The sequence below is a fragment of the Arachis hypogaea genome, chromosome 20, assembly GCF_003086295.3.
Source record: "Arachis hypogaea cultivar Tifrunner chromosome 20, arahy.Tifrunner.gnm2.J5K5, whole genome shotgun sequence".
Classification (NCBI taxonomy): domain Eukaryota; kingdom Viridiplantae; phylum Streptophyta; class Magnoliopsida; order Fabales; family Fabaceae; genus Arachis; species Arachis hypogaea.
The window spans coordinates 27,856,827-27,924,492 of record NC_092055.1 but is presented as its reverse complement, the minus strand read 5'-3'; the positions used below and the strand labels follow the sequence as shown (position 1 = coordinate 27,924,492).

General features: G+C 34.7%; 4 protein-coding genes and 1 long non-coding RNA gene across 8 annotated transcripts; 3 read left to right on the top strand and 2 right to left on the bottom strand.

Moving 5' to 3' along the window:
• Window positions 1–11,367: 11,367 nt before the first annotated feature.
• On the bottom strand, window positions 11,368–11,946 carry LOC112785682 (protein WHAT'S THIS FACTOR 9, mitochondrial-like). The gene has a single exon (XM_025829126.1). The coding sequence runs from the start codon at window positions 11,944–11,946 to the stop codon at window positions 11,368–11,370; it is 579 nt and encodes a 192-aa protein (XP_025684911.1).
• A 1,726-nt stretch (window positions 11,947–13,672) lies between these two features.
• On the top strand, window positions 13,673–19,443 carry LOC112782983 (uncharacterized). 4 transcript variants are annotated; one of them, XR_003193240.3, is made up of 12 exons: window positions 13,673–14,155; window positions 14,842–14,884; window positions 15,323–15,376; window positions 16,150–16,213; window positions 16,712–16,768; window positions 16,973–17,079; window positions 17,210–17,248; window positions 17,477–17,565; window positions 17,660–17,738; window positions 18,714–18,761; window positions 18,906–19,092; window positions 19,202–19,443. XR_003193240.3 is itself a non-coding variant. In XM_025825691.3 (11 exons), exons 1-11 carry the CDS (start codon window positions 13,965–13,967, stop codon window positions 18,984–18,986), a joined length of 852 nt encoding a protein of 283 aa, XP_025681476.1. In that variant the 5' UTR covers window positions 13,673–13,964; the 3' UTR covers window positions 18,987–19,443. The 4 variants fall into 4 exon arrangements, 2 of the variants coding, with proteins under 2 accessions (XP_025681476.1, XP_025681478.1); XR_011878632.1 differs by having other exon boundaries at window positions 17,660–18,467; window positions 18,906–19,443; XM_025825691.3 differs by having other exon boundaries at window positions 18,906–19,443.
• Window positions 19,444–22,319: 2,876 nt separating this feature from the next.
• On the top strand, window positions 22,320–29,415 carry LOC112782982 (protein trichome birefringence-like 33). The gene is made up of 6 exons (XM_025825690.3): window positions 22,320–22,588; window positions 22,678–22,930; window positions 26,835–27,006; window positions 27,102–27,301; window positions 27,961–28,119; window positions 28,732–29,415. Exons 1-6 carry the CDS (start codon window positions 22,339–22,341, stop codon window positions 29,069–29,071), a joined length of 1,374 nt encoding a protein of 457 aa, XP_025681475.1. The 5' UTR covers window positions 22,320–22,338; the 3' UTR covers window positions 29,072–29,415.
• LOC140182728 (uncharacterized) lies at window positions 26,530–28,018 on the bottom strand. The gene is made up of 2 exons (XR_011878806.1): window positions 27,762–28,018; window positions 26,530–27,326 (listed from the first exon to the last, which is right to left on the bottom strand). It is a non-coding gene; the product is annotated as an uncharacterized lncRNA (long non-coding RNA).
• Window positions 29,416–65,261: 35,846 nt separating the features above from the next.
• On the top strand, window positions 65,262–65,648 carry LOC140183016 (uncharacterized). The gene has a single exon (XM_072231011.1). The coding sequence runs from the start codon at window positions 65,262–65,264 to the stop codon at window positions 65,646–65,648; it is 387 nt and encodes a 128-aa protein (XP_072087112.1).
• Window positions 65,649–67,666: the final 2,018 nt, after the last annotated feature.

The window sequence follows — 67,666 nt, the reverse complement described above, 5'->3', positions numbered from 1 at the left end:
CCTTCCATCTTAACTTGGTCCCCAAGAAAGATTTCTGACCCTTGATGAATGCTTGATCCTTGACAGCTCCATCTGCTCCACTTTTGCTTCCTCCTCCACGTAGCTACAGTAGCTACCTTCTGTGATGGATGACCACAAAGTAAAGACGAGCCATACCCCAGGGATCTTCTTCTCTGACCGAAGTGGATTTCTTCCATTTCTAGGTATGGAGATCTTGAGACTTCCTCACCACATCTTACCTTTTGTGGTAAGGATCTCAGCCACACCATACTGTAGATCTTCTTTGTGCAAGGACCATCATCACCTTGGCCGCTTGCCTCTTCATAGCTTCTGCTTCCTTCTTTTGATTACTTATTTCTACCATCTTCTTCTCTGACATTGAAATAATGAAAACTAGAGAAAGAAGAGAAAGAATGGAGAAAAACTTTCAATGGAATTGAAGAAAGAAATTAAAATGAGTTAAGTTACCACTTTCCAAACCCCATGGCTAGTAACGTATAAAATCAATTAATGCCATCAAATCAATTTCAACTTTCTCTTTCCAGTTACCAAGGCATTAAAACAAGTTAATTAAATTTGAATTCCACCAAAAGAGAGAGTGGGTAACCGAACCACTTCTCTTTCCTTTCTTTTTCTTTTCAAATTCGGATCATGAGAAAATTGGTCTTTCAACACAAGGTTTTGGGCTGCTCCATTATTTTCTGGCCCAACTAACATAATAACAATTCAGCCATCAAGTATAAAACAATTTTTGTAGCAAAGGCTGCTTGGACCATGATACATTTAGCCCAATAAAAATCTGCACAAAAACAAAATTATTAATCGGCTAATTCAAATTACAATTCAATTTAATAATTTTGTAATTAATTATTTTTAACAATGTTTGATCATCATCAAATCTTAAGTTTTCCAAACTCAACAATCTCCCCCTTGATGACAAACATTATTAAAAATTAAATTGAAATAAGGTAAGGATTAAGAGTACTCCCTTTGATAATTTTTGGATCCTCCCCCTTTCTGTTTGTCACATAGCTCACCCTTGATATGTTCCATTTTTATTAATGGAAGCAATACCTGTAACAAGTTTTGTACATTCCTAAATGTATTCAACACAAGAATGTTGAACATTTTGATATTTGAGCATATTATTAAGATAAACAAAACCTGATTTGTTATCTTTTCACCAATTTTTTTTGCTCAACATAAAAAAAAACAAATTTTGCTAGGGTACTTTCAGAGTACATAACAACAAATAAACAGGATTTAACATTCTTATATCAATATGTTCACAATTATTTCCTGCCAAGTAAAATTTCTTGCCAAACAAAACAATAATTCAAGCTCCATTCAGATTTTCTGAGATTTAGTATTAACAACAAAGCTTCAAAAAATATTGGCAAAGAATATCATATTAGAGAAAATCAGAGCACACATAAATTCAGAACATGATAAAGTAGGAATCAGAGCATAAACCAGAAATCAGAGCATAAACCACAGAAATAGAAAAATTGGAGCACAAGCACATGGGTAATCATTAATCATTAAGATTTCAGCCCCTATTTTCAGTTAAACCATAGAGTCAGCCCTGTTTCTTTTCTCCTTTTCTCCTTTTAATTCCTCCCCCTTTTGTCATCAATGGGGTCCTGCAAAACAAAAGAAAGCAACATGCCAAAATGCAAAATATTTGTTTAAACAAAAAAAAAGGTCCAGAGTATCCAGTCAACAACATAACTAACAGTACTCCAAAAAAAATAGAAAATTAGAAATTGTTCAGAAAAAAAAGGCAGCAGTGAGCCTAAGCATCGGACAGATTTACATCAGAGTCAGACAAATCATTGTCTTTGTCAGAGGGAGCCAGATCCTTTTCAAAGCTTTGGAGAAGTAGATTGATCCTTTCATTACACTTGTTCCAAGCTTTTTCATTTTGATAAGCCATCTTACAAGCTTCCTTGAAAGAACGTGCCATCAATTTAGACATATGAGAAAGCTCATTTACAATGTCTTTGAGTGACTCAGTAAGCTTAGATGGCTCAGAAGGATCACTTTCTTGATCACTGTCAACTGACATGGCTGGCATTGAGCTTTTGCCTTTGTTACCTTTTCTGGATCCAGAAATTCCACCTCCTTTGATGGTAGACACCCTATTTTTTACAGACTCATTCAACAAATCAACATGAAAATGTTCAAAGATACATGTGAGAAAAATACCATAAGGCAGATTTACCTTTTTATCACTACGTACGCAGTCCCACATATGAAAAACCATTAAATATGCAAATGAAATAGATGAAGAAGTGAGAGTAGCAAACAGAATCAGGGTATCACAAACTGTTACTCTCTAAAAGGAACCGCTTTGTGGCATCAGAATATGGTTGATAATACGATGAAGGAGAGCTCTTATTGGACCAAGTGCCTTGTGAGTTAGAACAGTCCCATCTAGTGCAGAAAAATTCTCACAGACTTGAGTCAGAGCAATTTGATATGAGATCCCAACTTGAGAGTCCTACTTTCTTGACATATATGCAGTGACTCCTTCATCAGTATACCCTAAAGCAACGCTGATAGTCTCCCTGTTCAGAGTCAAATGGACCTTCTTTACATAAGAGTGAATTGCTCCATCGTGGTACATCATGTTCGCGTAGAACTCGCGAACCAGATTAGGATATACTGGCTTTTGAATCTTGAACAAAGGGGTCCACTTCAGATTATCAAACAGAGCAATGAAGTTGATTCCTTTGGCACTCAGGGTTTTCAGATTTACTATGTGAGAGGCACAAAGATGTTGGTTGATCAGAACTTGGCCATGGAACTCATAGGCAGAGCAAGAGTTGAACCGTGCCAGATCAAAGTGGGAGTAATTTTTATTGAACTTATTCTTGAAGTCTAAAGAATCCAGGTTTGGAGGTTCTCTTGTGTTGCGCAGAACATAACATTTTGGACGTTGAGAGCTTCGGCCAGATGGATGAGGAGTTGATTTCCGTGGAGGTGAAGGAGGTGGAGAGGATTGTGACTGTTCTTCGTCTTCTATCACATGCTCTTTTTCTTTTCCAATCTTTTTACGAGAAGAGGTTCTCTGAGTAATGACTTTCCTCCTCATAGCTTCGGTTGACTGTGAAGAAGGGGATGAAGATGAAGCAGAATGTATGTGAATGTGGGTGTGCATTTGAGGAGTAGAAGAGGAAGGAGGGATTTTGGAGGGAGGAGTTCGGTTACTTCTTCTGGGGGCCAATTTCTTTTTCATGATAGAAAAATGAAGAAGAAGGTGAGAAGATGAGGGGATGGCCAAAGGAATTGGTGAGTGGAGAGAGGTTATAATTGCATTTAATGCTGAGTGAAAAGAGGGATAATGGAATAATGGACATTTAATGGAGCTGTTATCATCAATGAAATCTTTTAAAATTTAAAAAGTAACTGAAGACCTTTTTCCTTGAATCAAGGGAGAGAGTATGGGAAAAGATTTTGATTTGACATTAACTCCCCCTAAAAAGATACGATGAGATAACCTCCATAAATTATTAATAAAAATTAATGAAGAATTCAAACAGGCCAGAATCATGGAGTGGTTCAGTAGAGTTTGGTGGGCCTTAAGTTTAGTAACGCTTGAGATCAGTCTCCCCCTGTTTCCTTGTTTGTTCACTATCTTCCCAGATTTGTCTCCATCCAACCTACGAGACAAAACAGACAGAATCAATAAAATCACAATTTATCAATAGAACCTAAATCCAGCATACCCAAACTGTTCCTTAATGAACAGAACCTATCTTCACATAGGGATTTAGTGAATATATCAGCGATTTGTTCTTCGGATTTTACAAATTGAATATCAATAATACCTTTTTACACATGTTCTCTAATAAAATGATATCTAACCTTAATGTGCTTAGTTCTAGAGTGCAGAACAGGATTTTTAGAGATGTTTATTGTACTCATATTATCACAGAACAAAGGTATACTATTGACTTTCAATTTATAATCCTCTAACTGAGTTTTTAACCAAATTAATTGAGAACAACAAGCAGAGGCAGATATGTATTCAGCTTCAGCTGTGGATAGAGCAACTGTGGCTTGTTTCTTTCTTGACCACATGTTTAGTGAGCTTCCAAGGAAGCAACACATTCTGGATGTGCTCCTTCTATCCACCCGATCTCCCGCATAATCTGCATCACAAAACCCTACTACACAGAAATCATTAGATCTAGGATACCATAAGCCATAATCACATGTTCCCTTAATGTATCTAATGATTCTTTTGACGGCTGAAAGATGAGATTCTTTTGGGTGAGATTGAAACCTTGAACATACACCCACACTTTGAACAATATCCGGCCTAGAGGAAGTAAGATACATAAGTGAGCCTATCATTCCTCTATACCGTGTTTCATCCACATCTTTGCCTCTTTCATCCTTTTCAAGTTTAGTATTTGGACGCATAGGTGTTCCCATTGGTTTGAAATTTTCAAGGCCAAATTTCTTGATTAATTCTTTAGCATATTTACCTTGGTGAATAAAAATACCACTAAGAGTTTGTTTAATTTGGAGACCAAGAAAGAAAGTTAATTTTCCCATTAAACTCATTTCAAACTCACTAGTCATAAGTTTTCCAAACTCTTCACACAAGGTTTCATTGGCCGAACCAAACACTATGTCATCCACATAAACTTGAACAAGAAGAATATCGTCATTAGATTCTTTGATAAATAAAGTAGTATCGGTGGTACTCCTTTGAAAGTGATTTTCCAACAAGAAGGCACTAAGCCTTTGATACCAAGCTCCAAGCCCATAAAGGGCTTTTGAAAGTTTAAAAATATCATTTGGAAATTCTTTTTTTCGAAACCGGGGGGTTGAGCCACAAATACTTCTCTATCTATAAAGCCATTAAGGAAAGCACATTTAACATCCATTTGGAATATTCTAAAGCCCTTATGGGCAGCATAGGCAAGAAGCAACCTAATTGCTTCCATTCTTGTTATCGGGGCAAAAGACTCATCAAAATCAATACCTTCCTCTTGATCGTAACCTTGGGCCACTAATCTAGCCTTGTTACGAACAGCACTACCATTCTTACCCAATTTATTTTTAAAGATCCACTTTGTACCAGTTACCTTCTTACCATTAGGATTGGGTACAAGTGTCCAAACCTCATTCTTTTCAAATTGAGCAAGCTCCTCTTCCATGGCTTTAACCCATGAGGGGTTTTCAAGGGCTTGCTTTACATTGAAAGGCTCTAATTGGGACAAGAAAGCAACATTGCTTGGCTCAACTTGCTTCTTGCTTGAGGATCTAGTGGTCACGTCTTGGGAAGGATCACCAATGATAAAATCATGGGGATAACCCTAAATAAACTTCCATTCTCTTGGCCTTTGAGGTAAGGATCTGCCTTGATGAGCTTCAGCAATCTGGTCTGTTCCGGATTCTCTGACTGGTTCAGGAGACAAAATAGAAATGTCTCCTCCATCCTGATGAGACATTTCTGGACAGACAGGTTCTTCACTTGGGACAGTTTTGGGATTTTCTTCACTGACTTCCTGGTTGACAATATCTTCACAACCTGCATCATCTTCTACCATAACACTGGGAATTGAATTAGTATCACAAAAGGACACGTGTATGGATTCTTCTATGTTCTATGTTCTTTGAGGTAAATTCTATATGCTTTGCTAGTGGTGGAGTATCCAACAAACATTCCCTCATAGGATTTTGGATCAAATTTTCCAAGATTTTCTTTGTTATTAAGCACAAAACATTTGCATCCAAAAATGTGAAAATACTTAAGATTAGGAGGGGTTCCTTTCCATAGCTTATAAGGAGTTTTCTTTTACCCTTTTCTAATGATAGTCCTATTCAAAATATAAAAGCTGTATTTACAGCTTCAGCCCATAGAAATTTTGGAACCTCATTTTCACATAGCATAGCTCTAGTCATTTCTTGAAGATTTCTATTCCTTCTTTCAACTACCCCATTTTGTTGAGGTGTTCTAGGATATGAAAAATTATGAGCAATTCCAAAATCATCACAGAATTTTTTAAACTCTTGATTTTCAAATTCTTTTCCATGATCACTTCTCAAGTGGACAATTTTCAAATCTTTTTCATTTTGAATTCTTTTGCAAAGAGTTGAAAAAGCATGGAAAGCATCATTCTTATGAGCTAAGAAAAGTACCCAACCAAATCTAGAGTAGTCATCCACCACCACCAAACCATAATGTTTACCTCCTAAATTTTGAGTTCTTGTTGGATCAAAAAGATCAATATACAACATTTCTAATGGCCTTTTGGTGAAAATTCCATCTTTAAGTTTAAAAGAGGATTTTACTTGTTTGCCTAGTTGACAAGCATCACAAGTAATATCCTTATCAAATTTAATGTTGGGAATTCCTCTCACCAAGTTCTTTTTAACAAGTTTAGAAATTTGGTACATGCTTGTATGGCCTAATTTCTTATGCCATAGCCATTTTTTAGATTCAAGTGAAGTAAAGCATGTTACTTTTTTATCTTTTAAATCCTCAAGAGTCAATCCATACACATTGTTACATCTTTTGGCTTCAAACAATATTTCACCAGATTTTTCACAAATAACTAAGAAATCCAATTTTCTAAAAATAACTTCATACCCAAGATCACATAATTGGCTAATGCTTAGTAAATTGTGTTTCAAACCATCAACAAGAAGAACATCATTTATAAAAGAAGAAAAATTTTTACCAACTTTTTCAATGACCACTATTTTTCCTTTTTCATTATCACCGAAAGTGACAAACCCTCCATCATATTCATCAAGTTTGATGAAGAAGGTTGCCTTTCCGGTCATATGCCTAGAGCACCCGTTGTCCATATACCACATGTTGTCTTTTCGCTTGGATGCTAGGCAAACCTACAAAATAGGCTCAAGTGACCTTAGGTATCCAAATCTTTTTGGATCCTTTCACGTTAAACCACCTTCTCTGTCCCAATCCATTGTAATCACAAATAATTTTACAAACTTTATTTCCAATCATTCTTTTACTAAAGAAATATTGAATAGGAAAATGACCATTTCGATTGCAAAATCTGCAAAATCTATGAGTAGCTGTTTTCACAAAGCTTGTTGGGTTTTGAAACCTCACATCGTTTGAGGATGATGCCATGTTTATAAAAGAAGATCTTTCAACATCTTTTGCAGCTTTATGAAAACCCAACCCAGCTTTATCATAAAGAGGTTTTTGACTAGCCAAGAGTTGATTTAAATTTTCTGAACTTTGAGCAAAAATGGCTAAGTCCTCTTTGAGTCTTTTTACCTCTTTGAGCAGCTTCTCATTTTCTTCAAAACAATTTAGATATGCAATCACAGAATGCTGTTTTTCACAACCTTTTATTTTAGCTTTCAACCGCTTGTTTTCTTCCACAAGATCAACAGCGGTTTCAGCCTCTCTCAATTTTTCTTTAAGGAAATCATTTTCAGCATTAAGAATTTTAATTTGAGACTCAAGATTTTGGTTTTCATTTAAGAAGCATATAATCTTTTCAGAGAGGTGATCTATCATGAGATGAAGGTCTTCAGTGTCAGGGTTATGAATGACTACCTGTTCTACGTGTTCTGCCATGAGGCAAGTTTGGGACTTGATTTTTGATTCTTCATCTTCATCTGAGTCATTTTCCAAGTCTTCCCAAGAAGCTATGAGTCCCTTCCTCTTTTCCTTTTTTGGCTTCTCTTCCTTCTTTAGTTTTGGGCAATCAGATTTGAAGTGTCCAACCTCTTTGCAGTTGTAGCAGATCACCTTGCTGAGATCCTTCTTCCTTGAGCTGCTTCCTCTGTTTTTCTCCTTTAGCTTCACCATTTTCCTGAATTTCTTAGCAAACAAAACAAAATCATTTTCAGAGGAGTTATCACTGGATTCATCATCCAGAGGGTTAGTCACAGATTTGAGGGCTATTCCTTTTCTTTTTGAATCTTTTTTCAAATATGTGATTTCAAAAGCAAGTAAATTTTCTCTCAAATCATCATAAGTCATAGAATCAAGACCACTACTTTCAGAAATAACTATAGCATTAGTTTCCCACTCTTTTGTGAGACTTCTCAAAAGTCTCCTCACAAGCACAGATTCAGGATATGTGATCCCCATAGCATCCAAGCCATTGATGATGATGTTGAATCTTTCGAACAGATCATCAATCGATTCCCCTTCCTTCATTGAGAACATTTCATATTCTCTGTTTAGCATGTCAATTCTGGTCTTTTTTACTAGGGTTGTGCCTTAATGAGTGACTTGTAATTTGTCCCAGATTTCCTTTGCTGTTGTGCATCTTGATACACGTCGATATTCCTCGAAGCTGATTGCACAATTAAGCAAGTTGATCGCTTTGGCGTTGAGCTCCACCTTTTTTCTGTCTTCTTCGGTCCAGCTGGCTTCACCCTTGAGAGAGACCACACCATCATCTCCTGTGGTGGTTGGAAAATGAGGGTCTTCTAGGATTATTTTCCAGAGTCTTTAATTTACTGATTGGACAAAAATCTTCATTCTTTCCTTCCAATAAGTGTAGTTCTTTCCATTAAAGAGAGGAGGTCTGTTGCTTGACTGTCCTTCTGCCAGAGTGTAGGCCACCAGGTTTGAGCCACTATTTTCTACCATCAGGATCTTTTTTCCAAGCTGCAAAGCTTGATCTCTTTGAGACCAAGCTCTAATACCAATTGATGGTAATCAATGGCTAAGAGAAGGGAGGTTGAATCTTAGCCCCTTTTTGCTGAGTAACACTTGCTGCCTTTTTAAAATACTTTAGGAGATATTTTTACTTTTTGTCTCATCACTAGTCAAGAGACTTTTTCTTTTTGTCTCGTAACCGGTGAGGAGATATTTTTCAATTTTGTATCCTACGAACAGAATCAGAATTTGAGTAGAAGAGAAAGAGAGAATCACACCCAGAAGTATCCTTGTTCAGCTGCTAAGTGCAATGCAGCCTACATCTAGTCTCCATCACAACAATGATAGAATTTCACTATAATCAAACAGATTACAGACACCAATTCTCCCTAGGAACTACCCTTCCTATCCGGGACAAGTCTAGAATCTATCCCCAACCCTGAACTTGACTTGGTCACCTACCAAGCTTTCAACTGCTAAGTTCTAACCCAACTTACAAGGGGATTCCCACAGAATCATGATACACAACACATAGATGTACAAAAGACCTCTAAGACACCTATGGCTTTTTCTTTAATTTTGTACACTTTGCCTTTTTTCACTCACTGACTTTTTCTTACAAACCTCACACTGTTTGCATTTTTCACCATGAGACTCAGACAGACAAAACTAAAGAAAATACAAAATGAAACATTGAAAGAGAAGAACTTCTATTAGCTTGGGTAGCTATGAGACCTCTGTGCTTACTCTCCTTACTTCAAGCCTTGGCTGTTCACCCTTATTATAGAAGGGGAAGCCTTCAAGGTTGAAACGGTTCAACCGAGTCAACTTCTTCTTCTTCAACACCAAAACCGATTCGGACAGAGAGAAGAGAGAGGGAACCGAAAGCTAAAACCAACATGCAATTACTTCTTTCTCATCCCTTTTCTTCAAGCTTCATCAATCTGAGCCTTCTATATTGACTTGGTCCCCAAGAAGGATTTCTGACTCTTGATGAACGCTTAATCCTTGACAGCTCCATCTGCTCCACTTTTTCTTCCTCCTCCACGTAGCTACAGTAGCTACCTTCTGTGATGGATGACCACAAAGTAGAGACGAGCCATAACCTAGAAATCTTCTTCTCTAACCGAAATGGATTGCTTCCATTTCTAGGTATGGAGATCTTTAGACTTCTTCACCACACCTTACCTTTTGTGGTAAGGATCTCAGCACACCATACTGTAGATCTTCTTTGTGCAAGGGCCATCATCACCTTGGCCGCTTGCCTCTTCATAGCTTCTGCTTCCTTCTTCTGATTACTTGTTTCTACCATCTTCTTCTCTGACATTGAAATGACGGAAACTAGAGAGAGGAGAGAGAGAATGGAGAAAAGCTTTTAATGAAATTGAAAAAAGAAATTAAAATGAGTTAAGTTACCACTTTCCAAACCCCATGCCTAGTAATGTGTAAAATCAATTAATGCCATCAAATCAATTTCAACTTTCTCTTTCCAGTTACCAAGGCATTAAAACAAGTTAATTAAATTTGAATTCCACCAAAAGAGAGAGCGGGTAACCGACCACTTCTCTTTCCTTTCTTTTTCTTTTCAAATTCGGATCATGAGGAAATTGATCTTTCAACACAAGGTTTTGGGCTGCTCCATTATTTTCTGGCCCAACTAACATAATAACAATTCAGCCATCAAGTATAAAACAATTTTTGTATCAAAGGCTGAATGTTACTTGGACCATGATACATTTAGCCCAATAAAAATCTGCACAAAAACAAAATTATTAATCGGCTAATTTGAATTACAATTCAATTTAATAATTTTTGTAATTAATTATTTTTAACAATATTTGATCATCATCAAATCTTAAGTTTTCCAAACTCAACAAAGATGAAAATTGAGTGTTATAATTTTTTTTATGTCTTTACAAATTATAAAATTATTAAAATGATTGTGAAATTATATATTATTTAATAGTTAATAGTAAAAAAAAATAAGAGATTTAAGCCCGCCAACCCGTCAGTCCGCAATTAGACGGGATGGGGTGAGATTTTAGGACCGCCTCACTAAGTGGAGCGGAGCAGGCCAGCCCACCAAAATTTAGATTTTTAGCGGGACGGAACAAGACGTACTTCCTCGCTTGCCACCCCTACCCATAATGAATCTATTATAATTGGTGTTTGATCTAAATTTAAAAATGTCATGGAATTCTAAAAAAATAAAAAACGCAATGTCTTTTGAAAAAAATGGTTAAAAATCATATTAAGTATTCACTCTTAAAATTTATAATTAAAGTATATTTATTTATTAAAAAAATGTTTAATATTTACATATTAAAATTAATTATTATATATTTATATATAAATATATATAATTTAATTTATTTTAATATATTTTATATTTTAAAATATATTGAATAAAGGACATTTTCGTCCCTGACCTTTTTTTTTGCGGACATTTTCATCCTTAAGGAATAGAAAATACATTCAAGCCCCTGACCCCTGGAAAACGTGGACATTTATGTCCTTCCGTTGAATTCAGCCGTTTGCACTGGACGGAAAAGGATGAGCTGGCAGAGGTGGCGCTGAGGTGGCCGTAACGGAGGCCAAGTGGCATGGAGCATTTCGTAACAGGACATATAAGTCCCTGGAGACAAAAACGACGCCGTTTTTGTAACCTCCCCCAATCTTTCAAATTTCTCTGCCCTTTTCTTCTTCCTTCGTCCTTTTTCCCTTCCATTCTTCTTCCTCGGCCCCTGCCTCCATCACTGCCTCACAACTGTGCCTCCATCAGCTACCATCAACGCCGGCGACCTCCTCCTTCCTCTCTTTTGAGCGATCCTCAATCTCATACCCATTAATGGATGCTTCCTAATCAAGACAACCTTTCCGAATAATGGATCTTCGATGCTACAAACATCAAAATAATCAAGGTAATCGGCCAAAAGAGTCTTTACATAATCATAAGGAAGACCCAGATCCCATTTTAGCTTCTCAATTACATAAAGTGGCAATTTTCCCATACCAACAAGCATCAGAAGCCTTGCAATCCTATGAACAATGTCTACACGGTTAATGAGACATTTGTGAATATCCATTTCTTCTTTGTGTAGGCATAAAGCATGAGGTGTGAGCTTAACATGTGGAGGGAAGCCACGATCTGGTTGGAATTGCATGAAAATACAATAATACTTGTCTATAAATTTGGTGGTTGTCATGAAAAGGTTGAGGGATTCTTTCAACAGAGAAGCATTGTATAAGGAGAGGGATTTGGAAGTAGATGAAACTATTTCATTCTTGAAGAAAAGGGCCTGTTTAAAATCTTTCTCTCTTAAGGATTGCATTCAACTATGTTGACCAAAGGACAAAATGTCCAGCACAAACTTTTGTGCCATTCAACTATGTTCTATTTTAATAGAATGCTATAGCATTGTCTAATCCACTGGAATAAAGCTTAATTGTTTTTGTCAACTGTGTTCAATTAAACCCTAATCTACTTAAATTGTGTAAACATAACCTACAGAAGAATTCTCAAATTATAGAAAAATTGTAACAGGTGAAGGGAGTGGACCAAGTGAAGCTATAAGGGTCATATGTGTAGTTGAAATATTTAGTATGACAGTTAGCAACATCACAACATCCCCTTCCCAATGCACCAAACAAAACTTTTCTGAAATTCGGCAGCATCTTAGTAGTACATAGTATATTTCCCAAAGTCAAACAAACAATGAATTTAACAGTCAATTATAGGTAGAGAGTGTAGATCAAATAATCAAGTCTCACTGAATCAAAATTGAAGTTCAATATGCATTAAGAACTCAGCATCACTAAGCAAGAACAAAAACAAGTAACATGAACCATAATCAAGCATAGTGAAAACCAAGTAGCACAATCAACATAAGTACAGCACAATGGCTTAAAATACAACACAGAGAACAAAAGCACCAGATTCAAGCAGCAATTCTCATCGAGTTCAACAATTATATCAAAAGTAAGCTACATAAAACCTAACAAAAATGCATCATTGAATCAAAAGAATTAGCTCATTTTAAAACAGAGATGTGGCATCAGACATCAAAATGAGCACATAAGAGTTCATTGTTAACCAAAACAGGCAATGAGAATTTACATAGCAGCAATGTAAAACATCAATCTCAGCAATTTCCATTAACCAACCATAATCCTAACAACTCAAGAACAATTGAACAAACTAAATATAATGAACTACAAATAGTGATTGCACAGACAACAACATTAAGCAAGCAAGACCTAATCCACTATCCACGCCAGATTCTCTAACAACCTAATGTAACTAACTAATCTAACCAAATTACAATTAGCTAAACAAAACTAACTAAACAATATTAATTAACTAATTGCAATAACAGAGTGAATTAAACAGAGAGAAAGAAGACCTGGGAAGCACAGGGGTGGTAATGAGAGAGAGAGGAAATGATGGTTGGGCCCTAGTAGCGATGGTGGTGCGTCGGTAGAGAGGCGGCGGCGCGGCGGCAGTGGGTCGCCGAGAAGGTTGTCACGGACGAACGGTGGGTGGAAGGAGGGTGAGAAGAGAGAGAGACTAATGGGAGTAAGGGAGTGAGAAAGGGAAGAAGACGCGAAAAGAGAGAAAGGAGGAGGTCATCGGCGTTGATGGTGGCTGACGGAGGCACCGCTGTGCGGCGGTGATGGAGGTAGGGGCCAAGGAAGAAGAATGGAAGGGAAAAAGGACGAAGGAAGAAGAAAAGGCAGAAAAATTTGAAACAGGATTGTGGGAGGTTACAAAAACGGCGTCGTTTTTGTTTCCAGGGACTTATATGTCCTGTTACGAAATGCTCCATGCCACCTGGTCTCCGTTACGGCCACCTTAGTGCCACCTCTGCCAGCTCATCCTTTTCCGTCCAATACAAATGACTGAATTCAACGGAAGGATATAAATATTCACATTTTTCAGGAGTCAAAGACTTAAATGTATTTTTCATTTTTTGAGGATAAAAATGTCTGCAAAAAAAAAAAAAAGGTCAGGAACGAAAATGTCCTTTACTCAAATATATTTTATATGTTAAGCATTAAGGTGCTGATTTTAGCGTACATCTCTTTAATTTGGAGGTGGAATCTAGCAAAGGTACGTGGTCCTTCCGAAGAAACGCAGTGGCTACGACAAAACAAAGAAAATCGATGCTGCTTCTTCCTCCTCCTCCTTAGCTTCCTTCTTAATATGCCACAAACACAATACCCCCTTTAACAACGCTTCTTCTTCTTCTACTGAACCAACCAACCATATACATAGCAACACAACCACCGTGACATGAAAATAGATTGATACTCTCTCTCTATCTGTGTTTCGCTTTTCCCCAAAACGACAATGGTAGCTGCCGTATGCAGATTCGGACGAACGGCGTTCCTCCTCATTACTATCACTTTCTGCCTCTCCGTTTTGCAGCCATTCGCCAACGCGCGTTGCGACTACACCTTCAACGATGGAAACAAGCTTTACAACTACACACTCTCTTCTCCCATTCGTCACTTTCCTCACGGAATCCTCAGTGAAGACGGGTCTCTCTCTCTCTCTCTCTCTGATCTGTTTTGCCTTTTATTTCTCTTCGTTTCGCTGCGATCTTCATTTATTTATATATTGTTAGTTACATGCTTCCTTGATTCGAATTAAGCAACGCTTTTTTTTAGTGTATTGTTAGTGTTGTTACATGAATGTGGTTAGTTTTTGACGAGGCTATAGTTTTAATGTAGTTTTCTTGTTCTAGTTTTTTGTTTTTTGGGATTTTTTAAATTATTACTCTGGAGTCTGGCTTTATTTTAATTTTCTTAATAAGATGAAGTGAGCCCCGGAAGGAATGAAACTTGTGGTGACTGGTGACACCAAAAGGTATCAATTATTAGACAAAGTAGCCCGATTATTCGTTGAAATTAGGGTGGTGAAGGAATAGGGGATTGGAGAATTAGTTAGTTATTTAAGGTTAATAAGAGTTCATATATCACTCAAATGCTGTGACATCATGATTCAACATGGACTTGAGTTGATGATTGAATTGTCTTGTCAAATCGTTGTCATCGTTCAGGGGTCACTGGCTAGTTTAGTTCTTTTAGGATATTTTGGTGGTTCACTCTAAGGATGAATTAGGGTAAAGGAATTTATGATTAGTTTGTAAATATGACCATTATTGATTCTAATTGAAGTATTAATGTTTTTCATATATTTACTATTATTATTTGTGTGATTGTAGGTTTTACAAAGTGTCAGTGAACGAGAGCACCCTTTGGTTTCAGGTTGGCTCCATCAGGTCACACTTATTTCTTTGGTTTCTTAACAGTATAATGTTAGCACTATTGATTAATAATGTATGTTTTAGCTTCATCCAATTTGGGCACTTCTTAAGAAATTAAATTAGGAAGTTAGTTTACTTTGGAAAATAAACAAGTTATCCATGCATTAAATACATTGAAAGCTAACAAATATCTGGTTTTAGATTCCTTATTAACAAAACATATTAAGTATTTTACCTGCCAAAAGGATCCTTTAGTATGGTCATCGTTATCAGACAGAATGGTATACTGACTCAGTGACTCTGTTAGATGAAACTTTAATTGTAACTAACTATGCACTTTAGCTGGATTAGCAAAGCATGGCATCTGCTTTAGTTGGCAATAGTAACTTCTGTCTGGATGGATCAATAATTGAGTTTTGTTTATTGATTGTCTGAGCAGCTTTGCGATGAAATGGTTTTCAATCATGATCCTCCAATATGTGCTGACTGCTGGGTAAATATGTCTCATTTTTTTTTGCAAAGCAATTTCTTCGATATAGTAACTGAGATTCTGGGTTGTGCTGATACCTGTACAGGGTTGATGTATTGTGAACTATGATCATGTTCTATAATGATCTCATAACATGAAATAAATAATTTTATAAAGGAATAGTTGTCCAAATTGTAGCAGTTGTATATATTTGTTGTTCGCACTTCGCAGTAAATCTCAACTGATTTGTTCTTGCTTTTCAGTAGGGTTTTCTTCTCATTGAATAAATTTCCTTTGCATTTTTGTCCATCTTTCTTAAGCTTCCTTGACAAAATGTGGAAGAAAAATCAATTCACTGTTTTAGAGCTCAGTGTGTAGGAAATCAATTCAATACAATAGTATATCTGAAGATCTTGTACACCCATACTTCCTCTTTCATGGATATACACGTAGACCAAAGAAACCTAACAACAAATATTACAAAAGAATTATGGCTGCAGAAGATTCATTTATTATCCTAGTTAGTAACCTTTCAGTATAGCATGATTTGTATCACTGTACATCCGTAAATGTTATAAAATGAAGCTGAAAGGGAATTCTATTTGATTTATTTTGCTAATATATTAGGAAGCTGTTGGCATGTGCTAGTGGTCAGTGTTTGCTGTTCCCATAAAAATACTGCTACTTCAAAAGTTGACATGGCATGTTAGAACGTATCGGTGATTAAAATATTTTTTACTATTATTACAACATTCTTATGATATTTTCGGCTCACTTATGTTTGTTATATGTTTTAGGAATGTGGAGGACCAGCGCGATGTGGGATGGAGTGCAATGCACTTGTATCAAATAACATTGGAGGTAGAATTCTATTGTCATATCAGTACTTAAAAGTACTTTCAGTTATCTTGAGAGCATTTATAGCATCCAACAGCTTGAATGAACTGATTCTCAATAGGCAGTAGGCAGTAGTGTTTTAGTATTTTTTGTTTAAATTTTTTTCATATGGCATTTTTTAATACTAAAAGACTACAATCTAGCATATTGATATCTGTTGTTATTGCTGAATTGGCTTTAGATATCCATACATGCTCCATCACATTTAGTCATTGAAGTATCTTAAAGAATGTTTTCATTCTTGAATGACTTGGGTGTTTTCTTTGTTAAAAACTTTTGCATGATGGAGTTATTATTACAAGAAGGGCTTTAGTTTGTAAACAACATTTTATGTAGAAAAGGTTGTTATAGGTTATAAATAGTAAATATTGAGTATCAATTTTGAGTTTATTCTTTGGGTATTTCTCAGAAGGAAATTGAAGTAGGAGGGAATATATGTCCTCTAACAGTGATAAAATGCAGGTTATCATGTATGCACCACTCTAGGACGGGGCTCACAAATAGAAGTTGATGTTATTGGTTAGTCCAATTCTCTTCTCTCTATTTGTTTTCTAATTTAACTCATAATTTTCTTTGTTAATTTCTAGTGCTTCATTCATGATCTTGTGTGTTTTATGTATGTTATTGTTACTACTTCAGATTATGTAATTGTGTTTTGGGATGATGCTCCTATTTGATTATAACAAGAACATATCTTTGGTTGTATTGTTACTCTTATGGCAGATAAAAAAAATCCCCACACTGGTGTCATTGTTAAAATGTCAAGTGGTGGCCTTAAGACCAATTGTTCACTAGCTGTATCTGTGCTTTGTGATTATAATGGAGTAAAAGTAAGGTTTTTATTCTTTTCTTTTTCTTTTTTTCCTTTTTGGGGATACTGAATTATCAAATTTGATATTATGGACCTAATAGCTAATACTATTACTGATTATCTATGAACTATCAATCCCCTGCTTGCAGGAACCATACACTCTGCAGAGATTGGGAGCTTGTAATTATGTCAGTACTCTCTTCTGTGACATCTTTTATTGCTTCCTTTTATTTCATTCATTGTTTTATGGTTCTGGTTTCCAACCTTGTCATGGTCCTTTTGGACCATTTGTAGTATTTACCAAACAAAATAACCAACCTCTTTCTGAAGTCTTCAATCTTGTTTTGTTTAAAATGTACTTAACTGACAAGTTTGATATTTTATTCTACTATCTAATAACCTTGTTTCTTAAGCAGGCTACACAGCTAAAGCATCCATCTGCTTGTGCCATAGTTGTAAATGTTCATGGGGGAGGGTTGGGGTGGTTTGGCACCTTATCAATTGTGTAAGTTTCTAATATTACATGGTTGTTGGACTTATCACAAGGGTCTTCTATCAGGAAAAATTACTGATAATTGTTTCATCCTATTTTGTTTCAGTGTTGTGTGCCTTTTTGCTACATATCTACTGGCTGGTGCTGCCTATCGATTTTTCTTCCTTGGGATTCGCGGTGTAGATGTATGTTCTTACCTGTCCTTTTTGTTGTGTAGTTGGCTTTTCTTTTATTTGTTGGGTATATATTGATTTTATTGTTCTGTTAATTATTGTTAATTGTTAGACATAATCATTTATGTTCTTCTACCTAATAGTTTAAGTTGTTGGGATAAGTAGTTTCATGACTTGGTATTAGAGCTTCTATGACCAAAAGGTCTAGATTTTGATCCTTATTGCCCCCCAAAAAAATTTCAGCATAAGTCCAAAAGAGGCTCTTTTATGAGGAGCGTATTAGATGTATAACCATATATGTGCCTCTGCCTAATACCTTAAGTTTTTGACTTTTTGGGATAAATAGTTTCATGACATACACGAAGGCATTAATGGCAAGTAGAATTAGGAGGAAGATCCTCTCATGTGAGACTGAGAGAGAATTTGAGAGAGAAAGTAAAGGTAGAGAGTGAAAGGCATAAAATGCTGTGTATTGACTTACTCATTGATACAGTGCACATGTTGATATATATATATACAAGGATCACAGTTGTTTGGCTACTACAGCTAGCTGTATAACAAAATTCTAACTTCCTAACTGCCTGAGGGGCTGAGCTGGCAGAGAGTGAGTTGGCATATTCTCAACATCCCCCTCAAACCCGGGGTGGTGTCGGCCACTCTGAGTTTGGATGCGAATCAGTCATTTCTATTGATGTTGGGTTGTTTAAGGTTCAATTCGAATCAGTATTGCCTAATGCAAAGGTAAGTTCATAGAGAATTAACATTGCTGCCAATAAAATTGACTGTTACTGCTAAATCTTTCTGCAAACCAAAATTCTAAATCATCATTTCATAATTTGGGAAATGTCTCATTGGTTCTAACATTGATAATGATGTTTGCAATGTTATTCCACGCCCATCCTTTACAACCACTATTTAAAAGCTTTTTTTGTGTGTAGATTTATGGATATTGGTATGATTTTCTTTTTGGTTGACCCTATTCTGCAGGCAATCCCTAATGTAGACTTCTGGGCCAGCTTGCCTAGAAGAATACAGGTATTCTTCCCCATGAAAACTTCATATTTAAGTTTTCTCAATGTGGCATTATAGAAAATTAAGTTTTGAAGCACTCTTGTTTGTACAAGAATGTTGTGAGTTGCATTCTTCACATAACCCTTGTACTCAACTTTACCTTTGCAGATTTGGTTTTCATCATTAGTGAGGAGGTTTAAGGGACCATCCGAAGGTTACCGAAGCTCCTATTCTCCGGTGAACTTCTGATTTTACATTTTTTGGTTCCGGATTTTTCTTGCGGGTCCATTCCAAGATTATCTAGGATATGAGAAGCACATGCTGCAGAAATGGGCAGATAAGTCAATTTTTTCAGGTGCCTTCCCTGGTCAGTTTTGGTGATTCCTTGATAATGGAACATTCTGCAGAAATCTGTAGTTTTCACTCTAACTTTACCTCCACAAACTTGGTAATCTTTTTGAAAGAAAAGAAGATGGAAGAACAAACAGAAAGCAAAATGAACGTGTAGTGTATTTCGTAAAGGAAAGAGAAAGAGGCATTTATTATGATGGAGCTGATCCAATAATTTTGGTTTCACATTCTTTGGTTATCAGGTAATTGAAGGAACTTATTTTTTTTTGTAACTTTGTCTTGCACAAACCATTTATTTCATCCTTGTCCATGCTAACTTGAATGGGATTGGCTTATAATATGATTTTTTTTAACAGATTTTTTTATTTAATTTATAAAATTCGAATGAGCCTGTACTTTTTAAAACAAAATGGGTGTATTGGATTATTTTATGGGTTTTTTCTAGTGGTCCATATTTGAGACAAAATGCTGAAGTCCAAGCAAAAGCTTTGCACCGCATACATATATATATATATTATACACGCTTAATCTAGTTAGCCATGTTATGAAAATAAATAAATATGTAAGAAAGGAACAAACACGCTTGACAAATGGAAATAATTATAATAAAATGAACGTGCAGAAAACACTCATCAGATGGTGATAATTTGCAAAAGAATAATGAATTAGGATCTTATTAGTTAGAGATGCTGTGGTTAATTAGTTTATTCAATTTTAGTTCCATCATTCTAACATTTTCTGAATATACAGCACAGCTTACAGCTAACTACTGCTTAATATAATATGACATCGGGCGTGTCCAAAATTTCCAGTGTATATGTGAGAAATTTGAACAGCCACAAATTACTAGGTAATTTAGATAAATTCTAAATGAAACGTTACCTAACACAAAATAACCTACCAAAGCCATATTCATAACTTAAAAGGGAAAAAATGACCAAAGTTGTTGACACATTTTTGCTTATTGGGTACAATGTTTATGTCTAATATGAAGAGGGAAAGTGACTATTTTCCGCAATCTACCACACGCCCTTGGCTGTGAAGCTAAGGTAGCAGATCGTTAAACAAAGTAAATCAATTTTTTTAAGGGAAAAATATCAATTCAACATTTGAAAAGAAAACTCATCACACCATTCATTCTAACGTTTAAATTAGTCTCTAAAAAAAATCATATATGAATTAATTTCGTCATTGAAATATTTAACGCAGTCATTGCGATAACTTTTTTCTTATGTGTTAGGGACGAGCCAGATAATTTTTTAGGACCAACACTTAAGAATTAATGTTTTTTGAAAAAAGGAATTATTGATTTAGCTTCAACAATTTAAAACACTAATAATATAGGTGTAAAAGGATTATATTTTGTCAATATTTTAGTTTATAACTTATGCGCTATTAAATTTTCTTTTTTGAACTAATATTTTGTCAATATTTTAGTTGTTGAATTCTAAATTAAAATAAAAGACATAATATATAAAACATAAATAAATATTTAGTAATAAAAACTTTAAAATAGACGCATATACATAAAAATATTTTATTGATTATATAGAGGATAAAGTCTTGCTAAATATTTTTTTAAAAAATAATGGTTATATTAAATGTACAATTTTTTTAATCAGAAATACACTTATTATTTTTTAATAGAAAGATTAAATTTGCTAAAATAAGAAGAGCACGTATTATATTACTAACGAATTATAATTCAAATGATATAGTCTTTTTATACTCACTTAGAAACTACATGTTCGAGTCTCACTCATAAGTTTAGAAAAAAAAAGGGGGCACGAATTATGTACCAAATTGAGCTGTTTAATCTTTGAGAAATCAAATTCCCTTATGCATGACATTTCCGGACAGTTTTGAGCATTAATCTATTTTTTATAAATCTTTTCTTTGCTTCCTGTGTGGCTGTGTCATTCGATTTATCAAGTGGATATTCTAAAGTAATTGTAAAATGTTTATGCTTAGCTTAGAAAGAAATGGATATATATATATATATATCCTTGATTGCTGTCTACCCAGTGCGTGTCTGAATTAGTCGTGAAACATCTTCCTGAAATTTTAAAAGGTCAATCATTTGTCAATTGAAAATAATGTTAAAATGTTTTATTTCAAAAGAATGAAAAAAAAATCTATATAATAAGTTTATCAAAATGAGTAATTTCTTTTCAATAAATTACTACAACTGATATAAAATAATTTGTTTATATTACAATCGATTATATAATATGTGATTTTCATTTGAAAAAAAATCATCACCAGAATATACATTTCCATTTTTGTATATATATAGCAGAGTTTTATGATAGCATTAATTTTAGTGATTAAGAGTGTATAAATTTAATCTACAAATAAAATATTGACATATAGTAAAAAAAAAAAAATTAAGACTAAAATAATTTTCTCTTTTTTATAATTTTTTATGATTATTTTTATCAAAATAATTCTTTATAATTATTTTTATAATTATAAAAAATAAATTTTAAAAAATAACACTAACATAATTTCTTATAATTATTTTTACTAAAATAATTTTTTATAATTATTTTTATTATTATTTTTACCAAAATAATTTTTTTATAATTTTAAAAAACTAACACCAAAATGATATTTTCTCTCATAATTTTTTATAATTTTTTTAAACTAACACTAAGAGGGAAAACATCTTTGTGTTGTTAGTTTTTTGAAATTACAAAAAAAAAATAATTATAAAAAAATTATTTTAGTAAAAATAATAATAAAAATAATTATAAAAAATTATTTTAATAAAATAATTATAAAAAATTATTTTTTAAATAATAATTATAAATATAATTAAAAAATTATTTTGGTGTTATTTTTTAAAAATTATTTTTTATAATTATAAAAATTATTATAAAAAATTATTTTCATAAAAATAATCATAAAAAATTAGAAAAAAAAATTATTTTAGCCTTAGATTTATTTATTTTTTGTCATATATCAATATTTTATTTATAGATCAAATTTATACCATTTTTAATCATTAAAATTAATGCCACTATAAAACTCCCCGTATATATATATTTTGCATAATATATTTTAGATTTCACTTTCAACACCAAAATAAAAAATACAACAATGTTAGATAATTAAATCATTTTGAAAAATAAATTTAAGTTAGTTTAATATTTTAAGAATTGATAACCAAAGATTTAGTTTAAAAAAAAAATTATAAAAATGAGAATATATAGTTAAGGGGTTGGGTCCATGCTGTGCATGCAAAGTGATGATGAAACCAAAAGCATCATCATTCTCTTCTTCTACTTCTTCTTCTTCTCTTCTTATCAGAACCAAGCATCGTTTCTCTCCCTACCTCTTCATTACCCTTTTAGCCTTCATTCTCTTCGCTTCCATCCTCTATGGCCATGATTCCTTCTTCATCTTCCAACAACTACTACACAATAAACACAACACACTCTTATCCACACCCACCGAGTTCACCGAGTTGACTCATCCCCCTCTACCAGAACAACAAGGTTCCTCTTCTTATCTTTTCCTCTTTTCTAGGGTTTTATACTTGTACAGCACTCTCATTTCTCAGCTGAATTTGGTGTTGTTTGTTAAGATTTCTCGTATTCCTCCGAGAGGCGCACGGAGGAGAAGGAGAAAGAGAAGGTGGCGGCGGTTGCGGTGGGTGAAACGGAGGAAGGGTGTGACGTTTTCAGTGGAAGATGGGTTCGGGACGAGTTGACTCGGCCGCTCTACCAGGAATCGGACTGCCCGTACATACAGCCTCAGCTGACGTGTCAAGAACACGGCCGTCCCGAGATGGAGTACCAGCGGTGGCGCTGGCAGCCTCACGGTTGCGATCTTCCCACGTAAGAGCTATTCTCAATTTTTCACTCAATATATTTTCAAAAATCTTTGATTCGGAATGAGTTATTAAAAGATTATTAGAATCAAATTAATACCTGTCATTTTACTAAATAAATGTAAAAAAAAAAGCATTTTAATTGAAAGACCATATTCCATTATTCTTCTCCTTTGTTTGTTTTCTCTTTTATGTTGTGTTTGTGTTTATATATTTATTCATTTTAAATTCCTGAAGAAAAGGTTGAGTTGTCGGTGGTTCGGGTTAGTTTGTGACTAAGAGGTCACGTGTCAAGTAGGGTGGTGGGATACAATGAATATGAATAGTAACAGTAGTAGTAGTAATGGGAGTTATAATTCATTAGAAAAAGATGTATTAGAATTGAATGATTGGCACCACCACCTCAGCCATTCTGTTCTGTACAATAAGTGTGGAGCAATCATGGCTAAATTGGACACTTGGGTTTATTTCTTGGTGTTTAGTTGGAGTTCGGGCGTTTTTGTTTCTCCATTTTTCAATCGGTGGGACCTTAACAATCACGGACATTGTAATGCACATGTCTCGAGTTGTTGAGTTGTTTGGACTAATTTGATCTTGATGCATGCTTTTTCTCATAATTGATGTAGTTGGTAGGTTAGATAATTTATATCAGGATAAAGTGTATTAATTATTTCTAAAGTTTGCCAAAAAAATAGCTGAAAGTTTTATTTTATTTTAATTTTGTTTTAAATTTTTTTTTATTTGTATCAGTGTGTATCCTGATAATTAAATTTTCAAAAATTTTAGGGTTAATGCACCAATAATACTTGACAATTAAGAGCTAGTTTCTTGTGTTGAAGATTGTTTATGTGAAATTATTGATGAATTAGTCTTAAATTTTTTGAAAAATTAATTGTTAGTATATTTGATACAAATTAAATTTTTTTAGAATAAAATTGAAATAAAATAAAACTTAAAAATATTTTTAAAATTTTTGGTAAATTTCAGAAATAAAAAATATACTTTATCCTTTGTCTTATATTTTTGGGTACATATATTTCTCAAATAATATGTAATGCAAGATCTTTAATTTTTTTTTCTAAAGATAATAGGTTATATTTCATTAATTATTAAAAAATAAAATACAAATATGTCCAAAAACAGGACAATAAAATCTTTAATTTGTGCACTGAAGAATTAGGATGATAGATATTCTATAGTTATCAGTATGATGCTAATTAGGGCAATTTACCTATATAAAAGGAAAGGAAGAAAAATTTACTCAAATGCAACAATACAAATTTGGTTATATATCTTGAAACATATCTATATAAACCGTGGAACCCTTCCATGTTTTAGAAAATATACACAAACCGTGGTAAACTGTCACGGTTTACGAAGGAATCGTCAAATAAGGAAACCGTGTGACTCTACTACAGATTATGGAAGCCAAAATGGGGGCATAAACCGTGCTACCCCTCGCGGTTTACGAAGAAGGATGTTTGGGCATAAACCGTGGTACCCTCCCACGGTTTATGGGCATCTATTTACGTAATTTGCGAAACCTTTGGGGGATTTCATTGTTGGGGGGTTTTAGGGTATTTGGCATGTGTTTGGAAACCCGTTGAAAGGGAAGAAGTACGTTTATACTTCTTGAAAGTTTCAACTTTTGGTTTGGCAAATTTTTTTTGTAAACACAAAAGTGATTTTGCTACCAAAACCACGTTTACAAGAAGTAACTATTTTTAGCTTCTGCGTTTTTTTAATGGGCTTTTAGTCATGGATACTAACTATTTATTTATCTTTTATCAACTTTATCCTTTATGTATATTATTGTATTATTTATAGAATTCTTATTATTTCTATTTATATGAGCTCTATTTTTCTATTATTTATTATTTTTATTTTTTTAACTGTTTGTTTGACATTATACACTTTTATAATTGAGATTTTTATGTATTATGTTTGTTATTATCTTTTTATAATATGATTTATTGATTCTATTAGGTAAAGTAAATTAAACAAAAAATTAACTGTAAATAATAATAATAGTAAAATAGAGCTTTCAGATTTGTTTCAATTACTAAAAGAGAGTACTAAAAATACTAAAAATATACTATATAAAAAAGATCATCAAGAACTTTCAGATTTGTTTTAATTACTACAAAGTAAATATTTAATTTTTTTTATTATTTTTAGTACTCTCTTTTATAATTGTAATTCTCGTCATAGTGTAATTTTTTATAATATAGATTATGATTCCATTAAAAAGATAAATTAAATAAAAAAATTAATCATAGATAATAATAAAATCATAAACGTTGGATTTCAAATTAATATTAAAAATCAGATCATTAAGAGTACTAAAATAAGAGTACAATGTAAAAAAATAATAAAGTAACATTTTCACGTTAATACATAAAAAATATAACATATTTGATTAAATATTCTTTTATATATATATATATATATATATATATTATTTAAAAATATATTTTTCTATTTTATATCGACCAAGAGGTTAGTTATACTGTCTTGGTCGTATCAATATTTTTGCATTGGATGCTTGATATGTGTCAAAATTTTGTGCATGTTATATATCTTCTTCAGTTATAATATGTTTAATTTAAAAAATATAGGACTATATATTTGTTGGCGTTATCTTTAGAAATGAAAAATGAAAGTAAATAAAAGAGGGACCTATTAGTACTTTTATTATACTGAATTGTTTGTGTATATGTGTTATTATTATTATTATTAGAAAAAAATATAAAACAAAGATGAGAAATAAAAAGTGTGAAATTTCAATTACTGATAAAGAATATATATACTCAAGTTGTATGTTTATATTATTTTTTTTAAATTATATTTATTCATATTAATATTATAAGTATGATGAAGAATACATTTACTCTTTTTCATAAACCGTGGGTGGATACCACGGTTTACCTGTGCATGTCTCTTTCTTATAAACCGTGAAAGAGTACTACGGTTTATGTGTTTATGTCTCTTCTTCATAAACCGTGAAAAAATACCACGATTTATGTTCATTATTTTTCCTTCATAAACCGTGGAAGAGTTCCACGATTTATATAAATATGTTTCAGGACATACAAATAACCAAATCTGTATTAAGTAAACATTTCTCTAGTTTATTTCATTTAAGTAATTTGCCCTGCTAATTATATAGTACCTTCTTGGAATGACTATTTTAGGGTAAGTCTATCCCAAGTTTATCTCTGATAAAAGAAAAAAAAATTAAAAACAAGGACAATCATATACTGTCTAAGCATTTGTAAAGATAAATGCATCTATCATTGTTTGTTTATTATTAATAATTTGTACCTCATTATCGAGTTTTGCATAAAAGAACTAAATGATTAAAAAATTTACAAATACTAAAAGCAAAATATATCTTGAATTCATAATATTTTTTTAATTAAGAACGAGAATCAAAGTTTATTCTAAATTTATAAAAAGCCGTTGATCTTTTTGATATCATGTTTAAGAATCTCATCGATGATCACAATCGCTTTATCAAAAACAATTAAACAAATGCACATGGCCAGAGACAAAAAGGTACATAGAAGAGGAGAAAACAGTACATGAATGAGAAAAAACAGTACATGAATGAAAAGTAATGGCTCTCGTGCATTTTCTAGTAAGAATGTAACAAAAATAATGAGAAAACAGAAGTGTTATTTATACAAGTTTAATTTAAATATTCATAGATATTACCAATATCGCCATATTAGTATGACTAAAACATTTTAGAATTACAAAATTATTTTTGACTTTTCCTTTTAATTCTACTTGCGAAAACTACTATTAAGTAATATTTTAGCTTGGTCTTCCGATCCCTTGTGTTGTCTTGAATATATTTTTGTACTAAGCCAAACATATGACAAACCTCTTCACCAATGCTACAACAGATTCAATGCAAGTTTGATGCTGGAAACGCTTCGTGGGAAGAGGATGCTGTTTGTTGGAGACTCCCTTAATAGAGGCCAATATGTCTCTTTGGTATGCCTTCTCCATAGTCTCATTCCAGAAGGTGCAAAATCCATGGAAACCTTTGATTCACTCACTGTATTCACAGCCAAGGTATGTATATATGCACCTCTGACTTAGCTTGTGCACTAAACCATATTTCACATCACAGTTCTCTTTTTTATGTTCATTTTGGTGTATTTAATTAGGAATACAATGCTACAATTGAGTTCTATTGGGCACCTTTTCTTCTTGAATCAAACTCCGATAACGCATTCATCCATAGGGTATCTGATAGGATCGTCAGAAAGGGTTCAATCAACAAGCATGGCCGTTTCTGGAAAGGTGCTGACATTGTTGTATTCAACACCTATCTTTGGTGGATAACTGGTTCCAAGATGAAAATCTTGTAAGTTCCTCCACTCTATTTCTATCTGATTAAAGAAGTTAGTCGTATGCACTTTATATCAGTATATATGAAAATGTATTGTGCAATTCATCCAATTCTAGGTTGTGTTTGAATTTTGTTTCTGAGATCAAAATACATAAGACAAGAACAGAGAGAGAGAGAGAGACAGAGATGGATGACTTTTTTTTTGCTTCCCAATTAAGAAGTACTGAAAATACATGAATTTTTTGCTTTTGAGGAAAAAAGTGTCCTCTACAACCAAATGAGTTTTGTGTTCATTCTCTTCATATTCTGTGTCAAAGACAATATCCAACTACAACCTTGTTTTGAAACATTGAAACATTAATAAAAATGGTTAACTTAACTATATGCTATTTCATAAATCATACAAATATTTAATTGGGTAAGTGTTAGTCCTTTTCTACACTAAAAGCTAAACTGTTAAGTTTAGAAACCGCACCTGGAACACAAATATGGAGACACTGGAGACAGACAAAAATTTCTATCCTTAGAAATTCTTGTTTCAAGACTGATAAGTTTTGTTGTCTCAATTCTCAAACGTTTCTTACTATGAACCTAACACTTATCTTAAAGGACAATACCATTGCAGACAGCCAGACATATACAAAGCACTAACTAATATGTACTCAAAATTTCAGGCTTGGATCCTTTAATGATGAAGCAAAAGAGATTGTTGAGCTGTCAACAGAGGAGGCTTATAGAATGGCTATGAAAAGCATGGTTAAATGGGTGAAGCAGAACATGGACCCAAACAGGACAAGAGTGTTTTTCACCAGCATGTCACCTTCTCATGCAAAGTGAGTACATCTCCGATCCCACACATTAAATATAGAAGATGATTGCTGACCAGAAATTTTGTCCGAGTCCTATTTGCTCAAATTATGTGGCAACATGTGTGATGAAAACCCTTTTTTTAAAAAACAAGTTTTTGCTTCTTAGTGTTTCTCTAAATTTGAAATTTATGAGGGTTGAGAGTTGGGTACTGGAGTTGGTTATGTCATAGGGTCTTGTCCAATCCCATGGTGAGGCACCCATGGTTGGAGTAGTGGGCTAGATTCTTGTTTGGAGGGGAGTGCAAGGTGGTTACCCAATAATCTGTTATCCGTACCAAGCTTCCAACCACGTTAATGTTGTGGATTACACGGGTGAAATCCAGCTCGAACCCTTGTTGGACCATGTTAGTTGAGTTTGACTTGGGCACTTGGGCCTCTTTATTCTGCTACTTGGGTGGTGTTCCAGTTGGGTCTCTTTATTGGGCAGCTTTAAAAGTTTAGTATAATTTTAACCCCGAAAAAGAAAGTGAAATACAAAAGCTAAAAAACAAACAAAACATTTAGTACGAAGAATCATAAACATAAATTTAGGAATTATGGGACTCATAATTGAATTACATGTATATATGGTGGCAGGAGCATAGAATGGGGAGGTGAAGCAGGAGGTAACTGCTACAATGAAACTACACCAATTGATGATCCCACATATTGGGGCTCTGACTCTTACAAAAGCATAATGCAAGTAATTGGAGAAGTCTTCAGAAAATCCAATGTTCCCATAACATTTCTCAACATCACACAGTTGTCCAATTACCGCAAAGATGCACACACTTCAATCTACAAGAAACAATGGAACCCTTTAACACCTCAGCAACTAGCTAACCCTTCTAGCTATGCTGATTGCACACATTGGTGTTTGCCTGGACTACAAGATACTTGGAATGAGCTTCTTTATGCAAAGTTGTTTTATCCTTGAAATTTTTGCATCGTGTATAGTCAATATATTCATTTTGTTCTTTTATTTGTTTCTGTCATTTTTGGTACGAATTTGGTTGATTTAGACACATTAATTTAAAGATGTATTAAAGTGTGACAGTAATAGCATAACACAACAGAGAAAGTACTATTCATCTATTGTGGTCCACAATTATGTGGCTTCAGAGGAAATTTTGTAAATGAGAGGGTCAATTATTTTGTTGGGACTTTCATTTGTTAGAAAGTGATACATATTTGAGATGGTCAAAGGGAGAGGTTCATGTATAAATAACATTCAGCATTAAAGGAGGAGAGAAGTATATATGAGATGAGAAGATTGAATTCTGTTGTGAAATTACGATAAAGAAATAGAGGTAGAAATTTATAATAAATAAAGAGTAAAATAACTTTGTTATTAATTCTTAAATATATGTCATTCAAAATAATTTAACAAGTTTTCAATAATATTACATTTACTATATTCACTCAAGGAACCAAATGATTTCTTCATGCATGTAGTTAACTAGTTATGTTTTGTATCTTCACTCTTTTTATGAAGGATGGAGCTTGGTGTTTATAGCAGTTAAAAACTAAACGAAAATGTTTGGTAATAAAAAAATTAATAAAAAATAATTAAAATTTGTCTTATTTAATATCTATTAATTCTAAAAAAAATAAGTTTTTTTTTTTTTTTTTTATTATTATCTCCTTAGTATCACCAAAAGCTAAAATACCAAGCCTACTAATTTCACTATTAGTGAATAATGTTTCATTACCATGTAAGAATGCTTCATTAATAAGAATTAATGCTCCATTATTGCTATAATATCAATGAATGGTAGGGAATTTACTAATTTTCGCAATACTCCTTGGATATCCATTAGAGATATATCGTGTTAAAAATTTTGTCTAGAAATTTTTTTTGCGATAAAAAATTGATTTAAGAAATAAATAGAATAATGTCGTTTGTAATGAGAACTATCTTGTTAAACGATCTTGTCAAAAAAAAAAACTTAATAGGATAAAATCCTAGTCAATAAAAATCGAAAAAGTTTGGAATCATAGCTTAGGGAACAAAAAGCAGCAAAAACATTCTTTTTTTACAATAGTTAATATAATTAATCACGTTTAGCTTTCACCCTCTCACGCGTCTTTTGATTCTTGAATTGATTTTAATAGTTCATTTAATATTGAAATATTTTTTATTGCATTAAAAATAGATATTAATAGTATATAATGTACTATTACTCTATAAGCATTGCCTTCAATTTTTTTTTCATATTTATAATTGTTAATCCTTATTGATTCTAATTTGATAAGTTAAAAATTTCATTTAAAAACTTGCTTTGTATTTTTTTTATAATTTTATTTTATATTTTTTATTTTATAACAGTCGATATAAAAAAATATGAGTTGTATAGTAAAATTTATGAAAATAATTTTAATTTTACACAAATAACATTCATAATTTCATATTCATAACGTTCATTTTTTTATATATATAATATTCATAATTAACGAATTTTTATTATTAACATTACCTAATTTTAAGATATGTATTTTCGAATTATCTCACATGTAAATTATTTTAATATTTTTTAGTTGATATTCATATGTACGTTTATTTATTGATTTTAATTTGATTAGTTAATAATTATATTTAATAATGTATTTCATAATTTTTTTCTATATTTTATTTAAATTTTTTATTTTATAATATGATTTATATGTGTATATGAGTTGTATAATAGAAGTTATTAAAATATTTAAAAGAATAAATCTCTACATCCAAACAAAATACTTAACCAAGTTTAACCAAGTTGTTATAACCGCTTTTTAAATCATGCGCCTTTTCCTTATTCTTCTCCTCTTCTTCTTTCGTTTCCTTCTCCTTCAATTCTCCTTCTCCTTTGTTTTCTTCTCCTTCTCCTCCTCCTCCTCTTTCTCTTCTTCTTACTAACATCTCAGATGTTGTTTTTTCTTCTCTTTTTTTTTTCTCTTTTTTTTCTTTTATTATCGATGTTACCACCATCATCACTACCTTCTCCTCCTCTTTCCTTTTTCCATTTGATTTCTTCTTTTCATTTGTTTTTCTCCTTCCCTCCATCATCATCATCATCATCATCGTTATTGTCATCGTCATCTTCTTTATCGTTATCGTCGTTATTATTATCGTTATCATTGAATTTTTATCATATTAATGATGTTGTCTGATCCAAAATTAATTTAGATGTATTTTTGTTCAAGATTCAGTCTTGTTCGTATGCTTGTTTTCGAACTGAGTTTGCGTGTTGCAATCATTTAGTTATTTCGGTGTAAAAACTAAGATATTTATGTGTATTTATTAAGAAATTTTGGTATATTTTTATTCTGATAAGTTCTGCATAATTCAAAACTCAGCACAACGATGAGGGGTCCAACCCTTCCTTCTTCAAGGAGGTGGAGAATATTATTTACAACCCGACCAAAAAACACACAATTTATCTGATTATTCTTGCACATTAACTTGCTAGTGAAATGTTGCAGTAATAAAGAGTTAATCATTCCATAACTATTTGTGTTAGGCCATGATAAATTACTCTAGGTCTTGCAACTGCTTCTTCTTCTTCTTTTTCATCATCATCGTCTTCTTTTTTTTATTCATCTTTTTCTTCTTGTTTTACCTTCTCAAGTTTCTTTTTGTTTTACTCTCTTAACAAGAATAAAACAATGAACCTACATTCATTCAACTAAAAGAAAGAAAGAAATAAAGAAAAAAGAAGAAAAAATGCAGCATTAAAGGAAATATTTTTGTGCTTTTGTAGCAAAGTTTCGATGTAAAAACTAAAAAAGTTATGTGTATTTGTTAAGAAATTTTAGTGTATTTTTATTCTGATAAGTTTTGAATAATTCAAAACTCTTCCTCTTTCTCCTCCTCATCTTTTGCTGCTTCTTCTTCTTTTTCTTTTTCATCATCATCTTTTTTTTCTTATTCATCTTTTTCTTCTTATTTTATCTTCTCAAGTTTCTTCTTGTTTTACTCTCTTGACAAGAATCAAAATAAAAAAATCAATCAAAGAAGAATAAGAAATACATAATGCTGCAAAATTATTAGAAAGAGGATAAACCTACATTCATTTAACTAAAAGAAAGAAAAAAATAAGGAAAAAAAGAAGAAAAAAATACAGTATTAAAGAATACATTTTTGTGCTTTTGTGCTTTTATAGCAAAGTTTCTGTGTAAAATGTAACATCCTACCACACAGAACTTTACGCTTAAGTCATAAAACTGAGGTGGTGATGTATTACGACCTCTAAAATAAAATATATACATAATAATAGTTGAAAGAAATTTTATAACGAGGAACCTTTGAAGAGAAGTTTAAAACAAAAGTCGTAACGCTCACGTAAATGGAAAACTTGCGTACGAAAAAAAAATGTAAGATATATACATGAATAATAAGAAGGGAGTGTCAAAGATACAAATATTCAAACTCCAAACTCAACCTCCGAAACCAAAGGTCCCACTTTGCTGCAGAGAACTCAAGACGCCTAGTTAGGTTTCTCTCAACCTGCATCTGAAAAATAGCAACACAGTATGGAATGAGAACCAGAGGTTCTCAGCATGGTAACTGTGCCCACATAATTAATATATAAGGTCCCGGAAAAGGCATAGGCAATCCCAGAACTTTGACACTTAGATTATAATACTTAAAAGATAATAAATTGTAAACCATAAATAGGGTAGGTCATCTAAGGTTCTATATCTTAACTAAACTCTAACTGAAACCCTCCGTCGTGTACTTTTCTCTAAAGCCTCCAACTCCGGTGAAACCACACAGACAAGCAAAACAAACAATGACAAACATAAACAGGATACAGTTACAGCAGGTAGTGAATATAACAGGTAAGCACAATAGTCACATAGGCAAGCCCAATCAAATACCCAAACAAACAAAACGTACATATGCACATGATGTATGTCTGTCCTATGGCTGATGATATCATCTGTCGGTTATATAGCCAACCCGATACTTCCTGGTAGCTAACCATGGACAGAGACACCCATTGCGGAGCAAGTGGGTTTGAGCTACAATCCCTTGCTACTATCCGCTTAACCCAGAGCCAATGGAATAACCACTATTGCGGCTACTACCCAGGCAGATGTTTAAAAGCTCAACCTAGAGTAAGCAGAATAATCCACTACTACTGCTACTACCCAGGCGTCACAATCACTAACTTGGAGCAAGCAGAACGAACAACAATTCTTGCTACTGCCCAGGTATCTCAAACATACATTCATTTAGTCTAAATCAATCGTCATTATTATCAAATCTCAAACACTGACTCGGAGCAAGCGGGACGAACCACAATCCTTACTACTACCCAGGTATCACATTCAAAGTTCATTGTTATTTTCGTTATCATTTCAATTCTTTCATATTCATTTAAAACTCAATAGTTAAACTCAGTTTTCAAATTTTTTCTTCCTTATCTCGTACCTGGAGCAAGTGGATAATACCACTGCCTACTACCCGGTCACATATATCTTATTAAATTAGGCATAAGTATTGTTTTGGTCTCTAACGTTGAGGGTCAGAATCGAAACCGTCCCTGATGGTATTTTTGATTTAGAATCGTCCTTAATGTTGCATTTCATTTTAAAATCGTCCTTTCTAATAAATTTTTTTTCTAAATGAGAAAAATATCCTTTTTTCACCATTTCATTCTTCTTGTTCTTCTTCTTCCATTAACAAAACTCAAAATTTCAAATTTTTAAATACAGTTAACAAAATCAAATTACAAGAATTAAAAAAACCCAAATCCATCTTCAATTGTAAAAATAAAAAATCTATAAATTTAATTACAGAAGGAAGAAGGTAACCTCGTCTCCATCTCCGATGACAAGTACGCTCATGAACTGTAGTTACAAGAGGCCATCATGTCCTCCTTCATCGCTTCTCAAAGCACCATCAAAGGCTCATCATCATCAAAAACCGTTCTTTGTCTTCCATTTTCATCAACACCTTCGTCATCATGACCAGTCTTTGTTGTCCCCAAAACCGAGTACATAGAGCTTCTGGATGACGACGAAATGCTTATCATATGTGAGATTTATGCAGAAACGAAATATAAGAACAATACCAAAAATTTAATTACCAAAAAATTAAATACAAGAACAAGACAAAAAATTAGGAAGAAACAAGAAATCCAAAAACAAAAAAAAGCAACAGCAATCCAGAAATCAGAACAAGAACAAAACCAACAATAAAAATTAGGGAATTAGGGATTATGATGAACAAATCCATTATTCAAATCCAGATTCAACAAATCAACACACAACAACGATAAAATCAGAAAATAACAAATCAAAATCAGCCGAAGCAGACCCAGAAGATGCAGAAGCAGAAGCACTAAACAGAAGCAGAAAGCAGAAGACGAAGCAGAAGATGCAAAAGCAGAAGCAGAAGCACTCAAGCAGACCCAAAAGAAGCAGAAGACGAAGAAGAAACAGAGGTCGAAGCAAGAAGCAGAAGCGGCGAGGTGGCGAGGAGCAGTGGTGCAGAAGCAGAAGCTCTCTCCCTGGCTCGTGACGGCGACGGCAGCTCCAAACTTCACCGGCGCCGTCCCCCTCCTCCCCTCCCCTTCCCCTTCCCCTTCCCCCTCTCCCTTTCCCTTTTTCCTCCCCCTTCTTTATCCCTTTCCCTTTCTCCGATCCCTTCCCTCTCGTGTCTTTTCTTTTTTTTTTATTTTATATTTTTTAATTTAAAATAACGATTTATAAAAAGGGTAGTTTTGTCATTTAAAAAAATTTATTAGAAAGGAAGATTTTAAAATGAAATGCAACTTTAAGGACGATTCTAAATAAAAAAATTACATCAGGGGCGGTTTCGATTCTGACCCTCAACGTTAGGGACAAAAATAATACTTATCCCATTAAATTACAAATCCTCATTACTCTCATCATCCCTATCAAATCAAGCATCCCCTTCCTCAACTCCTTCGACACCAATTCTATCTTCTTCCACTCACTAACCCTTACTCCGTAGCCCCAAAACCTAACCAATACACTTTAAACAGAGTTTTCTGGTTTTTCCTACAACTTCAAAAATTCAGTTTTTACACATAACTTCCGACGTCCATAACTTCCTCTACGAAATTCTGCTTTTTCACAAAGTTTATAGCATTTTAAACCTTTTAAAACTATCTTTAATTTGAACCAAAATTAACTCAAATTCAATATCGGAGGCTCAGGTTATAGACCACCGAAATTCATTAAAAATCTGCTTTTACCAAAAAAGTTCAAAACCTGGCCTTTATTTTTCAAATTCTCATTTTCAAACCAAGTTTCACAACCCAAAACAATATTAAATACACTCAAAATAATTCCATAACCATTTTCTTCATTCCACAACACTTCAACACTCAATTTCATCAACTCTAACCAACACAATCATAACCAAAGCAACAATACTCATAAACCATCAATATAACATCATCATCATTTACAATCAAAGTCGAACCTCATCTTTACTCAATAATTCAGCAGCACATTCACATATTCAACTCCACAGTTTTACCAATTCGCTAAACTTTAACAAGTCATCCTGGTTTAACCTAACCTACAGTCAACTAGTTTAAGTTTTCATGACACATTGTATTTTAATTATGAGAAACCGAAATCATACCTTGCCGATTCCTCCTTAATGCTCGGAACACCTAATTTATCTACCGTTCCTCAAGCTTCAAAGCTCCAACTCCTTACTAATTGAATTTTCAGCTCCCATGATTCAATTTCAAGCTTCCAATATTCACCAATTTAACTCAAATTCAACAAGATACATGATCTAATTCATACAATATCACAATAATCAACACTGAGCTCACTAAATCACCAATTCACAAGGGTTAGGATTTTCTTACCGATACTCATGAGTCAAATGGAAAAAATTCAGTGATTATCCACCGCTAAAGTACCCTTAAACCATCAAAATCACAATCTCTCAATTACTAAAATCGAAAATCATGAACTGAAAAAGAGAGAATTGGGTGAGAAAACATGATTCACTTACCAAATTGCTATGTGGGTTTTGTAGAGAATTCCGAGACGAATGCGTGGCCGCTAATGGCTCATCAATCGGAGCTCTGGATCAAAAGTTATGGGGGAAACAAGTGAGAAATGAATAGTAGTTCTCTTCCTCCGATCCCAAGGGTTTCACTCTTTCAGTGTGTTTAATGAAGAAGAAGGGGAGAAAGAAGGCTGATGGCGGCTTATGTATAGAGTTAGGTAAGTGGGCTTGGGCCTTGGGCCCATTTTGGGTCTGGTTTGATCGGTTCGGTCTGTTCGGCCTAATTTTGAGCCAAATTCTTTAAAATTAGTGTCAAAATTTTTATTTTAGTTAGCTCTACCTCACTAAACTATATAATTTTATTTTCTAATTTATTTGATTAATAATTAATTTATTAGCTAATTATTCACTAATTTCGCGGGTTTTACATAAAACTAAAAAATTTGTGTGTATTATTAAGAAATTTCGATGTATTTTTATTTTGATAAGTTCTGCATAATTCAAAAATTGTTCTCATTATCATCATCATCTTCCTTTTTTTATTCATCTTTTTCTTGTTGTTTTACTTTCTCAAATTTTTTCTTATTTTACTCTCTTAATAAGAATAAAAACAAAAAAAAAATCAAACAAAAAAGAAGAAGAAACACATAATGCTACAAAATTACTAGGAAAAGGATGAACCTACATTCATTCAATTAAAAAAAGAAAGAAATAAGAAAAAAAGAAGAAAAACATATAGCATTAAAAAAGACATTTTTGTGCTTTTATAGCAGAGTTTTGGTGTAAAAACTAAGAAATTTATGTGTATTTCTTAAGAAAATTTAGTATATTTTTATTTTGATAAGTTCTGCATAATTCAAAACTCTCCTTTTTCTCCTCATATTCTACTGGCTCTTCTTCATTTTCTTCTTCTTATTATTATTTTATTTTCTCATAATTTTTTTTTGTTTCACTCTCTTAAGAAGAATAAAATAAAAAAAAAGAAAAATCAAAGCTGCAAAAGTACTAGGAAAAAAAGGAGGAAAAGAAAAAACGTAGCCATAACAGCAACAATAAAAGAACGACGATAGAGAGAAAACATGCGAAGAAAAAGAGGGAATACGACGAAGAAGAAGGAAGAATACAAAGAAGAAGAAAGACGACCGCAAAGAAGAATAAGGAACGCGAAGACGAAGAAGGATATGTTTGTGTTAGTAAAGCACGCGTGTGTACACGCTGTTTGTAATGAAAGTGATTTTTGTTGGGTTTGGCCCAACTTCGTTGGATTTGGTTGTCAAAAAGACTTAGATGTGTAACAAGATTGGATTTCTAATTTAACTTCCATAAATCATATATATAACATCCATAATTTCAAACACACAATCTCCATAATCCACAAATTGAAATTGATTTGTTGTTATTTAGTATTTGTTTTTTTATTTTACAGGTCATAAACCAATAATTTGTTTATGTTTCTAATTTTCAATAAATTAAGACTCAGATTTGAAATTTTGGAGTTTTTTTTATAAAATATCTTATGGTGATTTAAAATATTTTTTAGGGCTAATAATATAATAATTTAAAATTTTTATTTGAAATAAAGATTGTATAATTATGGATGTAATATGCTAACAATTCAGGAGTGATTTTTGAAATTTGATTTTTATAAAATTTGAATTAGTTTTTGATGTAATTAAATAAAAAAAGATATTTATAGAAAAAAATTAATTGTATCAATTAATTAAGGAGAATGATTCACAGTCTCTTATAAATAACAATGGTATTAAATACAATTTTATTTATTTATATGTGATTTTTAGTTATGTAGCATTATTAAAGAAATAAAGAATATATATTTTTTTCCTCTTGATAATATCATATAATATCTGGAAATCGATGCATTTATTTTGTATACCAATTTTTTAAAGGAGGGGGTAGAAAGTGACTTTGAAAATGAATTTTTTTATTATTACTTGAACGAATTTGTTGAATATCAATATTTTTTTATTGAATTTGAAGATTGTGTATAAAGAAATTGAGAAAAATATATTTTGTTCTATCATGTTTAATTTATCCACTTTTAAATTAAGTAATAATATATGTCACTTTTTTTCTCATGCGATGTTGTTTGAGCTATCTTCTTATTAGACAACTCACATGATAATTGAATATATCCAATCAAACATCTGAACAAAAAACACTTGCGACTTGTCTCATGTATTACAAGTAGTATATTTCAACATGGTTAGGAAGATACAACTATAGTTTTCTTTATAGATTTTCATGATATGGTTGTCACCAAATTTAAATAGGTATCTTATTTGAGGAATTTTTTTAAATAAATATAATAAATATTTTATTTACGAACATAAGTAATTTGTTTCATTTTTACGAATTTACACTCCATTACTTATCTCATTTACAATGTAAACAAGATAAGACATGAAATAACACTGTGAAGATACTAAATGTGAAACGTGTATATCTCGTTTATAGTGTAAATAAGATACGGTACGATAAATTTTCAGCAACTATAAAAAGATCTGCAACCATTTGTATTTTTCACAAATATTTTACTTCTTCTTCTCTTTTCATTTTTTTTCTTCCAAAAATTAAGCAAAAATTTCTAGTGATAGTGGATATGTGGTTGTAAGTGTGTATCTCAATTGTCATATGAGAAATAGTGATATTAGAGTGAAATTTGAGTGTGGTAATCCCATTCTATTGTGCACTCGGCAAGTAAATTCTTTGTCCGAACTAAAGAGTTTGATATTGAGGAGCATTGGTGCTAGCGGGAGAAAAGAGGTTGGAAGGGTTGGGTATAGGTTGTTAGCACCGATTGAAAATGGAGTTTTTTGGTTTTGTTTGTTTTGACTTCATGGCGATGAGCATGTGCACCTCATGTTTGACCTCCATGGGAGAATCATGGCAGAACAAGTGATGGAGCTTTTTGCGGAGGTTGGTGATGTTGGTGACGGTCGATCTGGCCACTCGAATTTTGTATAGGATGACCCACCTCTTGCACCATCACCGATACACTGTCTAGTCCAGTGGAAGAGATGGACATGGACAGTGAGGAGTATGTTGCCAATAGCAACGATATTGGTTCTTGTGAAGATGATGATGATGAGGAGTAGTTTGTACCAGAGACTCCCGTCGACACATCAGTTCGGTATCTTCGGCTTGTCCTACAACCAAGTCCGGCCTTATCAGCTATACCCAATCACTATCATATGTTGGATCTGGATGTGATGTACGAGAAAACTCCATTTTTCAATATGGATGGAGACGATTACAACATAGATGGTGGTGTAAAGTTTAGGGTTGGCCACAAATTCAAAAGCAGAGAGGTAGTAATGCAAGGTGTGAAGAAGTCATGTAAGCTTGATGGAGAAGAACTCCTTCCTTTGCACGCCCTATTGCTGAACATGAAGAGGCTTGACATCGAGGAGTTGCTCTACCCACTTCTAGGTCGAGTGCCCGTACCACGTCTGAAAATTATGCAAGCACCCGCCTACTGCCTCTCCATGTGTGCATAATCCAAGGAGGTATGCAATGTCCTACAAGGTGATTGTACAATTATCCCATGGCAAGTGAAAAATGTAGGTCTCAGGACACCAACATTCCACAAATGCAGTTATTAGGGAGTGTCAAATACGAAGTTCTTGAGGTGCACTGTGTTGCCAAACTCAACCTCTCTTAAGTAAGGGAGAATGGCTTCTAGTGGTGCAAGAGTGTTGCTCACTCGTCTAGGAAGAAATAGGCGAGACCTTTGATAAAAAAAAAAGTGGAATAAGAAATCTATTTTAAAAGTAAACATTTAAATGTTGAAATAAAAATAGAAAAATTATACTAAACAAGAGTTTCACATTTCATAACTTAGTTCGAAATAAAATAATTAAATTTTAGTCGAAAAAATATATCAAACAAACCTAATTCCCATTAAAACATTAAATAACAGTTAAAAAAGCTACAAATTACCTACATTCGTAAATAAAATATTTATTTATTCAAAAAAATCCTAAATGCAATAAATATAGATTCACATTAAAGACATCACAACATACAATAAATATTTACTAGTTAAATTAATTTAATTGATAGGTTAAATCATACCTATCAATTAACACTTACTAACAATACATTCTACCACCTAATATATACTACATCTATAAAAGTACCCTAACTATGACTATAACTATATACTTATTTAACGTAAACATGAAAAGAACAACATTATCTTGGAAGTCGATTGCTCCAGCGATATGCCACATCGCGTTTGGGTGGTTGATGTTGTAACACTCTCACTATCAGAATGTCACGCTTCTAGCTGAGTCACTAGTACGGAATTTATAACCCACAAACTAACCGGCAAGTGCACCAAGTCGTACCAAATAATACCTCAAGTGAGTGAGGGTCGATCTCACGAGGATTGATGGACTAAGCAACAATGATTGCGTAATTTACTTAGTTAGACAAATAGAAAAGAGTGTTTGGGTCTTAATTACGTCAAACAGTAAATTCAAAAAATCAGAAAGCAAGCAGTAACGGGTTGTGAAATATATGAGTAAAACAGTTAAGGTTTCGGAGATATTTATCTTTCGGACTAACTTTTCTTACCAACTATTTTAATCATGCAAGATTTAATTCATGGCAAACTATATGTGACTAAACCCTAATTTCTTAGATCTTTTTAGTCTTCTCTAACCTTCATCAACCGCCAATTCCTTGGTCACTTGATTTCGATTAGAGGGTTAAGTTCAAAACTAGTTTATGTGCCACAGAAACCCTATTTATCCAAATATAAGAAGATTATATGTCACGTATCCCGTTAAATCTAGATAATTAGAAATTTAGGAGAAATTATTTTCAAGCTGCTGTTCAGGTAAAGAGCTTTTCTAAGTTTTACAAGAACTCAAATAGAATAAGGGTCATACTTCCGTTCCACCCAGATTCATAAGATAAAGAACAAAAATAATTCCTGAAATTGAAATTAATACATGAATTAAAATAGAAAAGTAATAGTATTAATCCATAGAATAAACAGAGCTCCTAACCTTAACAGTATATGTTTAGTTGCTCATGGTTCAGAGAGAAAAAAAGGATTTTGAAAAGCTATAAAGTGTGGAATGAGGTAAGTGAGAAGAGTCGAGCCCGAAGGGCTAAATATTTTCTCTTTATTATCTAATCCTAATTAATGTAAAATATATTTTTTAAAATTAAATAATATCTTTTCCTATTTATAAATAAATTAAAGTTTAACAAAAAATTAATAAAGATCTTCGTTGCTTGCTTCATCATGTGCTGAGACCACTTGATTGATTTGGGCTGGCGCCTAACTTGGAAAATCCCAAGTTAGGCGCCACTATGGTAGCCTTGGATTGACTTGTTTTGCTTTAACTGGTGCCTAACTTGGATAATCCCAATTTAGGCGCCACCTTACCCGTGTGGTATTGGCGTGTAAGTTCTCCTTTGGTGCCTAACTTGGAGAATCCCAAGTTAGGCGCGACCAAGGACGTATAGTCAGAGAGCAAAGTGTATACTGTTATACATCGTTGGAAAGCTCTGAAAGTTAGCTTTCCAATTCCACTAGAATCACATTGATTAGACCTTTGTAGCTCAAGTTATGTCTATTAGAGTGCAAGGAGGTCATGGTTGACAGGATCATTCACTTTCTGCTCTTTTTCTACAAAATTTCGTCAAATCCATCTGAATGATACCTAAAATAAACAGAATTGCACACAACTCAAAGTAGCATTTATAGTGGCTAAAAGATATTTAAATCTTGATTAAAATTAACAATTCAAATGCAAATTCACTAGGAAAAGGTGCTCATGCATCACAATACCAGACTTGAATTGTTGCTTGTCCTCAAGCAACCAAAACTAATATAGGTGATAAACCACTATTTTATAGTTTATCTTGTACTCAATTGAGTGGTTTTTACCAACTCTTTACCCACTTATTCATACTATTTGCATGGTTTTACATTTACCTTCCTAATTATGTGCTTTGATTGAAAACATGCTTCTTTGATCTTATATTTGCTTATTATTAATCCTCTCTTATTACCATTAGATGCCTTGATATGTGTGTTAAGTGTTTTCAGATATTATAAGGCAGGAATGGCTTGGAGGATGGGAAGAAAGCATGCAAAAGTGAAAGGAATGCAAGAAGTTGGAAAAATTGCTAAGCTGTCCAGCCTGACCTCTCTGCACTCAAACAGCTATAACTTTAGCTACAGAGGTCCAAACGACGCGGTTCCAGTTGCGTTAGAAAGCTAACGTCCGGGGCTTCGATTTAATATATAATATGATATAGTTTCCCTGACGCTAGGTGACGCGATCGCGTGATCCATGCGGCCACGTCGCAATGACAAAAATCCAGCGTGATTGAATTCGAGACCAGCGAATTCTGGGCTGTTTCTGACCCAGTTTGCGGCCCAGAAAATACAGATTAGAGGCTATAAAGTGGAGGAATACATCCATTCATAGGAGGGCTCTCACATTCACAATTTTAGGAGTAGATGTAGTTTTTAGAGAGAGAGGTTCTCTTCTCTCTCTTAAGGATTAGGATTTAGGATTTCTCTTAGTTTTAGGAGTGACTCTCAATCCCAGGTTCTTTATTTTTATTTCTTTTCTCAATTTTGTTTATGACTCTCTATGTTTAGATTGATTTTCTTTTTAATATATCTTGAGGTATTTCAGACTTATGATTGCTCCTTTTTATTATATAAATAATTTGGATTTTTTCCTTTTGGCTTTGGTTGATTTATTGGTAACGCTTGAGTTGTCAAATAAAGCAGTGGTTGAAATTGGGAGTTGCTCCAATAACTCTAGTCTTTCCATAGGAATTGACTAGGACCTGAGGATTAAGCTAATTAATCCACTTGATTTACCTTCATAGTTAGAGGTTAACAAAGTGGGATTAAAACCCAATTCTCATCGCAATTGACAAGGATAGGACTTTCAGTTCTTCATACTTTGCCAAGAGTTTATTTTATTATTATTATTTTAATTTATTTATCATTCAACATATTCCCACCTTACTTTCTAAACCCCAATTTACAAACTTATAACCAATAATAAGAACATACCTCCCTGCAATTCCTTGAGAAGACGACCCGAGGTTTAAATACTCGGTTATCAATTTTAAAGGGGTTTGTTACTTGTGACAACCACAACTTTTGTAAGAAAGGTTGATTACTTGGTTTGTAACTATACTTACAACGAGAGTTTCTATAACCTCTAAACCATCAATCTTCAGTTCTTCAAAATGGCGCCATTGCCGGGGAAATGTAAACGTGTGCCTTATTATTGGTTATTGTAAATATTTGCTTTTTGATTTGTTTTTATTTTTATTTTTATTAAATTAAGAGGTTATTGATTTTTATTTTAAAATTTTATCTTATCTTATCTTATTTCAAAAATCAAATTTCAAATTTCAAATTTAAAAATTTTCAAAATTTAAATTTAAAATTTTTCAAATTTTAAATTTCAAATTTCAAAAATTCAAATTTCAAAAATTTAAAAATTCAAATTTTAAAATTTAATTTTCAAATTCAAAATTTAAATAACCTTTTAATTTAAATTTATTTTTATTTTTGTTTTTAATTTTTTATTTTGCTACTATGAACTCTCACCCCTTTGGCTATGAGTCTGGTTACAATAATGTTGCAGGAAGAAGAAATTACAATGAGAACAGGCATCAAGGTTGGAACAATCAAAGATGGGAGGAGCCACAAGGATTTGATCAACTCTCATGGCAACAACCACCTCCAGTGGACTATCAACAACCACCACCATATGCCTATGGACCCTTTCCTCAACATAACTTTGGACCACCATACTCACAAGCCCCTTTCCGCCATTCACCTCCATATGACCCTAACCCTCAACCACCATACCAACCACCTTATGAGCCATATGAACCATACATAGAACCACCCCAATTCCAACCCAATTACTCACAAGAACCACCACTTCAATATTCATCATCTCCATATCCATCAATCCAAGAGCACTATGATCCTACTTATGAAAGCCGAGTGCATCAAGAGACAAAGGATCGTTTCAAGGAAACAGTGGATCGATTTCAGGCAACCACTCAACAACTGGGGCAAGCATTAATTCAATGGGCTTCTAGGCGCTTAAATACACAAGGATCAGCCACAGCCCCATGTAGACAGTCTAGTGAAGAGCATAGCATAAAGGAGATACCAGAAACTCCAGTGGACAAGACAGAGCATGAATTCATACTAGAACAAGTAGAAGAAGCTGTCATTGTTCAAGAAGAAGAAGAAGTGGTTGAAGACTTAGGAGATGCAGAACCTCCATAGGAAAGTCAAGACATAGAGCCTCCTTCCAAGACGGTTGAATTTGATGCTGAGGAGGGTGTACCACCTCCAAAGCATATCATAGTTGAAGACTTGGAAGAGGTTGATCAAGAGATGGAGATTCAAGAAGAAGAAGCACAACCTCCCATGCCCTTGGAAAGCAATGAAGAGGAGATTAAATTGGAAGAGAGCTGCCAAGAGGAAGGGGTTGAAATTGAAGAAGCTTGCAAAGAGGTGGTAATTATCAGAGAAGAGCACAAGGGAGTGGAACTTGCAATTTCATTAAAAATACCTCCCCCTAAATTGCCATCATCCTTCACAACATTCAAGTGGGTAAAATTCATATCCCATAGCTTTCTAATCCCACTTGAATATGGGCTACTGGAGACGGATGGTCAACTTAGAGCTCTTTGTGATATTAAGAGTAAGAGGAAGATGGCCAGTGGTAAGAATTGTCCTGCAAGGTTCATCATGGTTGGAAGCTTTAAGTTCAAACGCAAGGGTTGGTATAAAGCTCAACTGAATGGGTCTATGAAGCTGTTTGGTCGCTGCAGTGAGAATTCAGATCACTTTTCACCCAGCTGGAAAAATGCAGATTGAGACAAAAACGGGTGTAAAAGTAAAGTTTGGGATCCTGGAATCTGTTCTGGCATTTGTCACCCCGGGAGCCTAAGAATCTGTTTGAAGCTTCTTAAGGGCTTTACATGCTTAGTTTGGGACCCCGGAGGTTACTAGAATCATAAACACTGGTGGAGATTCCTGGATGAGTTCAAGCATAAGCCACCATAACAGGAAGCTCATCAAATGTCCAACTTAAGGACTTTAACTAAAAGTGCTAGGTGGGAGACAACCCACCATGGTATGATTGTTCCTTTTTCATTTTTATTTAGTTTTATTTATTTTCTAGTCTTATTTTATTTTATTTTATTATACTGAACCTAGAGTTTTGCATCACATTCATATTAACACTGCATTCTGCATCATTTCAGTTAAAAAAAAAAGAGAGCGAGCACGCGACGCGACCGCATCAGCGATGCGTCCGCGTCGCAAGGAGATGAGAGAATAATAAATTGAACAGAAAGTTACGCAGGAGCAAGGCTGGAGGCGCGCCATTAGCACAAATTGACTCCACGCGACCGCGTCGATGATGCGTCCACATCATTTGGAAAAATAGCCTCCCACGCGACCGCGTCACCCACGCGGCCGCGTGACCTGAAATCGGCGTAAAAAGGGTGTATGGCAGAAAGTTGAGCTGGAGTTGGGCTGGACCCGTGCTAGTAGCACAAGCCCTGCCACGCGAACGCGTCACCCACGCGTCCGCGTCATATTGGAAATAAGACCACCCGCGCGATCGCGTCGACCATGCGACCGCCTCACCCTGGATTTTGGCAATACTGAGTTTTGAACAGAGAGTTGTGCGACCGCGAGGCTGCACTCGCGCCACTAGCACAAATCGAGTCACGCGATCGCGTGCCCCATGCGTCCGCGTCACCCAACCTTATCGCGCACCACGCGACCGCGTCACCCACGCGATCGCGTCGCCAGCGTCGCACAACCTATCCAGATTAGTGCCAATTTTCTTATCTTTTCTCTTCTAATCCTAATTTCTTCCTTCTCTCTCCTTTCTCACTTTCTTTTTCTACTTCTCATTCTTTTTCACTTTCATTTTATTTATTTGCATACTTTCATTCATTGTATATTTTTATTTTTCTAAAGTTATTATTGGTGTTCAAATATTCTTATTCAACTGTTACATCTTTTCTGGTATTTTCTTGGTGCTTAGTAACTTGTTTAATTCTGATTGGGTAATATTATCAATGCTAATTTTTATAATTCTGATATTCCTTTTGCATTGACATGAACTCACATTGTCTTTCATTACCCACTCTCTTCCCCATTGTTGCAAATTTTGCACCATTGGTATGCCATGGCTTATATTGTTTTCTCCCTTACATGTTGAAGCTTCCATGTAAATGAGACCCTTATCATTTGGCATTAACCCATACTTCTTTTATTTTCTTATCTCTATTTCTGGGTTACTCTTCTTCCCTTTTTCTTTCAGGATGGCCACCCGGAAGGGAAGCGGAAGACATTTTACATGGGGAGACAGACAAGTCCATCTGCACAATCCTTAGAGAAAAGCAACAGTTGAAACAACCCATCTACTTGCAAATCTCAGCATGCACCGAGGACGGTGCAATCTTTAAGTGTGGGGAGGTCGATACCGATCTTCGTGGGTTAGTACTTTCTTTTCAACACCAATAATCTTATTTTCTTTATTTGTTGATTGTTGCATTTGCATGATTGATTGCATATTTGTTTGATTTTTGCATATTTTACCACTTGGTTAAAGTAATATTTTCTTTTTCAAGAAACCTGTATTTCACTAATTTGAATAAAATTTTTTGTTACACTTGTTTGAAGAAATATTATATTGGAACATGGTTTAGAGCTCGAACACACAAAATTTGTGAGATCTTTGAGCCTATTTGAATTGGTTGCATTTTACTAACCAATATTTTGTTTTAGTGTGTTTTTCTCTCTAAAATTGTGATCTTTGTCTTGGTTGATTCTATATTTCCATGGTTTGATGTATGCATACACTTATATGTTTGAGGCCTTTGTTCACTGAGCTTACATACCCATATGGCCTTAACCCTTTCATTATCCTTTGCAAACCAATGTTGAGCCTATTATACCCCTTTGTTCTTTACTTTAGCACATCATTAACTCTAAGCGAAAAATAATAATGTCCTTAATTTGAATCCTTAGTTAGCTTAGACTAGTGAGAGTGCTCATGAATTAAGTGTGGAAAAATTGGGTTTGGAAATATTTGGTTTAAGAATTGGGTATTATATATCTTTATGAAAATGTGAAAGAAATGTTTAGAACATGATTCATGCATTCAATAATTTAATCATATGCATTGAGAAAAATAAAAAAAAGAGAGAGAAAAGAAAAAGAAAAAAGAGAAAAAGAAAAAAAAAGCAAATAATAAAAAGGGGACAAAATGCCCCAAAGTTAAGTGTTGAAAGCAATGCATATGTACTGTACTTGAAATTTGAATGCATGAATACATGGATAACATGGTTAATGGACAGTTAGGTTTTTGTATTATGATTACATGGATTGTTTAAGTTAGGTGGAAAGTTTAAGTTAATTAAGGATTCAGATTTTAGTCCACTTGGCCAAATACAATCCTACCTTGACCCTAACCCCATTACAACCCTTAAAAGACCTCTTGATATGTATATCTGTGCATTAAATTTGTGTTGATTATAAGATGAAGAGCAAGCCTTAGAAAGCAAGGTTAGTAGAGAATTGAGAAATCGAACCTTAAACACTTGAGTGATTAGAGTGTATACACTACCAGTGAGGGTTCGATGCTCAATTCCTTGTTCCCTGCTTTCATGAGCTATTTTCTTCTTGCAAGTCGATTTGTACTTCATTTTCATGATTTGAATTAGTGAAATCCAATTCATATTTCCTCTTGAAAGATTTGTTTACTTTTAACTAAGTAGGTGGAAATATTCTGCATGTAGTTACATTCATAGGTTGCATTTCATACCATTCCTCTTCATCTTTATAGTTTCTCTTGAGCTTAGCATGAGGACATGCTATTATTTAAGTGTGGGGAGGTTGATAAACCACTATTTTATGGTTTATCTTGTACTCAATTGAGTGGTTTTTACCAACTCTTTACCCACTTATTCATACTATTTGCATGGTTTTACATTTACCTTCCTAATTATGTGCTTTGATTGAAAACATGCTTCTTTGATCTTATATTTGCTTATTATTAATCCTCTCTTATTACCATTAGATGCTTTGATATGTGTGTTAAGTGTTTTCAGATATTATAAGGTAGGAATGGCTTGGAGGATGGGAAGAAAGCATGCAAAAGTGGAAGGAATGCAAGAAGTTGGAGAAATTGCTAAGCTGTCTAGCCTGACCTCTCTGCACTCAAACGGCTATAACTTTAGCTACAGAGATCCAAACGACGCGGTTTCAGTTGCGTTGGAAAGCTAATATCCGGGGCTTCGATTTGATATATAATATGATATAGTTTCTCTGACGCTAGGTGACGCGACCGCGTGATCTATGCGGCCGCGTCGCAATGACGAAAATCCAGCGTGATTGAATTCGAGACCAGCGAATTCTGGGCTGTTTCTGACCTAGTTTGCGGCCCAGAAAACACAGATTAGAGGCTATAAAGTGGAGAAATGCATCCATTCATAGGAGGGCTCTCACATTCACAATTTTAGGAGTAGATGTAGTTTTTAGAGAGAGAGGTTCTCTCCTCTCTCTTAAGGATTAGGATTTATGATTTCTCTTAGTTTTAGGAGTGACTCTCAATCCCAGGTTCTTTATTTTTATTTCTTTTCTCAATTTTGTTTATGACTCTCTATGTTTAGATTGATTTTCTTTTTAATATATCTTGAGGTATTTCAGACTTATGATTGCTCCTTTTTATTATATAAATAATTTGGATTTTTCCCTTTTGGCTTTGGTTGATTTATTGGTAACGCTTGAGCTGTCAAATAAAGCAGTGGTTGAAATTGGGAGTTGCTCCAATAACTCTAGTCTTTCCATAGGAATTGACTAGGACCTGAGGATTAAGCTAATTAATCCACTTGATTTACCTTCATAGTTAGAGGTTAACAAAGTGGGATTAAAACCCAATTCTCATCGCAATTGACAAGGATAGGACTTTTAGTTCTTCATACTTTGCCAAGAGTTTATTTTATTATTATTATTTTAATTTATTTATCATTCAACATATTCCCACCTTACTTCCTAAACCCCAATTTACAAACTTATAACCAATAATAAGAACATACCTCCCTGCAATTCCTTGAGAAGACGACCCGAGGTTTAAATACTCGGTTATCAATTTTAAAGGGGTTTGTTACTTGTGACAACCACAACTTTTGTAAGAAAGGTTGATTGCTTGGTTTAGTAACTATACTTACAACGAGAGTTTCTATAACCTCTAAACCATCAATCTTCAGTTCTTCAATAGGCTTAGGATGTGAATTTGCATGAGAAATGAGTGTTCAATTAAGCTTCTGTCTCTTCTTAAAGTAGGGTTTATACACTACAATCCTGAATAGGTTTGACATTTCACTATCCTTTGAATCAGAGGAATGTCACTGTCATTCGGAATTAGAATCCGGATAATATTATGAATTCTCTAATCTTTTTACTTCGGATTAATCCTTGAACAAAAAAAATTTTCTTTAATTCTCTTTTCTTTGGTGCTTCGCACCTTGAGCCTAGCCGTGACTTTAAATGCTTTGTCTCAAGCTTTACTTGACACAAAAACACCATAAGCACTTAACTGGAAAACTCTCTTTTGGTTCTGATTTTTCTTTTAGTTACTCCCAGACAGTGGTGCTCAAAGCCTTTGGCATACTCTGTTAAATGCACTTGATTTCCACTCTTAGTGCTCTGTCTCAAGGATTGCTTAACACATTTACACCATAAGTATATGACTAGGAAAATAATTCTTTGAACTTTTAATCATGTCTGACCTCCCTAGTCATTGATGCTCAGAGCCTTGGACCTTGCTTTTATTTTTCTTTTGCTTCAAAGATTAAGCTTTTGTTTACTCCAGAGAATTCATAATAGTTCTCTAAATTCTTGTTCCTCATACATCAACATCCTTTGATTCAAATTCAAATATGCACTGTTCATATCATGCATTCAGAATCCCAGATAATGCCACCACATTTAAGTAAATAAGACTACTCTGTAATATAAACTCAATTTCTCATGCAATACATCACTTCTTTTCTTTTTTTTAGATTCAAGTTCAGTGATCGGTACATGAGACATCTCTTCAATTAAAAGATAAATAACTGAAATTTTAAAATAACAGAATTAAACTAGAACCTAGGACTCAGGATTACTAAAGATCACGCAGACATTCAAGTAAAATAGCAGAAAACAGGAATATAACATAATAAGAACGGAAGGAAATAAAGAATGAAAGGAACTCAACCACCTCAGTTATCCTAGTGGCCGTCTCATTTTTCAGGATGTGCTCCTCCGTGAAGATGATTTGCCTCCCTTTTGTGCCATTAAAATAAACAGAAAAGCCACAAGCGAAGCGACAACACCAAACTTAAAAGTTTGCTTGCCCTGAAGCAAAGAAAAACTGAAAACAAGGAGGGACATAAAAAGTGAATGGATGAGTAAAAACAAAAATTATTACAGAAAAAGAAGAGAATGATAAAAGGATAAGAGAGGTTAAAATTAATATATATATATATATATATATAATTTTTTTATTTTTTATTTTTTTTTTTATATATATATATATATATATATATAGTAGGGGATTGGGGGGTAGGTTTAAACTCTTCGTAAGCCTTCTCGTTCGTCTCCTGAAAAGATAAAACTGTAGGGGTGAGAACCTAATCACATGGTCTCACCATGGAGTTTTAGAATTGTCATAAGAAGATATTTAATAAGAAAATCGTTTGCAATCTCAGTGATTATCATTGTCTTATGAATATGTTAAAAACTGACGGTTTGACCATCCAAGAATTCAAACATTTTTAAAAGAAATCAGTTAATTATTCAAAAATCCAAAACTTACTTTTCTTATAAAAGAATCTTAAAAGTTTCCTAACAGTATGAATGACCAACCTGTTCTAAACATAGGTTCATTAAGTCTATGCTGACCAGCTTGATATTTCATACTTTACTAAACCACAACACAAACCAATCACGGCCTCCGACCCATCACATAATCAATCATGGCTTCGGACCCAATATCCAATTCACCATAACCCAACCAATATCAATCACAGACACAAGTAATAAAGTTCAAACACAATCAAGAGCAGTTATGTCAAGTATAGCATTAGCAGTTAAATAGAATTATTCACATAGGTAGACCAATTACAACATGCACACCCAAACAATGTCACATAGATACATATGATGAATGCCCGCCCTACGACTAATGAACTCATCTGTCGGTTATACAGCTAACCCGACATGTCCTAGTAGCTAACCATTAGACAGTCTCTCTGTACACACATCCCCAAGCTCAATAATATCCATGAAAACAATCCCAAGCTCATTCATGGGGAGAGACAAAGCTCCTAACTCAAATTTATATATATATATATATATATATATATATATATATATATATATATATATATATATATATATATATATATATATGCATGCCCATGGAGAAACCCAGAGAGTTAAAGTGCCCGGTCACATCTTACGTATAGAGGGTCAACAATTTGTCTCAATTTTGCAAGTCTCATTTACTTTGAATTCATTATCATCATCAGTTCATATCTCATTTCTAAATTCATTCAAAAATCATACTTTATAATCAATCCTCATCATCCTTCATTCAAATTCAATAATCATCATCATCCATTCTTCCATTCCGTTCATCAACAATCCCAATTCAAAACATAATTCATTCCTTTATAAATAAATCAAACTTAAAACATATTGATCTGGCCCTTACAAATCCAACATCATAAATCGGCATTATCATTCATAACTCGACATTATTCACATTATTATTTAGAAACCTGATGTTATAGTTCGGCATTACAGTCATTAATCGGCAATCAACATTATTAATCGGCCACTTACGTTACAACTCAGCTCAACGGACTGTTTCCAATTGTGAAACGTTCAACCTAACATTCCACCCTCATCATTGCTCTTTAATCCAGGCAATAAAGTAGAAGCGTAACCGACTTACACATTTTCAGCCATAAAAGGTATGATCTTCCATTCCAAAAGGAACACATTGAATTCTCAATACTGACTTAAACTTCGAAGTGCCTTTGCAGGTACACTCCCCCCTGTTTCTTGCTCAAAGCTCTATGCTGTTGGACACCCTCTTGGAGTAAAGCTTGGATTATCATGAAGATTAAAGGTCGGCACCGGAGATAATAACTCGGCGTCGATTCCTAGAGACTAAGCTCTCCCTCCAGGTATCCATACAAGAACAATTGGCGCCCACCATGGGGCCGAGAATATAATCCCTTCCATATATCATCCACCTCGAGGTTCTCGCCCAAGTCATGCTGAACAATTTCCACCCACACCATTCGAACTCCTTCGGATGGTGACCGAGTTACAAAAAGCCAACCAGCGCATGACTGAGGAGAATCAAAGAATGGCATAGCAAATTGCCAACTTGAATAACACCCGAATCGAAAACAACAATGATTGGCAAGAACAAACAGAAGATGCCGAGCAGCAGTCAGGACCAACACACGTCTCAGACACTGCTCGACAGGAAGAGGAGCAACCCGAGCATAATGAGGAAGCTCGGCAAGACAACGAGAATGATGATCAGGAAAGCTCTCCCGGACCATTTACAGTCGAAGTGATGAACTTCGTGCTACCCCGGAGGTTTACTCTGCCGACCACCCTAACTCCCTATGATGGGTTAGGCGATTCGAAGAAATACATCAAGAAGTTTACCTCCATAATGATAGTAAACGGTGCATCTGATAAAGTTTTGTGTCGTTGTTTCCCATCTTATTTAGACAGCCCTGCACTTGATTGGTTTTGTTCTTTGCTTGCAGGTTCTATTTCGAGACATATCAAAGCCCTTTGAGGAGCACTTTGCTGGATCGGCCATCTACCTACATGACTCCGATTACCTGAACACAATCAAGCAAGGCCAGCACGAAAGCCTCAAAGACTACATGATGTGCTTCACAAAAATAGCCATAAGTATACCCGACCTCCACCTCGAAGTGGAACTGCATGCCATAAAAAGCGGCCTGCGACCAGGAAAATTCCAGGAAACCATTGCTGTAACCAAACCTAAGACTATGGCCGAGTTCCGCGAAAAGGCAAAAGGTCAGATCGACATCGAGGAACTCCAGCAAGCTCGAAAAACAGAAAAGCCTCATTACAGAGACAACGACAGAACTCGAGACAAAAAGAAGAGCTTCAAACCGACTTCACAATATGAGTCCTACACTCAATTCAACACCAAGCGCGATGATATTATCAAGGAAATCTTGAATTCGAAGCTGATCAAACTGCCAAGAAAAGCTGGCAATTACCCAGACTCAAAAGGCGCGGACAGGTCAAAATATTGCTCATTCCACCAAAAGCACGGACACACTACCGACAAGTGTGTCATCGCCAAAGACCTTCTAGAGTGATTAGCTCGGCAAGGCCACCTGGACAAATACATCGGCGGACACATACAGTGACGAACAAACAGCTCTGGCGAACAACATCCAGCACAACAGCATGGCCGAGATAAAGATCGGCCAGACACTTGCCATCCCGACCAACCAAAGCGTATAATTAACTGTATTTCCGAAGGTTTTGCAGGTGGAGGAGCCACAAGCTCGGCAAGAAAGAGATCTTACCGAGCTATGCTTTCCATCAATGCCGATCAAATTCAATAGCAGACACTACCACACTCCCTGCAGATAACATTCCAGACAACTGATCATAACAACAATACAACAAATCTCGATGACTCGGTCGTAATCTCCTTGCAACTCGGAGATCTCCTAGTAAAAAAGGTGTTGCTGGACCTTGGGAGCAGTGCCGATGTCCTATTTTACTCCACATTCCAGAAGATGAAGTTGAGCAGCAACATCCTCCAACCTTCTACTGGAGACCTGGTAGGTTTTTCAGGTGAGCGAGTCCCGGTTATGGGCTCTGTGTGGTTACAAACCACACTCGGTGAGTTTCCTTCGTCAAAAACATCAGACATTCAATACTTAGTTGTTGATTGTTTAAGTCCTTACAATTTAATACTTGGCAGACCTTTCTTAAATAGGTTCGGCGCCATAGTATCTACAATTCATCTTTGTGTTAAGTCCCTTTGCAGGATAACACAATTGCAACCATTCACAGTGATGCCCGAGAAGCCAGGGAGTGCTACAACAATAGTCTCAAAAGACCTAACCGAAACACAGCCCATGTTCACAACATTGGCAGCATGAATGACCTGCCAATTCTGGCCGACCTTGATCCCAGAGCAGGAACACTTGAAAGACCAACCCCAACAGAAGACCTGCATGAAATCTATTTCACAAAAAGCACGGACAAATTCACATATGTCGGCTCAACATTATCCTCAGAAGAAAAATCATCATTCCAAGCATTCTTACAGCAAAATGCCGACCTGTTTGCTTGGACTCCAGCTGATATGCCAGGCATCGATCCATCCATCATATCACACAAGTTGGCATTAGATCCATCCATCCGACCTGTAGCACAGAAAAAGAGAAATCTCGGCCATGACCGAAAACAAGCCTCCCTAGAAGAAACCAACAAGCTCATCAACGTGGGCTTCATCTGAGAAATCAGATTCACAACTTGGCTGGCGAACGTCGTCGTGGTTAAAAAACATAACGGTAAATGGCACATGTGCATTGATTTCACCGATCTCAACAAAGCATGCCCCAAACATTCTTACCCTTTGCGCTCTATTGATTGCTTAGTTGATAATGCCTCTGGTTTTGAAAAACTCAGCTTTATGGATGCATATTCTGGTTATAACCAGATCTAAATGTATCCATCCGATCAAAATAAGATAGCCTTTATTACTGAATATGGAAACTATTGTTATAAAGTTATGCCATTTGGCCTTAAGAATGCAGGTGCGACATATCAACGTCTAATGGACAAAGTCTTCGCCAAACAAATCGGCCGGAATATTGAGGTCTACGTTGACGATATGGTCGCCAAGACAAAGATTGGCAATAATCACCTTGATGACCTCACAGAAATCTTCGGACAGCTAAAAAAATACAATATGCGGTTAAATCCCGAAAAGTGCACATTCGGGGTTCAAAGCAGTAAATTCCTCGGCTTCATGCTCACTAGCCGAGGTATTGAGAAAAATCCAGAAAAATGCCGAGCTATTTTAGACATGACAAGTCCACACACCATAAAGGAAGTCCAGCGGTTAACAGGGAGACTTGCTACACTTTCTAGATTCCTACCTTCCCTAGCTTCTAAATCTTTATGTTTTTTCCAAACTTTAAAAAAGAAAAAAGCTTTCCAATGGACTGATGAATGTGAACAAGCATTTACAACTATCAAAGAAACTCTTTCAAAACCACCAATTTTACAAACCCCCCTACAAGGGGAGCCATTATTCTTATATTTATATGTCACTAACTGGGCTATAAGCTCCACTCTTGTTGCAGAAAGGGAAAAGAAACAGTTCTCGATCTATTTTACCAGCAAAATATTACAGAATACCGAGCTTCGATATCCGAGCATTGAGAAACTGGCCCTAGCTCTTGTCTTCTCGACCAGAAGACTCCGACCATATTTTCAGAGCCATGAAATCCATGTTCGGACAGATCATCCTTTGCGGCAAGTCCTCCAGAAACCTGAGCTAGCTGGCCGACTAGTCAAATGGTCAGTAGAGGTATCAGAATTTGACATTAAGTACGAAGGCCGAGCATCCATCAAATCCCAGTTTTTGGCCGACTTTATCGCCGAATTCTCGGTACCAAGTATAACTAAAGACTACATCGAATGGTCCTTATACGTTGATGGGTCCTCGAACCCACAAGGGTGTGGAGCAGGTATCATTCTTGATGATAGCCACAGCAACGTCATCGAACATTCCCTCAATTTTTCCTTTAAAGCAAGCAACAATCAAAGTGAGTATGAAGCACTAATTGCTGGCCTTAGACTCGCTGCCGACTTAAACATCACCGAACTTAAGGTATATTGCGACTCCTTACTTATCGTCCAGCAGGTAAACAACTTATACCAAGTAAAGGACCCTTTTCTCTCTAAATACCTGGATGTCGTACAAAATTTACTTTCAAAATTTTCTAAATATAAAATACAGCACATACCAAGGGAGAGTAATGGCCGAGCTGACATTCTGTCTAAACTTGCCAGCACTCAACCAAATGGGTCATCACTTTATCAGTCAACACTGCTCAAGCCAAGCATTGAACTAACACAAATCTTAAGTGTAACACAGGAAGAAGATTGGAGATTTCCATACAAACAGTATCTCCGGACAGGGATCTTGCAAGGCAACGTCGAAAATGCTCGACACTTCTGTCGACAAGCCTCTTTTTTTACAATTTATAATAATTGCCTATATAGACGAGGATTCTCTCGTCCATTACTTAAGTGTCTCTGCAGAACAGAAGCCGAGCTTGCACTTGCTGAGGCGCATGAAGGGATCTGTGGTACACATCTCGGAGCCCGAAGTCTGACTTCAAAAATCCTCAGAGCTGGATTATATTGGCCGACAATATGACAGGATTGTCAAGCAAAAGTTAAAAGCTGTAACAACTGCCAGAAACACAGTCCGATCACACATCTCCCGGCCGAACTCCTACACTGTTCCGAGGTAAGTTGGCCGTTCAACCAATGGGGCATAGATATCCTCGGCCCTTTCCCCACAGCAGCAGGTCAGGTAAAATTTCTGGTTGTAGCAATTGACTACTTTTCCAAATAGATAGAGGCACCACCCCTAGACAAAATCACATCACAACAAATGATTTCTTTTATCTGGAAATATATTATTTGTCGATTCGGCATTCCTCGGCACATTATCACAGATAATAGTCGCAAATTTACCGATAAACAACATTTCTCCTCAGTCGAACACCCACAAACAAACGGCTTAGCAGAAGCCGCAAATAAAGTAATATTACATGCTCTAAGAAAGAAACTGGATGATGCAAAAGGCATCTGGGCCGAGTGACGAATAGGATTTTCTATCGGTAAAGAAATTTTATAAAAATAGAATCGCATTGTAAGTATAGTTTCTAAACCAACAGAGAATCCTTTCGTACAAAAGTTTTGGTTGTCACAAGTAACAAACCCCTAAATAAATTGATAACCGAAGTATTTAAACCTTGGGTCGTCTTCGCAAGGAATTGCAGGGAGGTGTTCTTATTATTAGTTATGAGTTTTGTAAATTGGGGGTTTTTAAAATAAGAAACAAGTAAATTAAATGACAAGAAAAATAAATTAATAATTAATAAAATCTCTCGGCAAGGTATAAGAATTAGAATTCCTATCCCAGTTATCCTTATCAGATGTGATGAGAATTGGGTTTTAATCCCACTTAGTTAAGTCAAGTGGACTAATTAATTTAATCCTCAAGTCCTAGTCAATTCCTGTGGGAAGACTAGCTTCAGAGCGATCCAAATCAATCAGTAATCTGCCAATTTCAATCACTGCTGAGTTTGACAACTCAAGTGTTACCAATTACTTAACCAAAGCAAAAAGGAAGAAAATATCTAAATTAAATTAAAAGCATCCATATAAATAAAGCAAAGCAAAGATAAATATGAAATACCTCAAATTATATTAAATAAAACATTCAAATCTAAACACAAAGAGTTCATAAAAAAAATTGAGAAAATAAATAAAAAGAACATTAAACTTGTGATTGAAGAAGATGAAATCCTAATCCTAATATAAATCATAATCCTAATCCTAATCCTAAGAGAGAGGAGAGAACCTTTCTCTCTAAAACTACATCTAAAAACCTAAAATTGTGAATTATGAGTTGATGATCATGAATGAATGGATTCCCTCACTTTATAGCCTCTAATATGTGTTTTTTGGGCCGAAAACTGGGTCAAAAACAGCCAGAATTTGCTGGTTACGAATTTTGTCATGCTGATTTTTGCAGGTGTGATGCATCTGCGTGAATCACGCGTTCGCGTCACTTATCCTAAGGACAACTATGGAAAATTATATATCATTTCGAAGCCATGGATGTTAGCTTTCCAACGCCACTAAAACCGCATCATTTGGACCTCTGTAGCTCAAGTTATGACCGTTTTAGTGCGAGAGGGTCAGGCTGACAACTTTGCAGTTCCTTCAGTTTCTTGTATTCCTTCCACCTTTGCATGCTTCCTTTCTATCCTCTGAGTCATTCCTGCCCTGTAATCTCTGAAATCACTTAACACACATATCAAGGCATCTAATGGTAATAATAGAGGATTAATATTAGCAAATATATGGCCAAAGAAGCATGTTTTCAATCATAGCACAAAATCAGGAAGGAAAATGTAACACATGCAATTTGTATGAATAAGTGGGTAAAGAGTTAATAAAAGCCACTCCATTGAGCACAAGGTAAATCATAAAATAGTGGTTTATCAACCTCCCCACACTTAAACATTAGCATGTCCTCATGCTAAGCTCAAGAGAAGCTATAAAGGGAAGAGGAATGGTAGAGTGTATGAAATGCAACCTATGAATGCAACTAAATGCAAAATATTTCTACCTACTTGGTTAAAAGTAAATAAGCTCTTCAAGACAAATATAAATCATATTTCACTAATTCAAATTATACAATAAAAGACAAGTAAACTTGTAAGAAGATAGCTCATGAAAGCAGGGAACATAGAATCAAGCATTGAACCCTCACTGGTAGTGTATATCACTATAATCTCTCAAGTGTATAGGGTTATTCACTCTACTCTTCTCTAGTCATGCTTTCTAAAACTTTGTTCTTCATCTAACCAATCAACAAGTATTTAATGTACCAATGCAAACATCATGAGGTCTTTTCAGGGTTGTAATATGGGACTAAGGTAAGGGTGAGGATATATGTATAGCCAAGTGAGCTATAATATGAATCTTTGACTAACCTAAGCTCTAACCTATACACACATTCTATATACTTTTAAATTCATGCCTAGCTACTCAAAATTCCCACTTTTGTATAATTTCCATACTCATGTACCAAATTTTCTTTAATTTTTATCACATGTGCATTGATCTTTTATTAAACTTAATATTGGGGTAATTTTGTCCCCTTATTTATTTATTTATTCATTGAATATTTTTGGATTTTTTTCTTTTTTTTTGAAACATAAACACAACATATATCAATGCACATGGTATTTTAGTTTAATTTGGTTTCACATGAGCATGCTCCCAAATTTCTGATTATTCTTATTAATTTAATCATTTCCTATCAACCCATGTTCCCATATTTTCCCACACTTAGTTGATACATAATCTCTATCTTAAGCTAACCAAAGATTCAATTTGGGATTTTTACTTTTGTTTTTCTGCTTAAGGCTAGTGATGTGGTTATAGAACAGAAGGGGATTAAAAGGCTCAAGGGGGCTAACAAGGGTGATGTAAAAGGTAGGCTTATTTGGGATTAGTGAGCTTAAAACAAGTAATGGCCTCAATCATATGCAAGCATGTAAATACACTAAATATTGGATATATAAAATGGAACAAAGCAAAGATTGCAATCATAGAAAAGAAAACACACAAGAATAAAATATTATGGTTAAATAATGTAACCATATAAATAAGCTCAAAATCTCACGGGTTGTGTGTTCTTTGGCTTAAAAACCATGTTCCAAATACAACTTCAAACAAGTTTAACACAAAAGATTTGATTTAAATTAGTGAAATTTTTCAAAAATAGGATCTTAAAAAGAAACTTATTATTTTAACCAAGCAGTGGCTAAATGCATAAAATCAAACAATCATGCAATGAAACATGCAAATGTAACAATGTACTAAATAAAATATTGGTGTTGAGAAGAAAATAACTAACCCATGGAGATCGGTATCGACCTCCCCACACTTAAAGATTGCACTGTCCTCGGTGCATGCTGAGATGTGCGGGTGGACGGGTTGCTAGCTATAACTGCTACTTTTCTCCAAAGATTGTGCAGGTGGACTTGTTTGTCTTCCCATTAAGAAGATTTTCCTCTCCCTTCGTGGTGGCCATCCTGAAAGAAGAGGAAAAAGAAGAAAAATAACCCAAAATAAAGATAGAAAATAAATAAAATATGGCTGTTAATGCCAGATAATAAGGATCTCAATTACATGGTAGCTACAACATGCAAGTGAGAAAACAGTAGAAGTGCATGGCAAATCAAGAGTGCAAAAATTTGCAACAATGGGGAAGAGAGTGGGTAAGGAGAGATAATATAAATTCATGTCAATGCAAAAGTAATACAGGTATAAAAGATTGGCATTGATTTAAATAATATTACCTAACCAGAATAACATAAGTCACTAAGCACCCAAAATAATTCAAGAGAAGATGCAACAGTTAAATAAGAAAATTTTAACACCAAAGGAAAAATAATGAATTTAGAAAAGAAAATAAAAATGTGCACAAAATTATGATGCAATGAATGAAATATGCAAATAAATTAAGTAAAATAAAATGAAAGATAAGAAGAATGAGAAGGGAAAGAAGGGAAGAAGAAGTAAGGAAGAAAGAAGAAAGAAGAAAAGATAGAAGAGATTAGGATTAGAAAAGAAAAGATAAGACAATTGGCGCTGATCTGGATAAGTTGTGCGACGCAGGCGACGCGGACGCGTGAGTGACGCGGTCCCGTGGTGTGCGATAAGGTCAGGTGATACGGACGCATGGGTCACGCGATCGCGTGGCCTGATTTGTGCGATTGGCGCGAGTGCAGCCTCGCGTTCGCGCAACTCTCTGTTCGAAACTCTTTTTGCCAAATTTTTGGGTGACGCGGTCGCGTGGTTGACACGATCGTGTGGATGGCCATTTTTGAAAAAGAACGCGAACGCGTCGAGCACGCGTTCGCGTGGGAGGGCTTGGGCTTCTAGCACGAGTCCAGCCCTATTCCAGCCCCACATACTGCCATACACCCCTTTACGTCGATTTTACAGAGCCACGCGTTCGCGTGGGTGATGCGGATGCGTGGGGAAGCTATCTTTCAAATGACGCGGCCGCGTCGGCGACACGGTCGCGTGGGCATATTTGTGCCTAAGGCACGCCTCCAGCCATGCTCTCGTGTGACTCTCTGTTCACTTTTCTTTTCTTCCTAATGCACTTGTGACGCGGACGCGTCAGCGACGCTTACGCGTCGCGTGCATTTTTTTATATGCAAAATGCAGAATGCAGTATGCAAATGTTGATGCAGATGTTATGAATAATTCCAGGTTCAATAAAATGGAATAAAATAAAACTTAATAAAAAAACAAAACGAAATAAAATTAAAATTGAAAAAGGAACGATCATACCATGGTGGGTTATCTCCCACCTAACACTTTTAGTTGAAGTCCTTAAGTTGGACATTCAATGAGCTCCTTGTCATGGTGGCTTGTGCTTGAACTCATCCAGGAATCCCCACCAATGTTTGTAATTCCAATGGCCTCCGGGATCCCAAACTAGGCGCAGAAAGCCTTCAAGCAGGTTAAAGCAAGTGACAAGGCCCCAAGAGTGTTGATTTCTAGACTGAATTCTGGGGTCCCGAACCTTACTTTTACACCCGTCTTCTTGTTGATCATCATGATTCCATCCGGGTAGCAAGCAATCTGAATTCTCACTAAAGCGGCCAACCAACTTCCTAGACCCATTCAGTTGAGCTTTACACCAACCTTTGCATTTAAACTTTGAGCTTTCCACCATATTGAATCTTGCATGACGACTCCTACCACTAACCATCTCCCTCTTACTCTTAAAGCCACAAAGAGCTCTAAGCTGACCATCTGTCTCAAGTAAAGCATATTCAAGTGAGCTAATTAAGCTTAGAGATGAGAGATTTATCCACTTGAATGAAGGGATGGATGGTGATGGCTTTGGGGGAGAGGTCTCCAACAGCATTGGCAAGGTGATTTCCAGCTCCAGTCCCTTGAGTTCTTCCTTGACAACTTCCACCTCCTTGCAGGTTTCTTCAATTTCAACCTCTTCCTCTTGGTAGCTTTCTTCCAATTTGATCTCTTCTTCATTGTTCACCAAGGGCATGGGAGGTTGTACTTCTTCTCCTTTAATCTCCATGTCAAGTCCAATGGGAGAGGATTCAAATATAGATAAGAATTCATCAATGATTGAATCCATCTCTTGATCATCCCCTTCAAAGTCTTAAACCATGATATGCATTGGAGGTTGTATACCCTCCTCAACATTAATTTCAAACATCTTCGAAGGAGGCTTTATAACTTGACTTTCCCATGGGGGTTCAGCATCTCCTAAGTCTTCAACCAATTCTTCTTCTTCGATAATTACAGTTTCCTCCACTTGTTCCAGTACAAAGTCATGCTCTTTACTGTCCAGTGGGGTTTCTAGTATCTCCTTCATGCTACGTTCTTCATTAGATTGTCCACATGAAGCCATGGAATTCCTTGAGTGTCCGAACGTCGGGAAGGTAATCGATTTATCACTTGATTCAATTGGTGAAGGGTGGCATGAAATTTTTCCACTGTTTCCTTGAGACGCTCCCTTGATTCTTGGGGTGATGGAAATGGACATGGGGCATAGGGGAGTGGTGGTTCTTGGGAGTAATTGGGGTGGGTATGGGTTAGGGTCATATGGAGGTGAATGATGGTAGTTGGCTTGTGAGTGTAGTGGTTCAAAGCTATGTTGAGAAGGTGGTTTACAGGTGTATGATGGGGCTTGTTGGTAATTACAAGGGGGTCCACCATATCTATCCTCTTGGTACGCACCTCGGAATGGCTCTTGACCATAGTAGTTCGGTGGGTGTTGGTTGTCACAAAAGGGTCCACCAGTACTATTGTTTCGGCATGCATTCTAGAATGGTCGTCGTCCATGGTACTTTGGAAGGTGTTGTTGCCTAAAGGGTTGATCAGATCCTCGTGGCTCCGTCCAACTCTGATTGTTTTGACCTTGATGCATGTTCCTGTTATAATTTCCATTCCTTGCAACAGCATTGGAACCAAACTCAAAGCGATGGGGTGAGAACTCATAGTAACTAATAAAAATTAAAAACAAAAATAAATAAACAAGCAAAGGAAAATAAAATAAATAAGAGAAAATGTTTGAAAAAGATTTGATTTTAAGATTAGAAAAGATAAGATAAGTTAGGTAAGAGAAGATAAGTTTTTAAATTAAAAGGTTTTTGAAATTTAAATTTTGAATTTGAAAATTAAATTTTGAATTTTGAATTTTAAATTTTAAAACTTGAATTTTGAAATTTGAAATTTGAAATTTGAATTTTAAATTTTGAAATTTGAATTTTGAAATTTGAATTTTGAAATTTGAAATTTGAAATTTAAATTTTGAATTTTGAATTTTGAATTTTGAATTTCGAAAAAGTCAACAATATAAGATAAAGATTTGAAAAAGATTTAAATTTTGAAAAAAAATTTTTAATTTAAATTTTAAAATTTAAAATTTGATTTTTGAAATAAGATAAGATAAGATTTTGAAAAAGATATGATTTTTGAAAAAGATTTGAATTTTGAAATTTAAAACTAAGATAAGATAAGATAAAAATTTTAAAATAAAAATCTGAATATATTTTTTTTAAAATAAAAACAAATAAACAAGCAAAAAACAAATATTTACAATAACCAATAATAAAGCACACATTTGCAATTCCCCGGCAACGGCGCCATTTTGACGAATATGATTTTCTATCGGTAAAGAAATTTTATAAAAATAGAATCGCGTTGTAAGTATAGTTTCTAAACCAACAGAGAATCCTTTCGTACAAAAGTTTAGGTTGTCACAAGTAACAAACCCCTAAATAAATTGATAACCGAAGTATTTAAACCTCGGGTCGTCTTCTCAAGAAATTGCATGGAGGTGTTCTTATTATTGGTTATGAGTTTTGTAAATTGGGGGTTTTTAAAATAAGGAACAAGTAAATTAAATGATAAGAAAAATAAATTAATAATTAATAAAATCTCTCGGCAAGGTATAAGAATTAGAATTCCTATCCCAGTTATCCTTATCAGATATGATGAGAATTGGGTTTTAATCCCACTTAGTTAAGTCAAGTGGACTAATTAATTTAATCCTCAAGTCCTAGTCAATCCCTGTGGGAAGACTAGCTTTAGAGCGATCCAAATCAATCAGTAATCTGCCAATTTCAATCACTGCTGAGTTTGACAACTCAAGTGTTACCAATTACTTAACCAAAGCAAAAAGGAAGAAAATATCTAAATTAAATTAAAAGTATCCATATAAATAAAGCAAAGCAAAGTCAAATCTGAAATACCTCAAATTGTATTAAATAAAATATTCAAATCTAAACACAAAGAGTTCATAAACAAAATTGAGAAAATAAATAAAAAGAACATTAAACCTGTGATTGAAGAAGATGAAATCCTAATCCTAATCCTAATCCTAAGAGAGAGGAGAGAACCTCTCTCTCTAAAACTACATCTAAAAACCTAAAATTGTGAATTATGAGTTGGTGATCATGAATGAATAGATTTCCTCACTTTATAGCCTCTAATTTGTATTTTCTGGGCCGAAAACTGGGTCAAAAATAGCCCAGAATTTGCTGGTTACGAATTTTGTCATGCTGATTTTCGCAGATGTGACGCGTCCGCATGAATCACGCGTTCGCGTCACTTATTCTCAGGGAAACTATAGCAAATTATATATCATTTCGAAGCCCTAGACGTTAGCTTTCTAACGCCACTGGAACCGCATCATTTTGACCTCTGTAGCTCAAGTTATGACCGTTTTAGTGCGAGAGGGTCAGGCTGACAGCTTTGCAGTTCTTTCAGTTTCTTGTATTCCTTCCACTTTTGCATGCTTCCTTTCCATCCTCTGAGCCATTCCTGCCCTGTAATCTCTAAAATCACTTAACACATATATCAAGGCATCTAATGGTAATAAGAGAGGATTAATATTAGCAAATATAAGGCCAAAGAAGCATGTTTTCAATCATAGCACAAAATCAGGAAGGAAAATGTAACACATGCAATTTGTATGAATAAGTGGGTAAAGAGTTAATAAAAGCCACTCAATTGAGCACAAGATAAATCGTAAAATAGTGGTTTATCACCGAGCTTATCCCAGAGATCATATGGGGATACAACACAACAATTCACTCAACCACAAAGGAGACACCCTTCCGTTTAGTCTACGGTTCAAACGCAATGATACCAGTGGAGATCTCCCAATCCTCTCTACGAACTGCATTGGCCGACCAAACTACACAAGACACAGCTCGGCAATCCGAACTTGACCTCATTGAAGAACTCAGATTGTCCACAGCAGTTAAACACTTAGCCATGCAACAGCACATAGCCCGAAGATATAACCAAAGACTTCATCCAAGATCCTTTCGTGTAAATGACCTTGTGCTCAGGAAATCAGAACAAGCTAGGAAACCATCAGCACATGGAAAACTAGCAGCTAATTGGGAGGGCCCTTACCGAGTTACAGAAGTAATCGGCAATGGAGCCTACCAACTACAAACCTTACAGGGTAAAGATCTCCCTAACACTTGGAATGTATCTTCTTTAAAGTTATATTACAGTTAATACCAGGGACAGGCCAGTACTCTTTTTCCTACTACCAAGATTTTTCCCACAAGGGTTTTGCTTGGAGAGGTTTTAACGAGGCTAGCCTACCTAGGACTTTAAATTCAAAGGTTTTACATTAATAAAATTCCTTATCCAGTCAATATTATGTGCATTTTATACTCCCCATTTGTCGAAATTTAAACAACCGATCTTAATCGGAATCCGATCATTCAGATACAATCATTCATCTAACCGATCTTAATCGGAGTTTAATACATCGGATACAATCAGTCAATCCGAAAGCCGACCTAATAACGAAAATTCAATCAGACAAATATCCGATTTAACTCGGAATCCAATCATTCAATCAGACAAATATTAGATTTAACTCGGAATCCGATCATTCAATCAGACAAATATCCTATCTAACTTGGATTCCGATCATACAATCAGACAAACATTCGACCTAACTTGGAATCCTATAATTCAACATATCCGATCTAAATCGGAAACCGACCATTCATACAAAAAATCCGATCTAAATCGGAAACCGATCATTCAATAATCAATCTTAAGCTGATCATACAGAATTTATCAATCATAAAAAAACATCTGATCCAAAAATCGGAAGCCGATCATTCAGAACCCGACTATAATCCGAACCCGACTATTCAGAAAACATTATTCAAAACAAATAGCCGACCTAATTCAAAATCATTGCCGATCACTCATACAGTTATTATCATGCCTATGAATCGGCATCCAAACTCGGACCACTCAGCCTACCTATAACATTTCTCAATCAAATTAATGGCATTTCACCATTGCAACAAATTTTACCTAAAACATCTGGCTCCAACCCAAACTCACATACCAGATAAATACCAACTTATCATACAGCCATAATATTATATTATCATCATAACATGCAAACAGAAACAACAAAGTTTTTCCTCTCCCAGAAAATAGTAGCAAAATATCAGTTACAATAAAAGCCAACTAAACTGTCCACACATAAACAGCCATAAGCTCACCATAGGAGCAAAATAGTTTACCAAACAAAATTAAACTATCAACAAAAAACAAGCCAAAACCCTATTGAACATTCTCATCTCCCTCCTCAGCAGCACCATCATCTTCAACCATTACACCATCCTGAATTACCTTCCCTGGATCCATCGCTGAAAAGTCCACCTCGAGAGCAAAGAATCTTGCCTGGACAGACGCCCTCTCAAATCCTTCAAGGAAGGAATCAAGAATTTCTCCTTGCTTGTTCTTCTCCAACTCCTTCAATTGAGTGGTAACCTCAATCATACGGGCACCCAGAGCAGATAAGTCAGCTTCCTTCTTTTTTAAATCTTCAACATCCTTGGCAAAGCTATCCTTCACATCTTTCAAATATTTTTCAACCTCAGCTAACTTCACCTCTAGTTCCAAGATCTTAGCAGTCTTTATAGCCAACTCCTCCCTAAAGCTCGGATCCTCCTTCTTCTCAACAAACTTCCGATGTATTTTTTCACGGCTACGCCCCAAACTCACCAGCCGCAATCCCACCACCTAAAATTTACAAATTAGTATCCCACAAAAACAGAAAAATTTAAAACCTTCACTCCAAAATCAAAATTACCTGCCTGTACTGATCAATAGCAACATCACCAACCTCGTCGGCCAGAGTTATATCTGCCGACGATTGACAACACTCATAGGCAATAACCATGTATGGGTAATCCCTCCCCCATAAGGACGAGGAATCAGTCTGTTCAACAACCCCATGCAACCTTTTTTGATTATCAAAGAACTTACGAACTTCTTCAATCGGCACTTCATCTTTCTCATCATCAGAAACGTCGGACAAGTCAACCACGTCACCTTTCCTCTTCTTAGCAATAACCTTCCTCCTCCTCGGCTTTGGCTGAAGATGAGCGGATAATTTATACACTTTTTGGCATTGTTTTTAAGTAGTTTTCAGTATGTTTTAATTACTTTTTATATATTTTTATTAGTTTTCAAGCAAAATTCACATTTCTAAACTTTAC

Excerpts from the sequence above, each read along its gene's own strand:
- LOC112785682 (XM_025829126.1), bottom strand. The coding sequence starts at position 11,946 with ATGCAATCCTTAAGAGAGAAAGATTTTAAACAGGCCCTTTTCTTCAAG.
- LOC112782983 (XM_025825691.3), top strand. The coding sequence starts at position 13,965 with ATGGTAGCTGCCGTATGCAGATTCGGACGAACGGCGTTCCTCCTCATT. Across the intron at positions 14,156-14,841 it reads GGAATCCTCAGTGAAGACGG|GTTTTACAAAGTGTCAGTGA; the intron begins GTCTCTCTCTCT and ends GTGTGATTGTAG. Across the intron at positions 16,214-16,711 it reads TGTATCAAATAACATTGGAG|GTTATCATGTATGCACCACT; the intron begins GTAGAATTCTAT and ends GATAAAATGCAG.
- LOC112782982 (XM_025825690.3), top strand. The coding sequence starts at position 22,339 with ATGATGAAACCAAAAGCATCATCATTCTCTTCTTCTACTTCTTCTTCT. Across the intron at positions 27,007-27,101 it reads TCACTGTATTCACAGCCAAG|GAATACAATGCTACAATTGA; the intron begins GTATGTATATAT and ends GTATTTAATTAG. Across the intron at positions 27,302-27,960 it reads GGTTCCAAGATGAAAATCTT|GCTTGGATCCTTTAATGATG; the intron begins GTAAGTTCCTCC and ends TCAAAATTTCAG.
- LOC140183016 (XM_072231011.1), top strand. The coding sequence starts at position 65,262 with ATGATACCAGTGGAGATCTCCCAATCCTCTCTACGAACTGCATTGGCC.